Consider the following 70,030-nt stretch of genomic DNA (forward strand, 5'->3'; position numbering starts at 1 on the left):
ATTTCATCTTGTATGTTTTTGATTTTGACAATATTTTTGGTATAGATTTTTTTCAATTTTTTTTTTCTGATCCTTTTATTCAAAAATTATTCTTTATAACTTATTGTTAAAAATACATAGACAACACTATATAAGTTTTGATAAATGTACGGTATTAAGGAGCTTTATCGAATGTTTAACAAGAGATAGAAACAAACAATATAACACTCTTTGATTAAAACATAATTTTGTGATGAAAAATAGTTTTTACACATCTATAAACTAGTGTTACCAATAATTGCAATACTTATTTACCTTACACTTGTTTTCAGGAAAATCGGAAAAGGGTACGCGTGCTCCGCCGAGTGACTTAATGAACGAGCTAAAGAATCAAGTTGAAAGTAAAAACAATCCTTCCTGACACTTGTATCAATAAATATAACTTCATATGTCGAATGCATTTCTTAATTAACATATGATAAAAGAATGATCATTTTATTGAATGTTATGCGATGTACAATCTGTAATATGTCAGTGACTGTACTAATAAGATTTTTTTACTCACTATACTGTACTACTCTAACATTATCGCGTTTTATCCCATTTAAGGCAAAGAACACAAATATACAAAAGTGAAAGCAAAGCCTACACCACCGCCAAAACCAACAGTAAATGGATCGCTTACATCTTCACATGCTTCAATGTCATCTTCGAAAATGCCTTCATCACCTTTCTGTTCAGTTCGTCAAGGAACGAACGCTTCAGAACTGCCACGTGATTTTATGACGTCTGCTAAAAACTTTTCATCGTCTTTCTGCTCAGTTCAAAGCAGAACGACTGTTCCTGAACATTCAAGAGATTTGAATTCGTTTTCGAAATCTACGAGGTCGTTTCATTCAGTTCGAGGGGTAACAAATGTTCCGATTGAAGAGTCATCTCAGAATTCGACGGTCGACGTTCATGAAAATTTTTACGAAAAAAATGACTCCGATGGTAGCACTGACAGTGGCGATACATCGCCTAAAGTTCTTTATGAAAATCCAGAAACAGTACAAAGTATGCTGACCCCAGTGAGTATATTTCCGCATGCGTTCCCAAAGTAAAACATATGTGGATTTATTTTTGTCATATCAATTTCAATTTCAGTCAGAATGTCTAATTTCGTTGTCATATTTTTATCTGATTTAACAAACAAAAAATGCCTCGTAAGAAGCTACAGTGCAGACTCTCTATTCTAAAATAAATACCAATGTGCTTGTAATAAGACTTGTTCCCAAATTAAATGAATCGGGGCATACATAATTTCCTTTTTGCTTTGTTTAAGTAAAGTCTATATGCGTCTAGTTTTAAATTACATAAGTTTTGTTCCTCTTTTCTATGTTTAAATTGGTATGGTTTAATTCAGAACAAATTTACTTGTTTGTTTCAGAAATTTGCAAGAGAAGACTATTTGTGTGAGGACAAAGGAAAGGGTAAAAGGTAGGAATGAAATAACTCTGCTTCTACGCATACTTCAATTTATTAACATTCTCACGTTAAACATAAATATTCAGGGTTTTAATTCGTAATTTACGTCACACCAATGCCGAAGCTGTCATATAACATCTTCTCAGATTCCCTAGTGAATTTTTTTTCTGTTCTTAGTACATATTCGTCATTTTTGATTTTGCTGAATATTTTGGCCCATCGTGGCATGTAGATATAAAACATGTATAGAAAAATAACACTTGCTGATAAGTATATTTTTAAATGCTTAAGAACATGTAGACCTTAGTAAGTTACGGAGTAAGCACTAAAGAATAATGTGGCAGATGGCACATAACGCCCTGACGTTACGTCACTTCCTTTGATTTGTCTGATTATATTTGTATATATGATAAATGCTGCAGAAAAAGGCAGAAAGTTACGGCAAATACAAATAAGCGTTTCTAATTTCAAATGTTTCTATATTCATCCAGCTCTATGAAGAGCTGAATATTAAATATTGCAGAAATATTTTACTATTTTTATATCAATTTAAATTCTTACGTCCAAATTAAAAGATTTTTCTGAAGTCGATGCACACTATCATAAAATCAAAATAATAAATTACATCTCACTTTGTGAATTATCTTCAACCTCATTTAACAGCCTACTCATTCATGTAAATGATAAACCAACTAAATGTAAAAGATTCTGTATGTTGTTATCGAACTTGTAACAACACTTAAGTGAAATGTTATATATGTATTTTATATAACAATTTTCAGACATTGGAGAATATGTAAAATATGTACTGCAAATATGTGTCCACATTATATGTAATTATTTAAATATATGCATTCATTTTGTATTAAAAAATTTGACTTAGACTTTATAGAAAATAAATTTCTAATAACCTCCCTTTATTAACATGAAATTTTAATTCGTTAATATCTTTACAATTAATGTTTTTTGGAATTTACAAAATTGATAAATCTCCATTTGAGCATTATATTTTAGATAAATAACCATAAAAAATGAGTTACAGAATTTTTAACAATAGAAACATCCGCTACCTGTTCTTTAAAGATGTTATCATGTTCAACTTTGATATCAGAAAAAACGATAATTGCTACACAGTTTCTTTGTAAATATACAAGTAAAATTAAATTGTTTTGATTTCCCATAAAGAAGATATGTTATGTTTAACACACTATAGGTGGCCAAATATGAATAATATAGTATCATTTAAAAAAAAACGTGCATATTTTTTTTAAAGAAAATGCCTATTTTACTTGACCTATAATAGGGAACGCAGCTTCCCTTACTTAGTTTACTCATTATTCATTCAAATTAAGTAAATTTCTATGATTGAAATATTACTCAACGATGGTCGTAGTATATTTTTAATGTGTTAAGTTATGAAATAAATATGCAAAAAATAGATTTGATTATCAAAAAAGTGTATTTTAGGTTGTTGAAGAAACAAGAAGAGGGTCATTTTGCTGTTTTCCCAGTAGGTGACATCCCTGAATATGTAAGTAAATAGTTCTGTATAGCCTATATATAGAAGGATATAATTATTCAAAGGATAAAAAATATAATAACAAAATATAAAATAGCTGAAAGACACCAAATATAGTGTTTTTACGAGTAAAACAATTTAAATAACTACGTCATAGTGTGTAATGAATTGAGATAATGCTTTGATTCAAATTATTTACTCCATACTATTACTGAAAATCAACATCCAAAGAAATAAGGGGTCCTGTTTCTTTCTTTTATTTATTCATCAACCAATGTGCTCGCTCAGAAAGGGTTTAATAGTTCTTGACAATTCTGGAGATGTCCAAAGCATTCGTGAGATGTTGGAAATTGAATCCACTTTTCAATTTCAAAGAGACAAAAAATGCTTATCAAGTATATACGAGTCTTAGTCCTTAAGTTTAACATGACTGTTATCATTTAAAAAGTAAAATCAAATACTTCTAATGCTCAGTTTCTTACAGCTGATACATGCACCTATTCATGTGTGTTTTTTTCTTTATATATTAGACTGATTTAGATTTGTTTCTTCCTTCTAGGAACTATGTGTCAAAATATCTAAAGGTCTAAGATATTTCCGGATATATTCCCAGGTTTGTTTTTCATGGTATTTAGTACATGTAGGTTATAAGTTTTAAAGTTTCTTGTTTCTTCACATTAAACTTTATATTCGATTTAAATTAAATTGATTATCATGTCATAAAGACTGCAAGCTCTGTAAATAAAATCTTTAAGTTTTCTTAAGCTTGTTATATTCTATTGCAAGTGAAAATAGTAAACGCGTCTGTCTTAAAATCTTATCTTTTTAGCCACATAAATACATGTTCTGTTCACCGGACAAATGCAAGTATCTTACATGTTAGTATTAGTTTCATCTATTTCAGAATGGTCGTTTTTCTCTATACAAGCTTGACGAGACTTACACATTTTCAACCGTTGACTACCTCCTTTCGTACTACAGTATGAATGATTTACCTTCTACAGAATATAAAGTGAAGCTTCAGTATGGATATAATTATAGTAGTAGATTATCTTAGTGATTTTTAAATGACATAAATAACCTTTCGGACAATAAGTAATAAGTTTATGCAACGCCGAGGAATCATTTTTATGTATAATATTATACTATATACTTCATATGAACACAATATGTGAAGTTCTATTGGACCAACTATTTTGCATTCACAATTTGTTTTGCATGATGCCAACTGGAACAATCATTCGGAAAAAGAGTACATTTGTACATCATGCCGCATGAATTATTGTATATTAAATATCAGTCAATTACATATACATTACAAATCTATATTCTTCCAATGAATGTCACGAATGCTCAATTTTTACAGAAAACGTTACCATGTTAGGGTATCTATGTTTTTATTTGGTACTTGAAGTATTTTGTTTTTTATGCTCTTCGAAGGGTGAGCTTTTGGTCGCCGCTTCGTCCGTCCGTCCGCTTTTCCATTCCGGGACATAACTCTGAAACAACAAGAGGTATCAATATGAAACTTTGTAGGTAGATAAATCTCATTTGGTAGATGTGAAGTGCACAAGAATCGTACCTCTGTTTTGCCTAATGTTGGAGTTATTCCCTTTGTTCATTTTTACACTTTGAACTTTGTCCGGGACATAACTCTAAAACTATAAGAGATATGAACATGAAACTTTGTAGCAATTGGATCTCATTGGGTAAAAGAGCAGTGTAAAAGAACGATAGCTCTGCCTTGCGTAATTTTGGAGTTTCTTTTCTTTGTTCATTTATTCACTTTGAACTTTGTCCAGGACATAGCTCTGAATGTAGAGAAGAGATGAACAAGACACTTTCTGGGTAAATAAACCTCATTTGTTAGATGTGCAGTACAAAGAAATCATAACTCTGCCTAACCTAATTTTGGATTTGTTGCCATTTGTTCATTTTTACACTTTGAACTTTGTCCGGGCCATAACTCAATCACTATGAGAGAAATGAACAAGAAACTTTGTAGGTACGTAGATCTCATTGGGTAGATGAGCAGTGAAAAAGAATCGTGACTTTGCCTTGCCTAATTTTGGAGTCACTGACCTTCGTTAATTTTTTCACTCGGTCTTGTAGTTTTGATGCCATAAAATTAATCAATTCTTACGCATCAAAACTCCAAACCAGTGTTAAATAGCCGATATACACCCCTCAGGCCGATATTGATTCTTAATTGATTTATTTTAGTTTTATGTAATGGCAAAAATGTGCAACATTCAAGGTTCCATGATAACCGCTGTATGAACGTATCTGTTTCTAAATTAAAAAAAATACCATAATATGTTAAATGTTCAATTCCGCTTAAACCGGTGTAAGGGAGCATTGACGGTAACTTGAACTTTCCAGTACCGTTCATAAAGAGGCTCAATCAAACCGAGTCTGACACAGTTTTAATTATGCCGTTATCATTTGTATTAATAGAAGGTGCCGGGCAATGAATTATCCATGACGAAAAAACTTTCTTATGTCATATTTAAAATGCATCATTTGAAACTTGTGAAATGTTAAGTGTAACTTTTATAATGTTGTATATATTTGCTAGATGTTTTGTAACGATACATGATATTAAGTAAATAGTATAAGAACTATTTATTATTTAGATTGTGATAATTTTGTTGCATTATTTGCTTTGAATATGCCGTATTTTGTATATGCTTTTTGTATATAAAATAAATGATAATGGCAATTATATTTTTCCTTTTATGCATGTTTGTATTTGCATTTGTACAATCATATTAAAATCATCAAGCTAATTCGTTGAATTGATATCCATGGTCGCATGATTAAAGTACCTTTATGTTGCTTCTTAATGTTATGTTTTTCAGAACATAAATATTATGGTACAAAAACCACAAAAATGAGCAGTGTGAATCAAAATGACATATCCTATAAAAGCATAATTACATTCAGAAATTAAATTATCATTACTCATATGGTTCTTCATTTAAAGTATATTAATACAATAACAATTTCATAATAAAAGAATTTCAATATCGGGATTCAAATGTTATTTCTCAAAATATTAAATTCATTTTATCTCAATAGATAAAAGAATAATACTTATACATGTTATAAAAACTCTTAAAAGAGAGTCGTGGTTCTTGGACAATGTTTTTTTCTTCTTAATGATATCTATCGATGTATGAGGTTTCAATATGATATCTCTAATACTTATTCACGCTGATTTGAGAAAAAAATCAGTCTGAAATGGGCAATACCTCCTTACTCATAAAAAGCGCGTTTCTCATACATAAGCTGAATAGGGCTACGAAATTTCAAATTGATAAACTATTTGATATAATAATGATTATATAATTGATATTGAGTGTTTCTGTAAATATAAAATAAACATGTATCGGCTTCACTTAAAGTAGATATGTTATGTTTATATAGTGTAATTAAAAAGAAGAAAAAAAACAAAAACAACTTAAATTGACCTGCAATAGAAAACACAGCTTCCCATATACAGTTTATTCATTCTTTTTATTCAAATTAGACATATTCAATTATTTCAATATTTTTGGCTATTAAAATATTTTGCTCAAGGATGAGCAAAGCATGTCTTTATGAGAAAATAAAAAGGGCAATAACTAAAAAGATTATGCAAACGAAAGTAAGGGCCAAAAACACTGCGCTTTCTTTATATGCGATCTATCAATCTATAAAGTTTCAAGAAAGTAAATATACATTTGTAAATATGCCCATAACACAATAAAAGTGTTGTACTTGCGGAACGCTCAGTAAAAGCTAGGGTCATTTGAAAAACAGACAAGGATTTAATGTACCATTTTAGTTTATGCTTTTGAGTGGATTACTGATTTATTTGTGAAAATTACATTTCTTAATTTCACATTAAAAATTGTCATAATATAATTTCACACTTTTCAAACAGACTACTTTTTTATAGATTTTTCCCATGCGGTACCTCACTTTCATTTATGTTTATAATTCCGACATATCGTTCAGCACGATATTATTGATGTGCATGTGGTATTTTAGTTTTATATTCGGCTATTTACTTGTTCGGTGGTTCCAGTATTCCTCACTTGAATACTGTTGAATCACCATTATGATATGTGGCCTGCTTTTTAAATTTGTCTTTTGACGTAATATATATGATATGCAGGCTACATAACGTCTGACTCTTTCAAAATTCCGTTTTAGTTAGTTCCGCTTATTGATTTCTCATTTAGGGCACATGAATGTTTTTACTTGGGGACCATACGCCGCTTTTCATGGAGTGGCACTAACGTGTCACGTTGAAGGTTCCATGATAACCGCAATATGAAACACATCTGCGGATGTTTCAAAATTCCAATTTTTTCCAGATAATCTTAAATGTTGAATTCTGCATGAACAGAATCAATCAAACCGAGCCTGCAACATTTTCAATTTTGCCGTGTTGGGCTTTCTTTGGGGATTCTTTATTTCTCTTTACTGTTTAGAGCAATGTAAAGCTGAAAGAGATGAATAACTTCTAACTCAAACGTAATCAAAAAGATATAACTTCATTCAATTTAACGATTACCAAATTCACCTCTACTTATTCGTCTATACGTTCTGATTTCGTTCATAAAGTCTTAAAATAACTCTTCCTTCATCATACGAAACTGATCTTGATGCCATGTGGACATTTAAATAGTCTACGAGCAATAAATGAAAAAATTGTGTAAAAGCAATGACAGTCATCTGTCCGCAGGATAATGTTAATACCCAGCGATCGTAACACAGGTTTTCATTTTTTTCAAATCCCTTGATGTTTCTTGAATGAATACGCATATGCACGCCTCCAGATGATCCAAAATATTTCAAGAAAATCAACATTGAGAAAAATGTACTAAAATTTTAAGAAAAGTAAAAACATCCAAGATCCAAATGATATTTTACGTTATATGCGGTTTAAGACTGCTTTTGCAGTATCTTATCACCATACCTCTACTGCGTTACTAACGCAGTAAGGGCTGTTTTGGATTGTAAGTGCTGATTGCAATATGTAAAATGTTTATTTATTTTACTTTTAAAATCATTTTCAAACTTTTCATGAAAATTAACATAAATCTGGAGGCGTGCGGTTTTAAATATTGTCTGTAACAATCAACTAGTAAGTATTCTTTCTAAAGATAGATGTAAATTTTATCAAATCCAAATGAAATCCTTTCGATTCCAGCACATTTTGTTCTTTCTTCGTTTGAAATAAACTACTTTTAAAAATGGCGGTCGAAGGATTTGGACCAAAATGTCTTTCCACTTTATTGGTGTATAAAACAGAATAAAGCTTGTCATGGTGTATTTTTTCCATTTTTTTAAATGTTTGTTTTAATGGTTTAAACAAACATCATTTTTTTCTTTTTATAATAAATTAAAAAAAAATATCATTGCCATTAAACATTGATTGTCCAGCTTAATTTTCTGCTGGCGACTTTTTGAAATTTATGAGAAATTCGTCTGAAATTGAGGCTTCTTGTGTGGAAAACAGATTTAAATATTCAAGCCAATATCGAGGAAACTTGATATAAGCTAAAAATAAAAATAAAATTACGACACTCGTGTGAATACTGTTTTCAAAGCTCACTCGATGAAATTGAATTTCATCTTACACATAAACAAATATATATCTTCTATTTTATTATATTTTATTATAGAGGTATATTAATTAACACAAGTAACTACTCATTATCAAAAGCCGCAAAAGAGGACAACCAAAATGTATGAAACCAATATAAGAAACAGTTTTTTGCTCACTTAAATAATCTAAATTGTTAGAAACAAACGTTAATACATGTATGTATAAGTATAACAGTTACAATATCGTATATTTGATCAAACTTATCATTCAAATATATAGAGTAAACATAGGGTGTATATGGGTAGAATGATTTACCATATTTGTTCTCCTTTGGAAAAATACGTTCATTTTTTACAAAAATTCTTTACAATACGCAAATGACTCTAGCATTAAAATGGAATTTGATAATTGGTTAAAATTTGGTATCATTTGTATCTGCCCATCTCTAAAATCAATCTTAGCTCGGGTATATTGTCTAAAGATTTTTAACATTAATGGAGACATAATGCAAGTGTCGATTTCTTCTTTAAATATCAGAATAATTGGTTTGTGTAATTCGTATGTTTCTCGAAGTTCCATTTCACACCATTGACTCTGGCAAAAATTGGTTGTCACAAAGAAAAGTCCAACACAGCTTTCTGAAATACATTTCATTATTTCATCAACGATTGGAATTCCGAGATTAAAATCTTCATTGCCAACACAAAGAAGTTCTTTGTTAGTCTGAATAAATTCCTGTAAAGACTCTTTTATTAAAGCACAAACTTGCTTGATATCTGCTTCATTATCTTCGCTAGAATAAGATACAAAACACAAATATTTTTCCGGAACATAACCTAGTTTGAAATCATCAATAAATGTTTTCCTTCGTCTCCCTTTTTTCTTCTTTCGCTTTCTGTAGTACATAAAACCAGTCCCAATGGAAACAAAAGTTATTAAGAATACCACTGTTGAAACTGATGTGATGATTATTTTTGAACGGATACAAGAAAATTCCGTCTCTTTGATCCCAGCCCCATTGATGACAACATCATCTTTCTCATTCAAAGAACAAGTCATACTTTGATTGAAAGTATTTGTCATGTAAACTAGTAACCATTTAATAAAACTTGATGATTTACAATTACAAATGAACGGATTATTCTCAAGATATATTTTTCGATGCGTTGAGAAATCTGTTACAAATGCCTTTAATGAGTTCAATTCACCACCATCAATATAATATATGTCATTGTTTCTCAAGTCCAAAAACTGCAATTTCATCATTTTTTTTAAATCGAAACTGATAGAAGGTAATTTGTTATATGACAAATTAAACATAATTAAGTTGGTGTTGTAGGACAAAAACGCGAAAGGAAGAAATCTTAGACGGTTTCTAGAAAGAACCAATCGTTGTATAATTGTATGGTTAATAAACAAATCACTGAACTCTAAAGAAAATTGCATATGGTGCAATTTGTTGTTTGAGAGATTTAATACTTTAAGTGATGTTACAGAATTTAAAAGCCAGGGAGATAAATATTCAATGTCATTTGAAGACATGTCAATAGCAGATAGAGACATATCCTCGGGCCACAGGATTGATACATTTAAATAATGTAAGTGATTTGACCTTAAATGTAATGACCGCAAATCGACATTGCATTGTGATAAGTCAATAAACGAATTGTTCGCACTCAATTGTTTTGGCAGTACACTGTTCAGCATAAGATTTTCTACCCTCAATAGAAATTTTAAGAAACCGTTCGTGTCGGTACACTTATTGTCATAAATGTAATTATTTAGGAAATCATAATCTACACTCATAAATCTCATCTGTAGTAGGGACAAATCTAAAACCTTAATTTTCGGCAATAACATGTCTAGGACAGTGTCATTGATTAACATATTAACCTGTTTAACAAGTGACGTATTTGAAATATCTATATCATATAAAACCATGGACATATTACTAACATACAACGGACCCGTGAATAATAAATTGCATCCACTCAAGCTAAGCTTGTGTATTTTCTTTTCATGAACTGCTTTTATAAATGCATTATCAATTTTGAAAAACCGGTCACCAGATGAGGCAAATTGATCAAGAAGCAGAGTATCCAGGTGACTAATTGGGGAGAGTAATTTTAGAATAGCTGATTCATCGAGATAATGACATAACGATAAGTTTAATGTGTGTAACATTGATAGTCCTTCAAAAACCTTTGCCTCGTTATGGAACTGGTAAAATGGAGAGTGTACACCAAGATGTCTTAAACTCTTTAGTGAGAAAATATTATAGTCATAAAGACGGAACCATACTATGTGGTTAACTGTTATATCTAGTAAATCTACATAAGACCAACTGTCATGTGCAAACGTTGTATTATCGATAGTATTATTTAAGTAGTCCCTGATCACAATGCCTGATATTTTACTAGGTACGACGAATGGTATTCTACTTTCACATACGACATTTGAATTCTCAAGTAAACAGTCATCGTTCTTTTCCATCCTAATCAATCCTGGAGTTTCAAGTAGCATAAGAGCTAGCAGAATAAAGTGAATATATACGCAGCCCCTTTGTTTCATTGTTTCTGAAAATAAATGACTATGAGTTAAATTTTGTATGACGTAAGGTACGGACATTTTTATAGTGCTATGATTATTTTTTTCTTTCATCATGTTAGTCTAGTTTGTTAATCCTGAAGGAAGCTACAAATGAGCCGCGTCACGACAAAAAACCAACGTAATGGGTTTGCGACCAGCATGAATCTAGACCAGCCTGCGCATCCAAGTAGTCTGATTTGGATCCATGTTGTTCGCTATCAGTTTCTCTATTTGCAATAGGGTTGGTAAGCGAACATCATGGATCCTGATCAGACGGCTGGTCTGAATCCATGCTGGTCGCAAACCCATTACGTTGGTTTTGCCGCGGCTCAAATGTACTTCGATATCCAGATTTGTCTGATTTCCATAACAGTTATTTAGTTAAAAAAAACCATATAAAACGGAATTGTTTCAATAATTTCTTCGGCTGGACGGTTGTTCTTATAAATCATCATTAAATTATTATCACGGTGTTTTATTGTACTTATTGTCGTTTCAACAATCAATATAGAAATTCTATTTTTTAATTTTCTGTTTAAACATGTAAAAGAGACGAATACGCTAAGAGAATCAAGTATTATACAAATAAATATAAACGAATAAACTATGGTAAGATTAAATAATTCTAATGCATTCATCAAAAGGCGTAATTTAGGTTTTATTATCTCAAAGGAAACAAAACATATACAAATTTACAAAATTATTTAATACATAAGTAAATCGTCATAGATTGCATTTACTTACATGGAATTTTAACGTGGTTCTCGTCTTTTAATAATTTATAGATTTTTTGCCATTTATGTTTGTTTACAAAATATTCACATGGTGTTTGATACAATATCAATGGACACATACTACCTTGAATGAAAATACGCGATCAAACGAAAAATGAAACATTTATGTTGCAAATAGCTTTATATTCGTCAAATAACATATAACTTATCATATATTATCTAATTTAAAAAGACGTAGTGAATATGCTGCAGACTGTTATAAATTTATTGAGACAAATAATTATAGTAATTAAAACACTATGATTTCAAAATCTAAACGTACCCTTAACAGCTACACTCCGTATATTCTGTATCTAAAAGCACGTGAGAAATTAATGAAACGAAGTAATCGCCCATTTATTGAAAACTTCCTTGATCATTATACGGGTAATGAATTACAAAATTATCTTTTGATAGTAAAAACATGCCCGGATAATATAATAATCAAATGTATAAAGACTGATGTGATACAGTGTGTAGGTCATATAGCTTTTTGAGGTGTGCACAGGACAATTGCACCCATAGACACTTTACACGTGGCACGAGACAATTCCACCACAATGTGCAAAATGACAATTAAAGATGTTAAAACAAATAAGCCGCGTCACGACAAAACCAACATAATTGGTTTGCGATCAGCATGGATCCAGACCAGCCTGCCCATCCGCACAATCTGATCAGGAATCATGCTGTTCGCTATCAGTTTCTCTACTTGTAATAGAGTTGGTTAGCGAACAGCATGGATCCTGATAAGACTGCGCAGGCTGGTCTGGATCCATGCTGGTCGCAAACCATTATGTTTGTTTTTGTCGTGACGCGGCTCAAACAAATATAAAATATTTGTGTTTCACATCGTGGCAAAATGAATAAAATCTGATTAAATATCTACATAACGCTATATAAAAATCATGTTTTAGAAATATCAAGTTTATAAATATCAAGTGATACATGAAATATAATTAAATTTTTAAGTAATGTTAAGATTAGATAAAACTCACATTACGAAATTTCGTCCACTTAAATGTGTGACGAAACGTTCTTTTTTTCTCTATGCGTTCCAGGGAAAATAAGGAAAGCATTTTTATAACTATTGAAAAGATATATAGCGTAATCTATCGAAGCGCGCGCTTAACTTGCTGAAAGTACGTAAATTAGATGATGTCCATGAAGATAGCCAGACAGCCGGAACAGCTGGAGCAGCCGGAACACTTTTTTGTCTAGTTCGGCTACTACCAGAGGTGATAAAATAAAAGATATTCAAAAGATCATTGGTTTATTATATCATTTAGTATCAAATTAATTATCATCTCGATTTCCATATTCAGGCTAGCCAGAATTACCGAAATTAAGACTACTTATGATGAAAACAATCTCCGACGACATTAAGAATATGTGTGTCTTAAATGGCGTGTACGCAGGTACATTCTTTGGTATTTTGCCAACTTTGAGCCGAAAAGCGTACTATAAATGGTCGTATCTCGCCATTTCTGGCCGGCCCCTATAAGCACTAGCCTCAATTCTACTGAATCCAATATAATAGGATAGTTAGAAGATCTGAACCTGTGTCCGCTAGATATCACAGTCGGGAATACTCTCGTAGTTTACCGACGTTGAGCCTACAAATCGAACTATAAATGGTCACTTCAGCTCATTTCTTGTCATTTCCGGCTTGCCCCCTTTAAGTCCAAGCCTCTATTCCATAGAACCCCACAAGTTGATTGATTAGGGGGTTTAACCCGGTATCAGCTGGAATAGGAAAGAGAATAAATCAAACAAATAACCTTTTGAGGCAAAGTTTAATACTAGACTTCTATACACCTTCACTCAATACTACACTCAAATAAAGGAAAATGTATACATGTATTATAATTTCAAAACGAGGTTTCATATTATGGATGACGATAGATTTCTGAACTTCCTGGATTGGAAAAGTGACTCATGGGTTACATTAATTATTCATTGCAAAACTTACATAAAAAGGGAAAGATTTTTCGGTCAATGCTTATAAATAACTGATCATAAAGAATCTTATTCATTGAATATACTTAGCTAATTTACAATTATCTACGCTCACCGATAAACCTTCTGAACACTAATCGGAATGAGCAATGAATATATAAAGTAAATATATATTAAGCAAAATATATACACAAAAGTTATCACAACACAAGGAAGTGTAGATACGAAACAGTGTCTGGCCTGGCCCAATCAAACTAAACCCTTAACAATTTCAATTTTTCCGTATTGGTTTCTCTTTGAATTGAATTTAATGTCTTAAAGCAACAACAACAAAACATCAAGGCTAGTTCGAATATTTTATCAATTTTGAATTTAACAAAATAATAATCAGAATAAAAACATTTGTCAATTGTACAACTAATCAAAACACTTAGCCTGTTTCATGAGATTTAAAACAATTGACGTGAGTCAGATCGTCTTTGAATATAATCTGACATAGTTATTTCTTTAATTGTATTTAGTTATGTTATATAAAGTACAAATGGCACGAAACAAGACTTGGTCAATAGTTCATATGAATACATCACTTGTGCTTACTTATAATATTGATATCTAGTTGCGATTTATGCCGGCTCGCCACGGCGAGCCAGTATTACGTTAGGATTTTACTGAAAAACAACCTAAAACTCCGAATCCATCCAAAAATTTTATGGAAGCTTGGCTTCCAGCTTTCTACAAAATTTATCTATCAAGGCTAGGATCCAAATTTATTTAGCCAATCAAATTTAATCTTACATAGCGTCAAAAAACCTTCAATTTCCACGCCATTTTTAAAAAGCAGCAAGTATTATTTTGAGCGCAAAGATATAATGATGATTAAAATGTTTGTTTTCATGAATTCTTTTCAATAAATCATATTTACACTGACTTTTGATTTAGCGACCTCACCTGTTCCTCTGTAGTAAGTTTTCGTTTGGTTAATTAACATAAGTGTACATCTGGTTCTGTGCATTTTTTCTTTTTCCTTTTTTTTCCGGTCATTTTATCCTTTCCGGTTTTTAGTGTATATATTTACTGGCCGGGATCCGGGACGGTATCCCTATATGTTTTAATAGGATCCCGGCTTATCTGAAAAACATCTTAGATTGGTCAATTTCCGGGATCATTATATTTTTAATAGGATCCCGGCTTTTCTGGCTGAATTGATTGACAACTTGTGTTTACTTTAGGACTTGTGTCTGTCACTCATTCCAATACTAAATAACATATTACAACTTAACTTCGTAAAAAGAGACATCTTTATGAATTCTACCTATCTAATATTTATTTGGTCAAGGTCAACAGGCCATACAGTAAATGTGCATAGACATATATATATATATATATATATAGGGATTTCATTCTATTTGTTTACATGCATCTTCATATATACTCATATTCCTCTTTGTTAAACTGAGAGAACTGGCTTCCATAACTTTATGTCACTTTTATTTTGATGTTCGCTGAAGTCTTTTCAGTTAACATTAACAGAACTGTCATTTTTACATTTAAGCGCACCCCTGGAAAAAAATTACGAAGCGAGTCGCTACTAGCTTTTTTAAAAGCTAACCTTGTGTATAAGTATAAAGCAATATTTTCGTCTACTTAAATGTAAAAAAAACAGTATTTCCGATGAAAATTGACAGTCATTATAAAAAAAAGATTTTTCTATTCACAAGTTATTTTTATAAGGAATTTATTAAATGATTCATATTCATATATTCCCCCGCTTATTCCGCCAGTTTTATTTCCTTCATGGTGATGTTTGGTAAACTTTAATAACAAATACGAATTGTTCATCCAAGACGAATGAAAGTATTTTCACATCCTGGTCAAAAACATATTTTGTTAGTCCTTCAATTTTAAATGTAATGATGAATTTCATTTTAATTTTTCATATAATCCTTGTATATGATAATGAAAACTTGATATTAATATTTTTTCTCTGCTTCTCATAACTCAAGATTACATTATAAATTTCTTCCAGGTATCCTAAAATGCATCTATATGTTTATAACAACTGATCTCAGATTAAGCTGCGCAACGATTGATCTTACACTAAGCTGCGCAAGGCTGTTTTTATTTTATTTTCTTGTACAGTACCCACATCATTAAAGTTAGAACTTTATGTTTAAGAACGGTCAGTTAATTTTATTGTTTAATCCGCCTATAACCCAAAGGAATTGAAAAATACTGTATCTTTTAGTTTTACATGCCACTTCATTCCCGCTAAAATGTGTAAATTAACTTATTATATTATTAATAAAAAGTTCATGTTCTTGGATGATCACTTTATTCAAAAATAAACACTGCTTGTCAGATATATTTGATAAATTGTTCAGACTGAAATTATGTTAACAAAGATTAACAAAAAAAGAGCGGTCTTCAATGAAGACATATGTTCAATCCTTTTGCTATGGGTGATTGTCTGTAATAGCCGTTTTTAATGTTTGACAACGTCAAAGTATGTTACAATGAAATTACTTTTAGTGGCTACACATGTGACAAACGTTACAATCAAGTGAAATTATACTAAAACGAAGTCTTATTTACTTCACTGTTTCCACTATATCGCAAAGATGCCAGTTTTAGAATAGAATTCGATAATTCTTTAATGTCTGGTATCATTTGTATGTCACCATGCTCTGTAACAACCAGTTTACCTCTCGTAAACTGTTGGAAGATTTTTAACATTAATGGAGACATAATCCTTGTGTCAATTTCTTCTTTGAAAATAAGTATAATAGGTTTGTTTAACTCGTAGGTTTCTCGAAGTTCCATTTCACACCACTGGCTTTGACAAAAATTCGTAGTAACAAAAAAAAGTCCAACACAACTTTCATTAATGCACCGCATTATTTCATCAACGATTGGAAATCCAAGGTTAACATGTTCATCGATCACACAAAGAACTTCTTTACTTGTCTGAATCAATTCTTGCAATGATTCTTTTGTCCGAGCTGTAACCTGTCGAATGTCTGCTTTATAATCTTCGCTAGAATAAGAAACAAAACACAAATACTTTTCCGGGATATTACCAAGTTTGAAATGTTTTATAAAATATCCCTTTTTTCTGATCCTTTCCTGTTTCCTCCTCCTGTATATCATGAAGCACATTGCTAAGGAAACCAAAGATGTTATAGATACGATTGATAAAACTGAACCAATAATTACCTTTGAACGAATGCAAGAAAACTCCGCCTCTTTTAATAACAGCGTCATCAATAGTGACGTCATCTTTATCATTAAAAGAACATGTCAAAATTTGAGTATTAGTATTTGTCGTGTAAACGAGTAACCATTTAATAAAACTTGATGTTTTACAATTACAAATGAACGGATTATTCTCAAGATATATTGTTCGATGCGTAGAGAAATCTGATACAAATGCCTTTAATGAGTTCAATTCACCGCCATCAATATAATATATGTCATTGTTTCTCAAGTTCAAAAACTGCAATTTCATCAAATGATTTAATTCGAAACTGATAGAAGGTAATTTGTTATATGACAAATCTAACATAACTAAGTTGGTGTTGTAGGTTAAAAACGCGAAAGGTAGAAATCTTAGACGGTTTCTAGAAAGAACCAATCGTCGTAAAATTGTATGGTTAATAAGCAAATGACTGAACTCTAAAGAAAATTGCATATGGTGCAATTTGTTGTTAGAAAGATTTAATACTTCAAGTGATGTAAGAGAATTTAAAAGCGAGGGAGATAAATATTCAATGTCATTTGAAGACATGTCAATAGCAGATAAAGACATATCCTCGGGCCATAGGATTGATGCATTTAGATAATTTAAGTGATTTGACCTTAAATGTAATGACCGCAAATTGACATTGCATTGTGATAAATCAATAAATGAATTGTTCGCTCTCAATGGCTTGGCTAGTACACTGTTCAGCATAAGATTTTCTACCCTCAATAGCAATTTTATTACACTGTTCGTGTCGGTACACTTATTGTCATAACTGTAATTATTTTGGAAATCATAATCTACACTCATAAATCTTATCTGTAGTAGAGACAAATCTAAAACCTTAATTTTCGGCAATAACATGTCTAGGGCAGTGTCATCGATTAACATATTAACCTGTTTAACAAACGACGTATTTGACATATCTATATCATATAAAGCCAAGGACATATTATTAACATGCAACGGACCCTTAATTAATAAATTGCATCCACTCAAGCTAAGCTTGTGTATTTTCTTTTCATGGACTTTTTTTATAAATGCATTATCAATTTTGAAAAACCGAACACCAGATGTGGCAAATTGATCTAGAAGCATAGTATCCAGGTGATTAATTGGGGAGAGTAATTTTAGAATAGCTGATGCATCGAGATAATGACATAACGATAAGTTTAATGTGTGTAACATTGATAGTCCATCAAAAACCTTTGCCACGTTGTTGAACTTGTAAGATGGAGCGTGTATCCCAAGACTTCTTAAACTCTTTAGTGAGAAAAAATTATAGTCATACAGACGGAACCGTACTCTGTGGGTAACTGTTATATCTAGGAAATCTACATAAGACCAACTGTCATGTGCAAACGTTTTATTATCGATAGTTTCATTTAAGAAGTCCCTGATAACAATGCCTGATATTTTACTAGGTACGACGAAAGGTATTCCATTTTCACATACGACATTTGAATTCTCCAGTAAACAGTCATCGTTCTTTTCAATCCCATTCACTCCTTGAGTTTCAAGTAGCATAAGGGCTAGCAAAATAAAGTGAATATATACGCAGTCCCTTTGTTTCATTTTTTCTGAAAATAAATGACTATGAGTTAAATATTGTATGACGTAAGGAACGGACTTTTTATAGTCCTATGATTATTGAATTAATTTTTGCTTTCATCATGTTAGTCTAGTTTGATAATCCTAAATGGAAAGTACTTCGCTATCCAGATTTGTCTGATTTCCATAACAGTGATTTAGTTTAAAAACAAAATAAAACGGAATTGTTTCAATATTTTCTTCGGCTGGACGGTTGTCCTTATTCATCCAAATAAAATTATTACAATGGTGTATAATTTTACATGTCAAATTTGTATATTTGTTGTCTATTCAACAATCAATTTAGAAATTCTATTTTTCAATTTCCTATTTAAACATGTTAAATAGCCGAATTCTCTAAGAGAATCCAGTATTTTACAACTAAATATAAATGAATCAACACTGATAAGATTAAATAATTCTTAAGCAAAGTATTCATCAAAAAGCGTAATTAAGGACAAAGAAAACAAGACATATAAAAATTTACAAAATTATTTAATACATAAGTAAATCCTCCTAGATTGCAATTACTTACATGGAATTTTAACGCGGTTTTAGTACTTTCCGAAATTTATAGATTTGTTAGCAATTTATATGTGTGCACTAAATATTCACATGGCGTTAAATACAACATCAATGGACACATGCTACATTAAATGAAAATACGCGATCAAACGAAAAATGAAATATTTATGTGGCAAAAACTTTATATTTGTCATATAACTTATCAAATATTGTCTAATGTAAAAAAAGGGAAGTGAACATGCTACAGACTGTTTTAAATTTATTGCTACAAATAATCAAAGTAATAAAAAACTATGATTTCAAAGTTTATACATACCCCTTAAAAGCTACAATTCGTTCATTCTATATCCAACAACACGTGAGGAATTAATGAAACGAAATAATCGGCCATTTAGTTAAAACTTCCTTGATCATTATCCGGGTGATGAATTACAAAATTCTCTTTTATTAGTAAAACATACCCGGATAATACAAGAATCAAATGTATAAAGACTGATGTGATACAGTGTTTACGCCATATAATATACATGTATAGAGTAATCTACTGAATCGATCGCTATAACTTGCTGAAATTATGTAACTTATTTAATGTCCATGTCATCCAATTAGCCAGACAGCCGGAACAGCTGGAGCAGCCGGAACACATTTTTGTCTAGGCTAGCCAGAGGTGATGAAATAAAAGATATTCAAAGATCATTGGTTTATTATATCATTTAGTATCAAATTAATTATCACCTCGATCTCTGCCTATTCAAGCTAGCCAGAATTACCGAAATTACGACTACTTATGATGAAAACAATTTCCGACGACATATTAAGAATATGTGTGTCTTCAAAAGTGTGAAGTCAGGTATATGTGTGTCCGTCGGAAATTCTCTGTTATTTTGCCCACTTTGAGCCGAAAAGCGTAACTATAACTGATCATTTCAGCGCATATCTCGCCATTTCCGGCTGGCCCCTATGAGCACTAGCCTCAATTCCACTGAATCCAATATTATTGTCTGTGTCTGCTGGTATGAATATATCCGTCGGGATAAACTCGTATTTTACCAACGTTGAGCCCACAAATCGAACTATAAATGGTCACCTCAGCTCATTTCTTGTCATTTTCGGCTTGTCCCCTGTAAGCCTAAGCCTAAATTCCATAGAACCCCACAGGTTGATTGATTAGGCGTTTAAACCGGTATCAGCTGGAATAGGTGTGAAATTAAGGAAAGAGAATAAATCAAACAAATGACCCTTTGATGCAAATTTTAATACTAGACTTCACTCAATCCTACACTCAAATAAAGAAAAATGTATACATGTATTATAATTTCAAAACGAGGTTTCATATTATGGTTGACGAGAGATTTCTGAACTTCCTGGATTGGAAAAGTGACTCATGGATTACATTAATTATTCATTGCAAAATTCACCTAAAAAGCGAAAGATTTTTCGTTCAATGCTTATAAATAACTTATCATAAAGAATCTAATTTTTTTAATATACTAAGCTAACTCAATAGTTTACAAGAATCTACGCTCACCAATAAACCCTCTGAACACTATTCGTTATGAGCAATGAATATCTAAATTAAATATATATTTCGCAAAATATATACACAAAAGCTATCACAACACAAGGAAGTGTAGACACGCAATAGTGTTTGACCTGGCACAATCAAACTAAACCCGTAACAATTTTATTTTTTCCGTATTGGTTTCACTTTGATTTGATTTTAAGGTCTTAAAACAACAATAACAAAACATAAATGCTGGTTCGAATATTCTATGATTCTTTTTAACAAAATTTTAATCGGAATAAAAAAATTATTTGTCAATGTACAACTAATCAAAATACTGAGCCTGTTTGCAATATTCTAAGAATTTTGATTTTAACAAAATTATAATCAGAATAAAAACATTTGTCAATAATTCTTTGTACAACTAATCAAAACACTAAGCCTGTTTCACGTGATTTAAAACAATTAACCTGAGTCAGAGCGTCTTTGAATATAATCTAAAATAGTTCTTTCTTTTGTTTTATTTAGTTATGAGATATGAAGTACAAATGGCACGAAACAAGACATTGTCAATTGTTAATATGAATACATCACTTGTGCTTACTTATATATTGATATCTAGTTGTGATTTATGTATAAGTATAAAACAGTATTTTGGTATGCTGAACTGCGTGTATCTAGAAAATTAGAAGTTTATAAAGAATTAAAACTGATTTTGGTTATGAAAAATATCTTAGTATTATAACAAATGATAAACAATAGAAAATCCCTTTCAAGATTTAGATTTTTGGCTCATAGATTAGCTATAGAGGAAGGTCGCTTCAGAAATATAGATAGAAACAATATATTATGTTATATGAAAGTGGTTGAAAATGAGTATCATCTGTTATTGATATGTCCATATTATTCTGATTTAAGAGCAGTTTATTTACCAAGATACTTTTATACTTGGCCAAATATAAACAAATTTAAAAGTATAATGACTGCTTCTTCTAAAAACGTTATATATGATAAAATTAGATAAATTATATATTCACTTATCATTTGATAAAAAGAAATACTGTCTAGTTTTCTGTTAATATTTTTTTATTATTTACAAACAATATTAATCTGAAAATCAATATTGTTTTTTTTTTTTTTTTTTTTTTGTGTTCACTGTTATTTGCCTGTAATTATATAGCTATGTTAAATCCATCAACATACTTTTCTGTACTTGAATATTATGTATGTTTTGTACATGTATTTATTACAAAATTTGTATTTGTATATGCAATGTTTTATGTTAAATTATAAACTGCCATTCATATAACTTGGCGATGAACGTGTAAAATGTTTATGCCAATAAACTATTTGACTTGACTTTGACTTTTGTCTGTTTAAATGTGTTTCCGATGAAAATTAACATTCATTATAAAAAAAAAGATTTTTCTATACACATATTTAATTTATTTTTATGAGTAATTTATGAAATGATTCTAAAACAAAAGCTATGATTTTTTAACGTGGCAGACATACGACATTTGATTTTTACATTGACAACACTCTAATTGAAATAGTTCCCTCTTTTAAATATCTAGGAATAACTTTGTTTAAAAATGGTAACTGGTTTCGCAACCAAAAAAGTGTTTCGCAACATGCTTCATTTTCTTTATTTAATTTATTTAAAATACTTCATTACGCCGAATTTTCAATGTCCCAAAAGCTTTCGTTATTTGATACTCTTGGTGGTTCAGTTCTTAACTTTGGTTCACAAATATGGGGCAGTCATAAAGCACCAGATATAGGAGCTGTACATACAAAATTTTTAAGACGGGTTCGTTCTTTGTGTCAAAAAGCCAACCAATTTATGTGACTATATGGTGAAACTTGACGATTACCGATGGAATGTAATAGAAAAATAAATATGCTTAAGTATTGGGTTCACATATTAAAACAAGATCAAATTCGCTTATTAAACAAACATTTCTCATGCTGAAAAATCATACAGATAATAGAAATAATTTCTCTCAAAATTGGGCAACTCAAATCAAAATGATATAAGATAGTCACGGTTTCAGTTAAATTACGCATTGTCAGTTTGATATAGATATTCCGTTTGAAGAGATTAAGTTAAGAGTTATTGATACTTACAAACAAAATTGATATTGTGAAATAAATAATTCGAGTCGCTTACATTTTTATTCAATACATAAACACGATTTTATGTTGCAGAAATATTTTTCAGATGTTTGTGAACAAAAATTTAGAGTAGCTTTAACTAAATACAGAATATCACCACATAATTTGCATATTGAAACTGGAAGACATGACGACACACCCAGGCAAAGTCGACTATGTACCTTTTGCAATTCTAATCAAATTGAGGACGAATATCATTTCTTGTTGGTCTACCCTTACTATATAGATATAAGAATAAAATATTTGCCAAGTTATTATTGGCATTGGTCAACAATCACAATGTTTGAAAGTATCTTATCATATAATTCTAGAAAAATGACTCAAAATTCATCAATATGTTTAAACTTTGCCTTTAAAAGAGGAGATAATTAACATTTTTTCTCTTAATTTATGTAGAAATCTTTATGTTTTTCATCACACAAAAAAAAATCAAATCAAGATTTATATTTTTGTCATATAACAAATTTCTCTCCGCTAACACAGATTTCATAACATTTTGTTTTGCATATTGTTGCTAATACCTACGATACCTGTCTATTATTATGCTAGAAACGTTGTTATAATGTTTAAAGCAAATAAACTGTATTATTTATTCGTATATCCCCCGCTTATTCCGCCAGTTTGATTTCATTCATGATGATGATTGGTAAACTTCAATAACAAATACGAACTGTTCATCCAAATCGAATGAAAGTATTTTCACATCCTCCTTTCGATTCAGTCACATTTTATTCTTACCTTCCTTGAAATAAACACTTTTTTTCAAAATAGCGTTGGAATAATATGGTCTAAAATGTCTTTTCGCTTTATTGGTGTAAAAAAAAAACAGAATAAGGTTTGCTATGGTGTAATTTTTCCAAATCTTTGAAATGTTTGTTTTGATGGTTTAAACAAGCATCATTCATATGTTTTGTTTATAATAAAAATTAAAAAAAAATATCATCGCCATTTAACGTTAATTGTCCAGCTTATTTCATTTGCTCAAGTTTTTGTATTTTATGAGAAATTCGTCTGAAATTGAGGCTTCTGGTGTGGAAATCAGATTTTAATATAAGCTAAAGATAAAAATGAAATTACGCCACTCGTGCAAATACTGTTTTCAAAGCTCACTCGGTGAAAATGAATTTCATCTTACAAACAAACAAACATATATCTTCTATCTTGCTATATTTTATTATAGAGGTATATTAATTAACAGAAGTAAATTCTCATTAACAAAAGCCGCAAATGAGGATAGCCAAATTGTATGAAATTAAGATAAGCAACAGGATTTTGCTCACCTAAATAAATTTGAATTGTTAGAAATAAACGTTAATACATGTATGTTTAATTATAACAGTAACAATATCGTATATTTGATCAAACTTATCATTCAAATACATGTATATAGAGAAAATAAGATTTATAGGGGTAGTATGATTTACCATATTTGTTCTCCTTTGAAAAAATACGTTCTTTTATTACAAAAATTCTTTACAATACGCAGATGACGCTAGCATTACAATGGACTTTGATAATTGGTTAAAATTCGGTATCATTTGTATCTGCCCATCTCTAAAATCAATCTTAGCTCGGGTATATTGTCTAAAGATTTTTAACATTAATGGAGACATAATGCAAGTGTCGATTTCTTCTTTAAATATCAGAATAATTGGTTTGTGTAATTCGTATGTTTCTCGAAGTTCCATTTCACACCATTGACTCTGGCAAAAATTGGTTGTCACAAAGAAAAGTCCAACACAGCTTTCTGAAATACATTTCATTATTTCATCAACGATTGGAATTCCGAGATTAAAATCTTCATTGCCAACACAAAGAAGTTCTTTGTTAGTCTGAATAAATTCCTGTAAAGACTCTTTTATTAAAGCACAAACTTGCTTGATATCTGCTTCATTATCTTCGCTAGAATAAGATACAAAACACAAATACTTTTCCGGAACATTACCACGTTTGAAATCATCAATAAAAGTGTCCCTTCGTCTCCCTTTTTTCTTCTGTCTCTTTCTGTAGTACATAAAACCAGTCCCGATGGAAACAACAGTTATTAAGAATACCACTGTTGAAACTGAAGCTATGATTACTTTTGAACGAATACAAGAAAATTCCGTCTTTTTGATCACAGTCTCATTGATGACAACATCATCTTTCTCATTCAAAGAACAAGTCAGACTTTGATTGAAAGTATTTGTCATGTAAACTAGTAACCATTTAATAAAACTTGATGATTTACAATTACAAATCAACGGATTATTCTCAAGATATATTTTTCGATGCGTTGAGAAATCTGTTACAAATGCCTTTAATGAGTTCAATTCACCACCATCAATATAATATACGTCATTGTTTCTCAAGTCCAAATACTGCAATTTCATCAACTGTTTTAATTCGAAACTGATAGAAGGTAATTTGTTATATGACAAATCTAACATAACTAAGTTGGTGTTGTAGGACAAAAACGCGAAAGGTAGAAATCTTAGACGGTTTCTAGAAAGAACCAATCGTTGTAAAATTGTATGGTTAATAAACAAATGACTAAACTCTAAAGAAAATTGCATATGGTGCAATTCGTTGTTTGAGAGATTTAATACTTTAAGTGATGTTACAGAATTTAAAAGCCAGGGAGATAAATATTCAATGTCATTTGAAGACATGTCAATAGCAGATAGAGACATATCCTCGGGCCATAGGATTGATACATTTAAATAATGTAAGTGATTTGACCTTAAATGTAATGACCGCAAATCGACATTGCATTGTGATAAGTCAATAAACGAATTGTTCGCGCTCAATGGTTTTGGCAGTACACTGTTCAGCATAAAATTTTCAACCCTCAATAGAAATTTTAAGAAACCGTTCGTGTCGGTACACTTATTGTCATAACTGTAATTATTTAGGAAATCGTAATCTACACTCATAAATCTTATCTGTAGTAGAGACAAATCTAAAACTTTAATTTTCGGCAATAAAATGTCTAAGGTAGTGCTATTGATTAACATATTAACCTGTTTAACAAACGACGTATTTGACATATCTATATCATATAAAACGATCATGGACATATTATTAACATGCAACGGATCCTTAAATAATAAATTGCATCCACTCAAGCTAAGCTTGTGTATTTTCTTTTCATTGATTGTTTTTATAAATGCATTATCAATTTTGAAAAACCGATCACCAGATGTGGCAACTTGATCAAGAAGCAGAGTATCTAGGTGATTAATTGGGGAGAGTAATGTTAGAATAGCTGATGTATCGAGATAACGACATAACGATAAGTTTAATGTGTGTAACATTGATAATCCTTCAAAAACCTTTGCCTCGTGATCGAACTTGTAAAATGGAGAGTGTACCCCAAGATGTCTCAAACTCTTTAGTGAGAAAAAATTATAGGCATGAAGACCGAACCCTACTCTGTGGTTAACTGTTATATCTAGGAAATCTACATAAGACCAACTGTCATGTGAAAACGTTTTATTATCGATAGTATTATTTAAGTAGTCCCTGATCACAATGCCTGATATTTTACTAGGTACGATGAATGGTATTCTATTTTCACATACGACAATTGAATTCTCCAGTAAACAGTCATCGTTCTTTTCCATCCGAATCAATCCTTGAGTTTCAAGTAGCATAAGGGCTAGCAAAATAAAGTGAACATAAACGCAGTCCCTTTTTGTCATTGTTTCTGAAAATAAATGACTATGAGTTAAAGTTGTATGATGTAAGGTACAGACTTTTTATAGTCATATAATTATCGAATTATTTTTTACGTTCATCATGTAAGTCTAGTTTCTTAATCCTGAAGGAAGGTACTTCACTATCCAGATTTGTCTGATTTCCATAACAGTGATTTAGTTTAAAAACAAAATTAAACAGATTTTTTTTCAATAATTTCTTCGGCTGAACGGTTGTTCTTATAAATCCCAGTTAAATTATTACAATGGTGTATTATTGTACAAGTCAAATTTGTATATCAGTTGTCAATTCAACAATCAATTTAGAAATTCTATTTTTCAATTTCCTATTTAAACATGTTAAATAGCCGAATTCTCTAAGCGAATCAAGTATTTTACAACTAAATATAAATGAATCAACACTGATAAGATTGAATAATTCTAAAGCAAAGTATTCATCAAAAAGCGTAATTAAGGTCAAAGGAAACAAGACATATAAAAATTTACAAAATTGTTTAATACATAAGTAAATCCTCCTAGATTGCAATTACTTACATGGAATTTTAACGTGGTTTTAGTACTTTTCGAAATTTATAGATTTGTTAGCAATTTATATGTGTGTATTTAATATTCACATGGCGTTATATACAACATCAATGGACACATACTACCTTGAATGAAAATACGCGATCAAACGAAAAATGAAATATTTATGTGGCAAAAAACTTAATATATACGTCATATAACTTATCAAATATTGTCTTATTTTAAAAAGGGTTGGGAACATGCTGCAGACTGTTTTAAAGTTATTGCTACAAATAATTAAAGTAGTAAAAAACTATGATTTCAAAGTTTAAACATACCCCTTAAAAGCTACAATCCGTTAATTCTATATCCAACAACGCGTGAGAAATTAATGAAACGTTATAATCGGCCATTTAGTTAAAAACTTCCTTGATCGTTATCCGGGTGTTGAATTACAAAATTCGCTTTTGATAGTAAAACATACCCGGATAATACAATAATCAAATGTATAAAGACTGATGTGATACAGTGTTTAGGTCATATAGCTTTTTGAGGTCTGCACAGGACAATTGCACCGATTAACACTTTACACGTGGCACGAGACAATTCCACCACAATGTGCAAACTGACAATTAAAGATGTTAAAACAAAATTAATAAATATAAAATATTTGTGTTTCACATCATGGCAAAGTGAATAAAATCTGATTAAATATCTACATACGCTATATAAAAAATCATATTTTAGAAATATCAAAAGGATACATGAAATATGATTATTTTTTTAAGTAAAACTATATAAGAAATAAGTGTTTAATGAAGTTTTTAGATAAGATAAGACTCACATTACGAAATTCCGTCCACGTAAATGTGTGACAAAACGTTTTTTATTTATCCGTTCCAGGGAAAATAAGGAACTCATTTTATAACTATAAAAAAGATAAAAGATATATAGCGTAATCTACCGAATCGATCGCTTAACTTGCTGAAATTATGTAAATTATTTGATGTCCATGAAGTTAGCCAGACAGCCGGAACAGCTGGAGCAGCCGGAACACATTTTTGTCTGGTTCGGCTACCCTGGCTAGCCAGAGGTGATAAAGTAAAGATATTCAAAAGATCATTGGTTTATTATATCATTTGGTATCATATTAATTATCACCTCGATCTCTGGCTATTCAGGCTAGCCAGAATTACCGAAATTAAGACTACTTATGATAAAAACAATCTCCGACGACATATTAAGAATATGTGTGTCTTCAATGGTGTGTACGCAGGTACAGGTACGTGTCCGGCGGAAATTCTCTGGTATTTTGCCCACTTTGAGCCGAAAACGTACTATAAATGATCATTCCAGCTCATATCTCGCCATATCCGGCCGGTCCCATGAGCACCAGCCTCAATTCCACTAAATTCAATATAATTGGATAGTTAGGGGATCTGACCCTGTGTCCGCTGGTATAGATATATCCGTCGGGAATAATCTCGTATTTTACAGACGTTGAGCCCACAAATCGAACTATAAATTGTCACTTCAGCTCATTTCTTGTCATTTCCGGCTTGCCCCCTGTGAGCCTAAGCCTCAATTCCATAGAACCCCTGAGGTTGATTGATTAGGCGTTTAAACGGATATCAGCTGGAATATGTGTGAAATTAAGGAAAGAGAATAAATCAAACAAATGACCCTTTGATGCAAATTTTAATACTAGACTTCTCTCAATCCTACACTCAAATAAAGAAAAATGTATACATGTATTATAATTTCAATACGAGGTTTCATATTATGGTTGACGATAGATTTCTGAACTTCCTGGATTGGAAAAGTGACTCATGGGTTACATTAATTATTCATTGCAAAATTCACCTAAAAAGCGAAAGATTTTTCGTTCAATACTTATAAATTACTTATCATAAAGAATCTTATTCGATTCGTTGATTATACTTTGCTAATTTACAATTATCTACGCTCACCGATAAACCTTCTGAACACTAATCGGAATGAGCAATGAATATATAAAGTAAATATATATTTAGCAAAATATATACACAAAAGTTATCACAACACAAGGAAGTGTAGATTCGCAACAGTGTCTGGCCTGGCCCAATCAAACTAAACCCGTAACAATTTCAATTTTTCCGTATTGGTTTCACTTTGATTTCATTTTAATGTCTCAAAACAACAACAACAAAACATAAATGCTGGTTCGAATATTCTATGAATTTTGATTTCAACAAAATTATAAATCAGAATAAAATTTTGTTAGTCCTTCAATTTTAAATGTTATGAAATTTTAAATGTAATGATGAATTTCAATTTATTTTTTCATAAAATCTTTGTATATGATAATGAAAACTTGATATTAATATTTTTTCTCTGCTTCTCATAACACAAGATTACATTATAAATTTCTTCCAGGTATCCTAAAATGCATCTAAATTTTTATAACAACTGATCTTAGATAAAGTTGCGCAACGATTGATCTTACATAAAGTTGCGAAATGTTGTTTTTATTTTATAAACATGCACAGAACCCACATCATTTAAGTTAGTTATATATAAAGTGTCTGTTTAATAACGTTCAGTTAATGTTATTGTTTAATCCGCCTATAAACCAAAGGAATTGAAAAATACTGTATCTTTTAGTTTTACATGCCACTTTATTCCCGCTAAAATGTGTAAATTAACTTATTATATTATTAATAAAAAGTTCATGTTCTTGGATGATCACTTTATTCAACAATAAACACTGGTTGTCATATATATTCAATTATGATATTAATTGTTCAGACTGAAATTATGTAATCAAAGATTAACAAAAAAAGAGCGGTGTTCAATGAAGACATACGTTCAATCCTTTCGCTATGGATGATTGTCTGTAATAGCCGTAAAGTATGTTACAATGAGATTACTTTTAGTAGCTACACATGTGACAAACGTTACAATCAAGTGAAATTATACTAAAACGAAGTCTTATTTACTTCAATGTTTCCATTATATCGTAAAGATGCCAGTTTTAGAATAGAATTCGATAATTCTTGAATATCTGGTATCATTTGTATGTCACCATGCTCTGTAACAACCAGTTTACCTCTCGTAAACTGTTGGAAGATTTTTAACATTAATGGAGACATAATCCTTGTGTCAATTTCTTCTTTGAAAATAAGTATAATAGGTTTGTTTAACTCGTAGGTTTCTCGAAGTTCCATTTCACACCACTGGCTTTGACAAAAATTCGTAGTAACAAAAAAAAGTCCAACACAACTTTCTTTAATGCACCGCATTATTTCATCAACGATTGGAAATCCAAGGTTAACATGTTCATCGATCACACAAAGAACTTCTTTACTTGTCTGAATCAATTCTTGCAATGATTCTTTTGTCCGAGCTGTAACCTGTCGAATGTCTGCTTTATAATCTTCGCTAGAATAAGAAACAAAACACAAATACTTTTCCGGGACATTACCAAGTTTGAAATTTGTTATAAAATATCCTCTTTTCCTCATCCTTTCCTGTTTCCTCCTCTTGTATATTATGAAGCAAATTGCTAAAGAAACCAAAGTTATTATAGATACGACCGTTAAAACTGAAGCAATAATTACCTTTGAACGAATGCAAGAAAACTCCGCCTCTTTAATAACAGCGTCATCAATAAGGACGTCATCTTTATCATTCAAAGAACATGTCAAAATTTGAGTATAATTATTTGTCATGTAAACGTGTAACCATTTAATAAAACGTGATGATTTACAATTACAAATGAAACGATTATGCTCAAAATATATAACACGCGGTTGTGAAGAAGACTCAGCTACAAACGCATTTAATGAATTCAATTCCTTACCGTCTATATGATAAATTTCATTATTTCGTAGATTCAGAAATTGTAATTGCAGAAGATTTTTCAGATTGAAACTGATAGAAGTAAGTTTGTTATGAGACAAATCTAACGTTGTTAAGTGGAGATTATAAGAAAATATTGTTAACGGGAGTAGCTTTATACTGTTCCTAGAAATATCTAAATGTCTTAATTTTTTGTGTTTCGTAAACAGATATCTAAACTCGATCAAAGAGTCCATTAAATGCAACTGGTTGTCTGAAAGGTTTAATATTTCTAACGACGTTGCAGACCCTAAAAACGATGGAGATAAATATTCTATGTCATTTGAAGACAGATCAACGTTAATTAAAGGTGTATTCTTGGGCCAAAGTATTGTTACATTCAAATAATGTAAATGATTTGACCTTATTTGTAGTGATTGCGTATTTATTTGACATTTTGACAGATTAATAAATGAGCCGTTAACTTGAACAGATCTTGACAATATCCGATTGATTTTCAGGTCTGTAATTTTGAAAAGAAATCTTATGAGGAGCTGGCTTTCATTGCAGCCGTAGTAATTTGTTGTTTTCTGTAGAAATTCGTAATTTATATCCAAGAGCCTAGTTTGTAAGAGAGATGCATCTAAATTATTCAGAGAAGGAAACAATTTATTCATGAGAACACCATTTAATGATATATTACCTTGTGTTATGAAAGTCGTGTTTGAAATGTCTAAATCATACAAGTCAATAAGTTGATATGAAATATTAATTGGTCCGTTAAACGACAAATTACAACCACTAAAACTCAATCTACGAATTCTTTTTTGGATGATCATTTCAATAAATGCATTATCAAAAATTACGTAACGATAACCATATGATGCCACTTGATTGAGAATCAATGTGTCTAAATAATTAAGCATGTTCAACATCTTCCTAACATCTGAGGTACCAAGGTAATGACATGATGATAGGTTCAAGGTATGCAGTCTTGAAAATCCTCCCAAAACATTAGCATGATTGTCGTCCAATTGGAAACTAGGAGAGTGAATTCCCAAACTCTGCAAACTCACGAGAGAAATAAAACTGTTGTCATTAAGACGGAATGTCTTTTTATTGTTGACTGTTATATCGAAAAAATCAATAGAAGACCAACTTTCATGTGCGAACGCTTCTTTGCTTATAGTTGCGTTTAAGAAATCTTTGATAATTACACCTGAAATGTTCCTTGGTATGTCAATAGGTATAGTATGTTCACATACGATGGTGGACTGTTCTGTTGTACAATCATCTTCATGTGTTTTTTCTATGCTTCCACTGACTTCAAAAATGACAGCAATAGTCAACACTATGTATCTAGAATAGTCAAAAGATTGTTTCATGCTGCCTGAAAATAAATATCATATACAAAATGTGCAAATTAAGATTATCAATATGGCTTTTACAATTATCGCTTTGAGATTCAAATCATTGATGTATGCAATATACTGATGTATTATATATTTGAACAATATTGTTGGTAACTGAAACTAAATTATAGTATTTATGTTTACATCAGTCACATTAATAATTTATGAATTAAAGTGTTTTTCATAGAAACAGCTTTCAGATCAATCTATAAAATTAACATATTTCTATATATTATTTTAAAACAGAAAAAAATTTAGGACAATATTAAGGGTGGACGAAGAAACTTCCAATAATATAAAAAAAATGTTGGTTATCTCATTATAATAAGGTGTCAATTCTTTTTTTTTTCTTTTTTTTCTTGAATATGATGAATTGATAAATATTTTCAAATGAAAATAGGTATTTGGACGCTCCTGGAAATATTCAGGATAACGATACTGGATCGATATATATGAAAATGTTATAAATCTCCGCATGATACTAAAAGTAATATCATGCTCATTTTTGTCATTGTCAAGTTAAACTTAACTGACTATATATTTCATGACTGTTATAATGGTAATTGACTAACAGTTGATACTAGAAAATGTTTAGAATAAAATATAAATCCGTCTGAAATTTAAAATGAATGCCCCACTCTTTTTACAAATTGAACGTCACAGGTAAATTCTGGAAGATATTTATAGAAGTTTTCTTCGGCCATGTCAGTTATTTTATTTTGATTGTCACCTATTCTCTCAATATATACCCTTAGATGACATTATGTCAAATAAAGTGATAGTCGGCTTGCTTTTACAGGGAAGAACGAAAATGCAAGGATTTTCATTGGTCATTTTAAAATAGCAAACTGAAATCCGAGAATTGCATTGGCCAGTCTAAAATTCGTATTGTGTAAAGGAGCTTTCTCAAAAGTATATACGTCAAAAGTATAAAATAATATACAGGAGTATCGGAAACACACTATATAATTCAATTTCTCCGATATTTGAGACCTGTGAACCTCCTCCCAATTAGTATTTTATACTGCTTTAAACATCTTCATTGGTTCTTATTTACCGAGTTAAAAATGACGAAACGGCAAATATTGTCCGCGATCTCGGAAAATGTGCATACCGAAAGAGAACAATGCAAGTAAAAGTTTTACCTCGACCGAGTATCTTTTTAAAGATATTTCTTGCCTTGTTTAATTTTATTTATTTATATATTCTTATTTATTTATTGTTTCACTTTGTTGTTGTTGTTGTTGTTGTTGTTGCTTTTCCATCTTTATTTAAACGAAGCGTTACTTTTTCCGGAAATCAAACGAAAAAAAATAGACAAGGGGTACATGTACTTAGTTTTAATTTTTTTTAAGCGAAATTATAATTCAGTACTGTGAGGTGAAACGAGATACATCTTAATTAACCGCTGTCATGAAATATATAATACATCATTCCGGGGCAGTTTTTTTACTACACCGTGTATTGGCGTTTGCATTTAACAAATAAACTCAACAGCAATTATGTACATATATATTTATGACTGATATTGTACATTGATGTAAATTGATATCCTAAATCCTTTCCGAAGCACCAACTGGTTTATCAAGAAAGAGGCACAATTATTTCAACACATAAAAAAACAGCATAGGAGACTATGATATAAGAATATGACAAATACACCCGTGTTTATCTAACAAAGTAAAGCACACACACACGCGCACACATGACGTAGTGGATATTAAACAAATTGATATCCTTAACGACGTTTTAGGTAAATATCCAGTACTTCAAATACGATATACGCTGTGTTAACGAGCATTGTATATAAAAATGTATGTTTATACAGAAAACAGATAGACAAATTATCATGTATTAATCATCTAATTATATTTTAATACCACTTCAGTTCAGTTGAAATTGACACACAGAGTTTCATTACTAATGTAACCAAAGCTATAAATTTAATGCTGAAACGAAATGTTGTGATAAATAAATACTTGACTTTTTTCTTGTACAATAAATAATTATTTAAATAACAAAAAGGATAGAAAAACCATTTTGTAACGCTATGCTTTTTCTTGTTTTAATAAATTGCACTTGTGATATAAAACAGTTCGTCGTTTAATCAAGTTTGATTCATTATCATTTTAATAATGAAAACAAATTCGATGAAAGTAAATATTCAAATCTACATACTTAAAATCAACATGGAAGAATATAAAAAGGAAATTTGCTTGTACCTTTTTTTTACGAATAATCCGTACTTGTAATTCTATCAAACGCCGTTCAGTAATAAAATTATTCAAAAAATATCTATCATTTCGTTATTTTATTGAGAAGAGATCTGTTTGTATAACTCTTTTGCTAATTTAATGAATCGTGTGCTGCTTTTTGTATGTTAACGTTTCACCTGGATACACTCAACTGCTTTCCACTTGAGGGTGCACGCTAAGTTTAATTATAAGGATATCACGCCGACTGCCGGTACAGACGGAAATATGTAGCTCAAGGGTAAGTACCAAGTTACCGCTAAACAGTTACCCGAGATATCTAGATATTCCGCTCTGTACCGGCTGCCGTTGTCTTTTTTCTTGGATGTAACATCTTAATATTTTTAATAGAAATTACTTGTACGAAAACTAATGTTTTTATCTAGCACTTTTTTTCTTATAGTAGCGTATGAATTTACAACTTTATTTATTATGGCAGAATGACGACATCCACAGAACGCAATTTATTTATAAAATGACTTGTCTCACACGGAATGTTAAATAGGCTTTTCTAGTACCAGTCTACACCATCATGATTACAATAGCAGCAACGATAGATGCATTAATATGATAGGAAAAATAGCAGCAGTCGTAGGTCCACGGATATTGAAGGAAAATATCAGCAACGGTAGATACATGAATAAGAAAGAAAAATAGCAGCATCGTTAGATACATCAATATGCTAGGTAAAATGACAGCAAAGGCAGAATTGTCGATATTATAGGAAAATAACAGCAACGGTAGATACATCAATATGATAGGGGACAATAGCAGCAAATGAAGATGCGTCAATATGATAGGAGAATAGCAGCAACTGTATATACAACAATATGGGGTACATAGCCAGCGCAATAGGCTGGTCCATACAATAAAAATTAAAATAAAAGCTAACTGTAATCTACTGGTGGCAAAAGCTAATTGTTCTCTCCTGGTGGCAACAGCTAACTGCATTCTACTAGTGGAAAAAGCTAACTACACGCTACTGGTGACAAAAGCTAACTGCACTCTACTGGTAGGAAAAGCTAACTGTACTCTACAGGCTTGCCACTAAGGATGTTGCCTTCTATATCCTAAAGTTTTCATGTTAAAGATGGCTGGACATTAAGTAGTAAATAAAATTGCATACATTCTTCATACTGATGGTCTTTTTTTGCAATGCATGGTCTTTTGCCAGACTTTGTAGCAAAAATATTATTTTGTGTTTTTGTTTTGGCTCATAAAAATGAACACACACTTCGTCACTAGTGACGAAATTTGCAAATGACCGTGCATTGTATTTTTGATACTACTTAGCGTATTGCAATAACTTTCGAGATGATTTAAATTTGAACACTCCTCGCTAATGTAAACATGAACCTAGTGTCTTTATAAATAAAATACAGTCGACTCCACTTATAACGAACTTGCTCGACACAATGTTTTCGGACCCAGACAAAAAAGAATAAATACGTGTTAGCCAACGAGGTTGGAGTACTTACAGCAAACATAACTAAGAAGAAGTGCTGACAAAGCAGTCATCATCGGCGTAACTTTAATTTCAATCTGCCAAAATATACCGACATTGAAGATGATACCGTTGTCCCTAATGATACATAATTGCTTTTGGAAATCAGATAGGTTATCAAACACAAAGAATAACCTTGATTACCTTGTCGTAAACTTGAAGAAAAAAAACAATACCACCTCAAATAACAAACTAAAATTAAATAGTTTAGCGATACACTTACAGTACAGTACTATCGTGTATTTAGGTAAAACTAAAAGAGAAACTGTACGAAAATAGAAATGGTCTGATATTGCTAGACTTTGAAAGTATGCAATATAAATTTCAAGTTTTAGTTTAGAAATTAATCATGTTACTAGTAATACTTTCAAAATAGACTTTCATCTAGTATGTGAATATACTTCTTTTAGTAACATGTTTATATGAAAAAGATCAACCCTATGTCTAGAAACATCTCAGGTGACTTGCATTATCATCAGAAATCCATGTTAATTGATCTATATTAATTTTGGGCAATTTGACCGTATGTCATGTATGTAATCAATACTTTTTATTATGATTTAAAGATTACATTCAAATGACAGTTTAATGTCTCAATAGTGGATGAAAGTACGCAAAGAATAAATTAAAAAAAATAATAGAGTGATCTTGATCTTTGGTCAAACTGTTGGCAACTCTCAGAGCATTTCTGTCATCAGAGCAGCCACAAAAATACATTTGAGCCGCGTCATGACAAAACCAACATAATGGGTTTGCGACCAGCATGGATCCAGACCAGCCTGCGCATCCGCGCTGATCGCAAACCCATTATGTTGGTTTTGTCATGACGCGGATATTTCTCCCTACAACAGCAGCATTTTCTCTTCGACCGTGCTAGTTTATGCGCCTGTAATATTCTCAAGAAAAGATACACCAGGTTGATATTTGGCAAACGTAACGCTAAGTATTGGACATGTATGTGATTAACACGAATTACAGTTACTAATTTCAAACTGGAGTTAATTTGAACATTTTCACGGATTTTTACGAAGTTGTCATTTTAAACCAGTCCAAATTTTTTTTGAATATGGAAGTTAGTACAAATTACTTGATACATTCTCCAGTCAATGGGCGAAAAGTCTAGCAATAAATTTGAATCAAATACACCAACTAAGTTTATTCCCTACCGGAAGCAATCAGTAAATTTAGATTATCTTCATCACTCCAGCAATCTGTCGTCTGGCACCGGTAATAAGGTGTAAATTAATTTCTTTGTTCTTTAAAAGGAATCATGAACGCGCTCAGACTTAAGTGAAAGTCTGATTCACCATGTCAGTCCGTACTGTTGAGAACCTGTCGGAATATAAATTCTAAAGTAAGTATGAAATTATATTCCTTCTTATTTTTAAGACTCCGGCAAGCATCCCTACTCCTAAGGACTTCCATGATATTTTGACATGATTGAAGATACTGTTCCAGATATATGAGCCGCGTCATGACAAACCAACATAATGGGTTTGCGACCAGTAAGAAATCCAGACCAGCCTGCGCATCCGCGCAGTCTGATCAGGATCCATCATGTTCACTTACAAACCCTATAACAAGAAGAGATACTGATAGCGAACAGCATGGATCCTGATCAGATTGCGCGGATGCGCAGGCTGGTCTGGATCCATGCTGGTCGCAAACGCACTAGGTTGATTTTGTCATAAAACGGCTCATATACTATTTGATGTAAGTTATACATTGATAACATGTGGAATTAAATCCTAAGAAATGTATAGCATTGGCTAAAATATTGAGGCTTTTATAGTTGTAAATAGCTTTATGGATGCACATCATTTATTTTCATGAAATCGGATATTTGCAAAATAGAGAACATAAGAATCCCTATAGGAAGTCCAAAACAACAAACTTGAAGTTGTTGCAGGCTCTGTTTGATTGAGAACACAATATGCATATCATATATGTTTTTTTATTTGTTACCTCATTTCATATATCAATTATAAAATAAGCATATATTCATAAATGCGTTGAATAGTATTAATAAGAAGCATAACTTAACCAAGATTAAATTCATATACATTTGTACGTTATTTGTAAAATGCATTGATACAAATTACAAAGCCATGCAGCAATTAGTCAAATATATGTGAAATGGAAATGACATTCTAAAAAACTACATCGTGCAATATCTAGAGGTTGGCGTAATAAACCCAACGAATAGCACATAAACAAGGTTTTATCAACCAGTTTGAAACAAAAAGCCATACAACATTTGGCCTGAGTCTTTTTGTAAGCCATATTCTCAGCTCGTCTTTTTTCTCTTCATCTGAACGCAGATTAAGCAATGTGTTGGTCCAGTCTATGTAACGGAATCGTTTTAGAGGATCAGCGTCCTTCCGGCAATTATCAGACCTTATAACCAATATATTTTCATGCTCAATTATTGACTCCGCTACTGACATCAAAATCGTCATTTCATATTGTAACTTAAAATAAAGGTTGTCATTCAAGTAGTTCTCCGAAAGAATGAGTATGAAAACCTTGCAGGTTCTAATATATTCTTTCAAGGCGTATCTGGTATCCATATTCCCGGGAATATCACTGTACGTGTGTACTTTATATCCCAAATCGCACATAAATGGTAAAAATAACTTTTCAGCTACATCTTGGTCTTCGTCACAATATGATATAAAAATGTCACATTTTGGTACATAAATTTTGTCTTCTGAACATTCAATTTTCTGTTCAGTGAAGAAGCAGTATAGTAAAATTCTTTGCATTTTGTAAACGATAATGGCTGCAAATAATGAGAACGCCAACATACAAACTATATAAAGGTGTTCTAGGTTTTTTTGCTGTATGAATCTTTCCTCCATTTTGGAATAAAACACATTTTGTTTCATGTATGAATCCATAATAATATCAAAAGGGTCGATATAAATGGAGCCACTCCTACAGCATTCTAACATAGCTAAGAAAAATGATGACTGCAAAACTTCATCAGGTGGTTTAAGAGTTAACGATAAAGGAAACTTTACCTCAAAGGCGTCATCAAAGACAAAATAAAACTCGTGAATTCCATAAGCCTTTGGGCAAACACAAAACGAAACATTAACTCTTAAAATTGAAGAGTGGTTCTTTACTTCAGAAGTTAGCTTGAACAAATTTCGGTTATGATGAAAAGAAACTGTCGGATTACAAGATGATTCCAATGGGCACACATCTCTAACATCCCTCCCGTTGATCAGATACACCGGTTTCATCTTGAGCCCGTGAAATCGAAACGTTGATATTTTGAAGAAGTTATTTATTGTAACCAATGTTCCTACATCTCTTTTGGCTACCAAAGGATACTCAAAAAGAATCAAACAAAACTTAAGAACTTTCCTTTCTACAACATTTTGCTCAACATCAATGAACTGCTTAAAGTCTTTTCTGAGCATTTGATATTTTATCTTTTTACCTCTTAAAGAATAATTCTCCGTGGTTTTTCTGTGTAACACATACATACCAGCGTCTTTATAATCCGTGACTTTTACAAGGAAATGAAATGAAAGTGTCCTCTCGGATGTTGTATGCCAGTAAGTATACTTTCCGAAGGAGTTTTCGAAAATTCGTGTTCCATTAAATGACCAGTAGTATTCCATATTTTGGTAAGCTGAATATTGATCGCGCGATATATCAAACGTGACTAAGAAATCCTCACCTATAAACGTTTTACAGAGTTTGCTGTTTTCTTTCATTGACTTGCTAATGCTCTCCAAGATTATCAGCCGGTCGCCTATATAAGATATAGAATCGTTCATATAATACACGTTAACGCTCTCCTCCAGGTCAGAACCACTAAACCACAGTTGATCAGGGAAAGATGTATAAGGAATGCAATCGTTTTTTTCTATTTCGTGAATATTAATCTCTTTAAGCCCATGGTCTTTGTAGAAATAATTCACTGCATTAAATAATGTATATATAATGTATATGAATGTTGATAAAGTACAGACCATGTTTAAAGCCCATATTCCATAAAACAGGTATTTCTTCCACGCTGCATGACATTGTAGAATATCATTCTGTAGTTTTATCCAGAGCTGTATTTTTTCTATAACTTGCTGAAACCAACTGCATACCGATGGTATCAAAATGAATTGAAAGTACAGAATGAAAAGACCAAGAAAAATAGAAAAATCTATACCTACATCCAAAATATAGTACCATAATAAACACGAAAATACAAATGACAGACTATTTAAGATCAATGAATTCTCAAAGGCAGTGCTCTTCGGTAAAAGTTTAGTTGCACCATAAAAAGAAATCATGTGAAGTGTAAATAAATAAACAAAATATTTTCCTTCAAATGCGAAGAATAAAGGAAAATATGTTCCACATTGAACTATACGTAGACATATTCCACCAAATCTTGAGGAAAACGCCATCACTCTGATCTGTAAGGAAAAGAAGACAAACTGTCAAATTATAGAAGCATATTCATTTAATTCAATCAAATACATAATATGAGTAGTTTGAAGCTATGGACCTTTGCTCAACTCGGTGTTGTTCTTGTCTTCCTTTTTTCAATTCCTTTCACCAAAGTAAAAAGTCTTAACACTCCAAATAGAAACAAGAGCCATGTCAACATGGCCATCCCCCGCCGAATGTGTTTGCTCATTGGAAGAATGTATATGTAGTAGAGCGGAATAATTCCATTTTAAGAGGTCTTTTGGTAATGAAAACTGATGGCTATAGTGATTACAGACTTTGAAACCTATGTGAATACTGATGGCTGAAAATAACAAAGGGCAATTACTGAAAAATAATGCAGGGTAGGTTATCATTCTTGTGTGCTGCATCCCTCCTCAGTAAAATCTATCCACCTATGAAGTTTCAAGTTGATACCTCAAATACTTTTTGAGAAAAAAATTGAATTGAAAAATTAAGTATGAAAAAGAACAAAGGGCAATAACTCAAAAATTATAAAAGGTAGAGTTATCATTCTTGTGCAGTGCACACCTCCTGAGTGAGATGTATGCACCTATGAAGTTTCATTTTGATATCTCAAAGGCTTTTTGAGTTATGCTCTGGACAAAAATTAATTTTAAAAAATAACAAAGGGCAATAACTCAAAAATAATGCAGGGTAGAGTTATCATTCTTAAGCACTGCACTCCTCCTCAATGAGATCCATCCACCTTTGAAGTTTCAAGTTGATACCTCAAATACTTTTTGAGATAACCTCTGGACAAAATAGCATAAAAAAGCAAAGGGCAATAACTCAAAAATTGTATAGGGAAGAGTTATCATTCTTGCGCACAACAATCCTCCTCAATAAGATCTATCCACCTATGACATTTCATGTTGATATCTCAAACACTTTTTGAGTTATGCTCCACTCAGGTGAAAAATTAGGTATGAAAAATAACAAAGGGCAATAACTCAAAAATTATGAAAGGTAGAGTTATCATTCTTGTGCACTGCACACCTCCTGAGTGAGATCTATGTACCTATGAAGTTTCATGTTGATATCTCATAGGCTTTTGGAGTTATGCTCTGGACAAAAATCAATTTTGAAAAATAACAAAGGGCAATAACTCAAAAATCATGCAAGGTAGAGTTATCATTCTTGTGCACTGCACTCCTCCTCAATGAGGTCTATCCACCTATGAAGTTTCAAGTTGATAACTAAAATACTTTTAGAGATATGCTCCGGACAAAAATGTCGGACGGAAGGACGGACGGTCGGACGGACGGACGGAGACTATTTCTATATCCTCCGCCGAAATTTTTCGGCGGGGGATAATTAAATAGTATTGATAGGTAAAATTCGTTGCAAGATTATTTTAGCCATGTAGTCACAATTTCACTCAATCTGTAAATGATGCCTTCAAATATAAATAACTGACAATTAAAAGACAATTTCACAATAGCTATCAATGAGAATTCCGAATTCAGAGCACTTCACGACTGGAATCACTATAGTGACCGATCAATATCAACTTCAATTTCTAACAAAAATAAAACAACAACAACAACAACAACTAAACCAGACAAAATTCTTGTTATTGTCTCTTGTGCCATCTCCCTAAATTATTCGTTATCTTTCAATGTGAAAACTTGACTTCAGGTTCGGCTTTTGAACAAATATTAATATTGTTCGTATACACATTTCTCATATATATCACAGTGGTGTTACCGAAAGTTTTACCCATGCCCAAAATTTTATCAGGCATCGGTGCCAGATGAGTCCCGTCATTAATAATGACAACATTTTGGCGAATTTTATAAATCAGTTGCTAAGAATGATTTCATTCTTTGGCGATATGTAGAGAGTTGAAAATTCATAGAAGATTCATAAAAAAGTGGCAAGTTATTCAACAATGAGACATAAACCCTACACCTTGATTCCAAACTCTCAAGATTTTGCTAATGAATATGAAAGGCATTAGACTACTCGTATACGTGCCAAAAATATTTCTAGCGACAATAAACTTAAACTTTAGTTTAATCCAAAACTCCATAGAGGGAGAGGACCATCCAAAGTATCTTCCTACAAAATATGGCATAATGTGATGCTAAATATTTGTGCATGAAACCATTAATAATTTGGCATCAGCTAAATTTTAGTCTTAGAAATGTTTGCAAATGAGCTGCGCCATGACAAAACCAACATAATGGGTTTGCGACCAGCATGGATCCTGACCAGTCTGCGCATCCGCGCAGTCTGATCAGGATCCATGATATTCGGTATCAGTTTATCTACTTGTTACATGGTTTGTAAGCGAAAAGCATGGATCCTGATCAGACTCTGCGGATGCGCAGGCTGGTCTGGATCCATGTTAGTCGCAAAACCATTATGTTGGTTTTGTCATGGCGCGGCTCAAATATGTTCGCTTGAGACAGACCCTTTCTGTCGATTGGAAAAGTGTCAGATCTTTCTATTTGAGATACGTAAAGTAATTGTCTATTCACATATAATATAAATCATTAGTAAGTTTATGTTACCGCGAATATAATACATATCTTTGCCTGACCCCCATGTCAACCTCTATTTGCATTGATTTGTTTGTACTAATATTAAATGAAATATAAATGTTTAATTGTTTACTACATATAAGCACATTCATTCCCGTTCAATTATCTGCGAATTCGCTATGGCGAGTTAACCATAAAGTGACTAATAGCCACTCCATCTGTACTACAGTACTTTGATTATTAGGAGTGACCGACTGGTTTAAACATGTATGTCTAAGTTTGTGTATTTAAACCACTGTCAGTGTGCCAATCTTAAATTTATTTTTGTTATTACAACTTGTGTTTCACTTTTAACAAAGATGATATGCTTTTAAAATTTATTTAAAAAGTGAAAAAAGTTAATGTAGTTACCTTGTAGTCCAATGAATAGAATATCTGTGCCCATGTCACTAATGTAAGTAATAATAACGTGTGGATTTTATGAACGTATCGATTTTGGAAGTATGTCAATAGATCTATTTTTATTATGGATAGAAACGAATACCAAAATTAATACTCTAGTATTCGGTCATTATTCCGATCGAGTACTCTGGTAATCGGATGATTTCCAATGATCTTCAAAGTTTATCACACAATATCAACACCCTCTATGCTACTTTCGTTTACTATCTAAATACTATAATAAATAGGACTGCAAGGGAGGTAACTTAGAATATAACCAAAAACAAAATTAATAAAAATTTAATCAACAACGTTACATTTTACAACGTTTTATAAATGCACAATTTAAGGTAATTTAATATCATGAGAGGAAAAATGACGAAAGCGACACAGGCGCGTGTTAAACTGTTTATCGACTCCTTAAATTTACGATATCATTTTCGCACCTCGACTGCACTTACATCTCCGAATTTCTGACCGAAACTTAAAAATGCCAAAAAACAAGGTCGTCAAGCTTGGTTAGCCTTCGACACGCTTTTTATTGACGGGGTACCAGTAAGCGATAAAGAGTCCGACAGAAGCCAGATGCAGAACGGGAACCTGAAGTAGGGACTCGATGAGGCTGGACTGTCCATATTATCATGGAATGTAAATGGACTTAATAGATCTAAATTAGAGGACAATGATTTTATAAAGAAACTGTGTAATAACGATATTATATTTTTGTTTGAGACTTGGGGTAATAAAAATTCTAATTTTGATATAGATGGGTATACAACTTTTAATTTCTATCGTAAATTTCAGAACCGGCGAGCAAAGCGATCTAGTGGTGGGGTATTAGTATACATTAAAAATGAAATAAGTAAAGGGGTTACCGTTGTACAGAATCATTTTGACACTATCATTTGGTTGAAACTTGATAAAATATTTTTTAATCTTACAGATGACATTTACTTAGCTGGTGTATATATATGGGTGGAAGGTTCCCCTGCTTATAACTTTATCAATGGTGATTTATTTGATATTGTTCCAAACGATATTTTACTTTATGAAAATCTTGGTATTACATTGTTTATGTATAGAATCCTTTGTAAATGTTGTGAGAAGCGTGGCAGATCCATTATTTTGTAAACGTACTATAACATATATTACGCCACGTGCCGATGGTAAACTATGTAAAAAGGCGGAGTGGTTTGATGAAGATTGCAAACGTTCAAAAGAGGTATATTTAAATTCTGTATATAAATATAATATGTGTAAAATGATGTAAATAGAATAGAATTTTGTAATAATAAACTAATTTATAAAAATGTTGTTAAAAAAAAGAAACGTACGTAGTTATGAGTTAAAAAAATTAAGAGAAATTGAACGCCTTCGTCACTGTAAACCTAAAGATTTTTGGAAATTGTTTACTAAAAAGACGATACATAAGAATAGTGTTTCCATAGAAGATTTCTATGAGCATTTTTCTACCTTAAGTAATGATTTGCCAAATGTTTTGCATGCCGAAAGTGAATTATTTTGTGAAAATTTAGATTTTTTAAGTAATGATGTACTGTACGAGGAGCTAGATGAACCTATAACAGTTGATGAGATAAATTGTGTTATTTGTCAGTTAAAGAAAAATAAGGCTTTTGCAGGTGACCAGTTATTGAATGAGTATTTTATAAATTCGTCCGATATTTTATCATCGCATTTAGTTGATATTTTTAATGGTATTCTGAACTCTGGTTTTTTTCCAGATTCATGGATGGAAAGTATTATTGTACCTCTGTTTAAGAAAAATGACCCTGCACTTGCTAGTAATTATAGAGGAATCAGTCTCGTTAGTTGTTTTTCAAAGATATTTACAGGTGTTCTGAATAACAGATTGACAAAATGGTCTGAAGAAAACGACAAAATTAGTGATGCACAATTTGGATTTAGGAAGGGTCGCTCCACAGTTGATGCTATATTTGTTTTAAATGCTGTTGTTCATAAAATTTTAAATGAAAATGGACGTCTTGCATGTGCCTTTATAGATTTTCAAAAGACTTTTGATAGTGTTTATCGTAATGGTTTATGGTTTAAACTATATAACATTGGTGTACGTGGAAAAACTTTAAGAATCATCCATGATATGTACTCTAAAGTAAAAGCACGAATAAGGAGCTGTAAACCATATTCAGATTTCCTGGAATGTTCAATTGGTCTTAAACAAGGGGAGGTAATGTCCCCGATATTGTTTTCTATGTTTTTAGAAGATTTAGAAATGTATTTATTAAATTATATTAATTCTGGTTTAACATTAGATGATATTACATTTATTCTCATGTTATTTGCTGATTATATTGTTTTTTAAGTAAATCCCCTGAAGACTTACAAAATAGTTTAAATACATTATATAATTACTGTACTTTATGGGGCCTTAAAGTAAATGAAGGTAAAAGTAAGGTTATGGTTTTTAGGAAGAGGGGTCCGATTAGAAATAATGAGTATTGGACATATAATAATATTCCCTTAGAAATAGTCGACAATTTCAATTATTTAGGTACTGTTTTCAATTATACAGGTAGTTTTACCTTAAATCAAGAGTATTTAGTAGGGAAAGCTCTAAAGGCGTTAAACGTTTTATTGTTTAATAAAAAACAGACACCGGTTAAATTTAGTACTTCTTTGCAATTATTTGATGCTTTTGTTGTATCTATTTTAAATTATGCCTGTGAAATATGGGGATTTAGTAAAAGTAAGGAAATCGAACGAGTACATCTAAAATTTTGTAAGTCCATGCTATGTGTTAAGCAGTCAACTAGCAGCATGGCTATTTATGGTGAGCTGAAAAGGTACCCTTTATATGTAAACAGATATGTACGGATTATCAAATTTTGGTCAAATATTGTTAACAGTAATAATGTTATAGTTAGATACTTATATACATCAATGTTAATGATATCAATAGAGGAAAAAAAATAACTGGTTGTCTAATGTGAAAATCATGTTAGATAATGCAGGTTTGTCATATATATGGTATAATCCAAGTATTTATAACCTTAAAAATGTACATTTATTATTTAAGCAAACTCTTATTGATCAATTCATCCAGTCATGGTATCATAATGTAACAACTAGCCCGAGCCTAGGCACATGTAGACTTTTCAAGACGTCATTTGAGTACTCACTGTATCTTGATAAAATTCCTAAGAAATTTAGGATTGCTTTTACAAAATTAAGATTATCATCTCACCAACTTAGAATAGAAACTGGACGGTATGGTAATTGTAGAAATGAACGTAGTGAGAGATATTGTCTTATTTGTAATACACGTGATAAAGAAGACGAATTTCATTTTGTTTGTATTTGTAATGCTAATAATGATATACGTAAACAGTACTTAAAGAAATATTATTATAATAGACCTAGTGTCCATAAATTCGTTGAACTAATGCAGAATACCAACAGCAACATGCAACTTAAATAATGTAAATATATATATGAAGCGTTTGAAATACGTCAGGGTATTGTTAATATGATATCTGAATAAGCTTATTACTGTATATACCAAAAATATACAAATTGTCCGTGTTGTAATTCAATAATTTCATGAAACATTTGACTGATTTTGATTGTTTTTTAGCTGTAAGTCATTAAATATACAAAATCTCCATTAGTTCAACCTCCTTGTTTCCATTTTCTTTCTTGTTTTGACTATATGTATCATATTTTCCGCTAAAAATATAATTGTCTATAAATTTGTGTCATGTTGACATGTTATATTGTATCATTGTATATATGTGTTGTGTAGCAAGAAACGTCATGTTTACGTTACCAAATAAAATATTTTGAATATTGAATCTTGAATCCGAATTTCTGAACTCATTGGATACAGTAAGTAATAATAGAAAGAGCACCGGAACACGAGGCTATCTGATTTGTACGAAGGGGCGTAGCCCCCGAGTATTAATCAGATTGCCAGGTGTTTTGATGTTCTTTCTCTTTTGTATCATAGTCAAACATAAAAACACGTTCCTGTTGTGACAATATGAAACCCCGGGAAAAAGTAACCAATGAACGAGCATCTAAATATGATATTTCTGTCGCTTTCCTTTTCTCTTCCGTCACAATAAGTAAACGCCAGCAAAAATGAGCCAATCAACGGGCATGCTCTGGAGTGCGGGTAACTAATACATGCACTCCAGTTAACGCACTGTGCATGTATATGTATACGATTTAACTCTGACACATTTTCAACAGAAAAGTCCCCAAACTATGATGCAAATGAAATCTTATATTTCTTCAAGCGCCAATAATTAAAACAAAGATATCTCTGATCCAATGATTTAGGTTAATATTTGAATATACGTGTATTCGTATTCAGACACGTACAAATGCGATTTATCAGTGTTTTAAAGGTTTCATTATATTTAAAATCATTATAATATTATAATCAATATTAAATATCAATAAAGACACAAACAATTAAGGGGAAAAAATCTGGAATCAAAACGATCCATCCGAAGCACTTATCACAACAAAATTACATGAAAATCGCAGACTCGGTTTGATTGAGTCTGTACATGAGGGATTATGAATAAGTTCAACATCCCTCACAGCCCCCCACGGCCCCACCCCCCCCCCTTGGCACTGGCTTGAGAGGTACTTAATTCTCAAACAATTAACAGTGCTGGCATCAATGATCCGAATGACCAGAAAAATATAACAACACTGAAAGAATATAAATATAATGCAAATATAATTCTACATTAAGCCGGTGCTAGGGTGGCGTGAACGGTAACTTGCACTTTCTAGTACCGTCCATTAAGGCCCCCACTATATGTACATGTGTAAAAAATAGCAAGAAAGACATCATTTGGCGACTGTATAGTACATAGAGGTACCACCGTTTAAACGGTATCGTTTCGGTTCTTGGCAATCGTGTTAACGTTTTACAAAATAAATTGTAAACGTGCATGGGAGTATGGAGCAGAATTTGGGTATTTATTCATTTGACTACTTGTAGTTTTCATTTGCTTAAGTTTAAATCACATTCCTGCAAATTTGATTCATCTGTGAGTAAATCAAAGTTCTTTACTTAAATATTTATTTATTCTTTCTTACTATGTTTATAGTAAGTTGTAATATTCTAAAGCCAATGCCAGTACTTCATCTTAATTCGTTAAATTTAATATTAGATACCAATCAATTACTTTTTGTATTAAACATGTGCTACATTGTATTTCTACTTATTTAAAAGAAAGTGTGTTTTCTCGAACTTGTTTCTTACAAATGTATTTGTGCAACTCTTATTCCCATTCGATTCACACTGAAAATAAATTTGTATGTAGAGGCTATAAGAATTGTTGTTATAGAGATTTATCCATATTCTAACTTTATGAAATTATTATCATTAAACAACCTTAAGCGAAATAAAACTGACTCATTTAAATAAAAACTAGAAAGCACGTGATTAATATTTGCTTTTTGTGTCCTAGATTGGTACCAGACCTAAAACTCTAGCGAAAAATCTTAGTGACGGGAGATAACTCATGTATCGCTTCGGTATTTTCCGTGAGCACAAGGTGTGAGGATACAATGCTACGCGGCGATTTAATCCAAGTTTATAGGTAGCACACCACAGTAATGTAAGCCAGAGCTTTGAATGGCCAGGGAGGATTTCTTGGATATAGTGAATATTCTGGATTTTACCTTTTACCCCATGAGCATATTGTGAAAAATGGCCGTTTTCAATGAAAAACCTCCTGTTACAAGTTCAAACTGCTATGAAACTATGAAAAATGCTTCAATACTGATGAAACTTGGCACAAATGTTGACTGGACCATAGGCTCTGTAACAGCAGGCTCAATCGTTAATTTTCTGTTACCATGGCAACGGGGTGACGTCTTAAAATTGCGAAAAATCACTATTTTGTATTGTTTTTTTTCCATCAAAACTGATTTCAAAGTGCTGCAACTTCTCAATGAATTAAGATAGAGTAAAAGGCTTTTCAGCGTCGGTTACTAGTTACCCTGAGATCGACCTGAGGCCAGTTTAGACTGTCACATATCAAAAATTTCTTGGCGATGAGGGGGACTACCGCCCCCTTCAAACACCCCAAACAGAAGGGGGCACATCCCCCTTCTGGCAACCCCCTGATGTTCTATTTTGATTGGGGCCGAAAAGTGGTCACTTTTTAAACAACAAATGAAAAACAGTGTTGGGGGCCTAATAGGACATTTTTCACTGTTTATGGCCTCAAAAAGGGGGGGGGGGGGCAAAAAGCCGTCAAAACACGTCTATATAAGGAAAAAGGTTAAATGATGGTTGTCTTTAAAGTGCATTTTCAGCATGAAATTTGTTCTTGTGACATCTAATATGATCACTGGCAAATTCGAAAACATGGCCGGAAATCTCATGCTGTTGATAATAGATGTCAAGGCCGCCATTTTTGTAAACATTGCTACGGTTAAAACAAGTCATTTTACAGGGGGGTACCAACTTTTAGCAGTAGCAAAAAATCTACAAGGTTTAGCACCAGTTTCTTTGTGATATTTTGCATGTATAGGGAGTTGCTAAAGCAGAGACGTTATTCCTTTAGCCTGTATATTTGCAGGTATTTTTTGCCACAGGGACGAAATGTGTTGTTTTGGGTCTCGGGCCACTGTCGGTTTTGGGCTTCAACGGAATGAATTGCAACTTTTTTGACTGCCTGCCTATTGCAGATTGGATGATTTCTTTGTAGATTTGCAATCTTATGTCATATATGTTGTAATGGTATCTGTTTAACTCTGATACATTAACCTTGACCTTTATATGTTAGCACAGTATTATTCCATGAATGCCTGAATGGGCAGCTCATATATATAACAGGCGATTCCCGCCATTTACCAGTTCTTAGATTAAACTAGATTTATTCACATCTGTGTTCTTCTTATTGATTTACTTCAGAACTCCGTATAATTACAAGCTGTATGTATACGTACACAAAAAAGAAAATATTACATATGTTCTCAACAAAATGTGTTTTCTTTTTCCAGGTTGTATAGTTTGGTATCAGAATTATTAGACGTATTGCTTGTAGGACATTGACGGCAGGAACTTAACAGTGGAGTGCTACCCTGAATTTTCGTGGATTTTTTTGAAGAGAATATTTCAACGGTTACACCGTCAGAAATTACGGACTTGTACGGAAATATTGGTTCCCGGCCAGATGTATAAATTTAAATTTCAAATGTAATTTCGTATTCGTGTTATTGCAGTTCGTATTCGTCTAGGTGCGTTCGTATAGATTTTATTTCAGTGTTATGTAACCCACTTTGTATTCTTAAAAGAAAGGACGTTCAAGATCATAAGTTAAAACTAAATTATTCAAATTGAAAAGGAAAAAGTATGCATCATAAGGTCTAATCACGTAGTTTAAACAGGAAGTAGAAACAATTGATCCTTACATTCTGCAGTATCAAAATACAAATGTTTAACTGTCAATTAAAGAGTAGCACTTAAACTTGTTTAAATCAATTTAAATTTATATGATTATAGATAAGAATTTAATGTATACGAATATAAATAAGATAAAAAGAAATTGAAAGATAAACAGCGAATAAATACCCAAATTCTGCTCCATATGGGAGCATTACCGTTCATGAACAGAGTCAGTCAAACCGAGCCTGTAACATTTTTCAATTTGTCGGTTTGGGCGTTCTTTAGGGATTCCGTTTTTCTCTATTTTATATAGTCAATAGGTTTTATGGATTTTCCTTGTGAAAATTAAATTATTCTAGATTTTAAAACCACTGATTTTAAAACATCTGATTTTTTTTTCTGCTAAAAATATGAAAATGAATTCATTATATTTATTTTGTTGTTTGTATTTTTGTTTTTGTTTTATATTGTTAGTTTATTTACTTTTCTTTTAACATGTAAAATATCAATTCTAACACTATCGGAATTTTTCCTATATAGACAAAAAAGGCCAAAAGCGTGCATTATTCTACAACAATGCACTCGCCGTTCTTATTACATGTACCTCCCTGTGTATTTTCATACCGACACACAATCTCCTTCGCAGTTATCTCCCCTTATCAGTACAGAGATTACAATTCTGCCAAGGGAGGTTATCACTGTGAGGAGTTGACAGCGCCATTTTGTTTGAAAGAACAAAATTCGAAAGTTGTTGTGGAAACTATGTAGAATGAAAGAAAATGGTCTAACTAAGAAAATGAATCGAACATCGGCGTTTAAATTGTTGTTTACGTGACGCCCCAATGTAGCGCCAAACAGCACGTGCAAAACAATCAAATCAAGAACGCTATTAAATTTAATCTAATTTTACAATCAGTACTTTGTATTTTGCTTGAAAATATATTGTGAAATAAAATAAACAAACATAGTTTTATCAACGTATTCAAAATTCGTTATTCTACACAAGGTAAATTAAACGACGATTTTTAACAGCCTTTAAAGAACGTTTCTAGTGGAAACTCTGAGGCGACACCAAACATATATTTCAACTTAAGAAATAATATATCCCAAACTGTGATTTTATTGCTCAATAACATCATTGTTTGGAGTTCGGATGCGGGGAATTATATCACGAGGGCGTAGCCCGAGTGATATAATGATGCGCATCCGAACGACTACGAACGACTACTACTACTTAATCAACAAAATATTGATTTAAATTTAACTTATAGGTATTTTTGACTAAAATGCAAATGTAAAAGACTGTGAAAGATGAAATTACTTTCAATCTTTATAAAGTCACGTATTTGTTAAAGTTTTTCCTGAATCGAACGATTTTCGTATTTACAAGAATGTAACCAACTCTACGTTCAGTTTATGGTTTCTGACCCGACACTGAAGCAAGAAATGGCCAAACAGTGATTTGTTGTGTCAACTGATTTTCGAAAATCATTGTACGCCAATAAAACCTATGAACCAATAGAGGTTTGATTTACTAAAGCCCTACTCGTCAGGATAAGCGAACAATATTGCTTCTGCTAAAATGTTCGGTTTCTCCTAGTTTAGCCTTTATATTCCCGAACTCTTTCACTTAAAAGCCGGACACATTATCATATCTTGCTTGGTAAAGTCGGACACAACACAATTTCGTTTGGTGAACGTCAGACGCAAGACCATCAGGACTGCTTTGTATAAGTAGGACACAGTACCATGTTGTTTTGTAAATGTCGACACAATACCTTGGTGTTTGGTAAAAGTCGGACACAATACAATGTTGTTTGGTAAAAGTCGGACATAATTCCGTCTTAGTCATACTTCATAGCACTTACAGCTCATCTATTTTACTTTTAATTTTATTTTACTTAAAATTCTATCTTGTAATAGAAAGACATAGAATCTTTAAAGAACGTGCAAAACGCCAAAATTGAAAATGCTACAGGCCCAGTTTAAATGAGCCTGTTCATGAACGATACTGGAAAGTGCAAGCTACCGTTCACGCCTCCTTGCACAGGCTTAAGCAGTATTCAACATTAAACAGGTACATGTACTGGTGACATTTTTAATTTTAAAACATCCGCAGATGTCAATGCGACAAGTTAGTGCCATTCCATGAAAAGCGGCGTATGGTGCCCCGCTTAAACGAATACGTGAGCCCTGAACGGGGAAACGATGAACGAAGCTAAATAAAATGGAATTAAGAAAGGGGATCAGAGGCTATGAATGTTAGATAAGCTGCCAGTAGACAAATTTAAAAAGCAGGCAATATATCCTAAGAGTGATTGTACAGTATTCAATTAAGAAATACTCGAACCACCAAAATAGAGATGAAGAATTAAAATTTCCAAAAATATAGCAATAATGTCGCGCTGAACAATCTTCAATGTTCTGAAATATAACGTCTCTGAATATTACCAATATTTATAGTACCAATCAAGTTTTGTTCGGTTCAGTTACAATATTAAAAGATAGTTTCGTGATAGAATCGAGCCTGACGTCTTTCTTTAATTTTTTTCTCTCATAATTGACTCCATTCTTGATGGAAGTAGTACAATAATGATACTGTGATAGTTGAAAGAAATATATGCAAACAAGAAATGTAGATTTGCAGATTTATTAAATAAATATGTGAAGTCTGCATTTATTATTTTATCATATATTAACAAAATTCGGTTATAAAAATAAAAATGTTCAACATTAACGGACAGGGTTATAAATAATATATGCACAATGAATATAAAATAATTATAAAATGATAATAATAATAATATTACAAATGACTAGCTTAATGCTTGTTAAAGCATTTATCTTTTAATCCAAAATATATTTTCTGGCCATATATAATAGTTATAGGGGTCTAAAATATTAGTTTTTGCAATATCCGTGTATGGGAGAAAACCATTTTTCATCAAATAATCAATAATCAATTGTCCATTTTTGGTATGTCTGTGGTGTACCCATTCCATTAAAAATTGCTTTTCACGTTTTTTTGTTTGAAACAAATTATGGCCTCCATTTAAAACATTTCCACTCATGTCCTTCAACATCCATTTTTGATAAAAACGTTATTTGTTCCTATATACGGTACGAGGTCGTCTAACAAAATGGTTTCCGCTTTATGCACGCTGACCTCTGGTTTTATATCATTAACGATATGTGCGCCACCAATGTTTTCTTTTGGAATATCAACGATAACTGTTTTATATTCGTCAGACACGGCATTCAACACGAGTGTCACATTTTCTGCAAATCTACCAGCATGAACTGATTTGGAAAGCAGGATTAAATTGTTGCCTACAGGGTCAACTGATACCACTTTAATTCCAAGTTTACCTGCAAATATTGTATACACGCCAACATTGCATCCTAGGTCTAAAAATGTCATATCCGGGTACTGTTTTAGAAAATCTCCAGTTTGGTTTAGAAGATCCTCTTCCCAAGTGCCGTAACTCTTCAAATGAGCCGAAATCATGTTGTCCACTTTGGAGGAGTACACATAGATCGGTGATTTCCCTTGATACTTTCCCAAAGATAATTTTTCTTTTATTTTTGAAAAAATTCTGTTTTTTCCCCAACTTTATGTTTGTAAAAAATTTACTTTTTTGGGGATAAATTTTTGGTTTTTTGTCTGGTTCGAAACCTATAGGTTTTAGCTTTATTATTTTTGATAAAACGAATTCTCCCTTTTTTTAAACCCTTTTTTTTCTTTACTGAATCTTTTTGTGTTGGTACCCACGTGATTTTAAAAGCCCCCACAATGTTTTTATTATTTTAGTATTGCTTTTTAAATATATAAACTGTTGATCGCTTTACATGTATTCGCATGTTAACCTAAACTATTTACATGTAGAAATCAATATCTCCTGCTTTCACATTTTAAAAATGTACTTCTCTGTAAACACTACTCGTATAAGGCCTTATGGGAATGTTCTGAATTTTCATAAGTCAAGTAAGAAAATATACCATTTTGCACACAAGTATGAATCTTAATATCTGATAAATCTTCTTATATAAAAGCCTTTATCTCTTCACCTCTTCTGAAATGAATACATTTTGTAATTTCAATTAATACATGAACAAATAAGTATGATTATTTCACATATAAAAACCAATATAACCTAACTACACATATGAAGCAACAATATAACAATTAAAATACATGAGAAATAACTAAATACATGAAAAAATAACAATCGGTATGCTTACTAGCATTTCACATATACATGTTTTGATTACATAAATATGTTCCCTTCATATATGATTAATCAATATATGCATGCTTACTTCACAAATAAAAAATCAATATAACCTAACATCACATATCAAAAATAAATACATGTTTTACTTCTTATATTAAAATTAATATAACCTCAATCCTCATTATATTAAAAATCAATACCTCATACTCCACACATTTGAATACTAATAACTACATTCTTCTCATACGGAAAAAATCAATATAACCTCACCTCACATATGAAAAATCAATATAGCTACTGTTCACATAAAAGTAATCCCCTTGTATTCAACAATGATAATAAATAACAACTGTGTCTTCTTATGGATAATGATGCTAAGGGTTTTCGATCTCTTGTCGTCGGAGGCATGTCAAAACCTGCAAAATAATAAAAAAATATTTTATTTCTTTTTAATTTCTTAACTGGTTTTATGTTTTTTTTTAAAAAAAATCATAAAATTTCGTATCATATTTAGCGGGTTTTTCATCAAAAATTTAAATTTAAAAAATAAAACTTAACATACATACTCGACCTTTTTTAAAAAAAAATAAAAAAATAAAAATACCCTTTAAAATTTTAAGCTGTTTAATACCTGAAAAAGAAAATATTCATATAGATCTCATTTAAACAATTCCCAAGTTTTTAGTTAAAAATATGAATTTTTTCATTTAAATATCAAAATTTTTTTTACCTTGTGTCCTATTTTAACAGGACTTCGGTATAAAATTTGATTTAAATCCACCATTAAACACACGGTTTTAAGTAAAATATCATACGTGGTGAGTGTTAAGCAAGTATAATAATCTCGTTCTGATATCTTAATAACTACCGGCAAATAAAATACCTGTCAAGGAGAGAGTGTATGCACATGTATAATAAATCTATATTTAGACAAAATAAACAGTGACGCTCTGATTATTTTGCCAACAGTGGCAGATAATTTACCTTAGGGTGACGTGCTGACAGATTTATCTTACCTTGATGCGCTATACATTAAATTTTAGTTGTTCATACATTAATTTTGTTGTCATTTTAGTGAAATATCGATCTTACAAGATATTGTTTTAACAGGTGAATTTATTTTATCAAAAAATATTGAGCCGTCATTCTTATGGTGCATGTATTAATTTTATTTATTTATTTATTTATTTATTTATTTATTTATGTATTTATTTATTTATTTATTTATTTATTTATTTATTTATGTATTTATTTATTTTACTTTAAAGTTCTTAAGGGATTGAATAATGTATAGAAAATTCATTCACTGTTTATTTCAAATTGTTTTTGCTTGATCGATTACTTAAAATGATTGTGTATATTTTAAAATTTAAACTACTCATTTGGATAAACTTATCTTCTAGGACTTGACTAACTCAATTTAAGCTCAATGGTGTTCAGAGTAATGTGTTGATATGTCACTAAACAAAAAAAAATGAAGGTTCTTATTTTAACCGCTAAGGACGATCTGGTCATATTGTTTGTGCATATATATAAACTCTTTATTTCCGCTTTTCAGCGATTACAACACATACAACATGAAATATATATACAAACATATGATACATGATTATGACAAATGTACATTTATATATTATTAAAGAGAGATAATAATTAAGTTCAAGTTAAATGGTTTAAATATATACATGTATATAGCTTCTATAATGATTAATATTTCTTATATGATTAATATTAGCATTATATCAAAGGTATCTTAGAGCAATAAGTATTTAAGCGTAACAATAAAAAACACAATTTTATATAATTGTTTTAATACATATTTTCATATTTAAATTTCATTTTGAGTTACATACTGATAATGCAATGTAATTATATATGGTTTAAAATGCCTCAGTATTCAACCTAGTTATCACACAATCTTACCTGAAACGAATATAAGCTATGGTAAGTTAGGTAATAACCGCTTAAATATTTTCTGTCATTTGAAGTAACTCCGGCCGTCCTTGGTACTTTTTTTAATTTAAGATAAAACGTTTAGTTATTAAAAACTAAACAATCGTATATAAACTTACAAGCATTTTGTATGAAGTCTTTTTGGAGAAATTCAACTATGTCATATATATCCAAGGCAACGAGGATTTAAAATTGTTCTTAAAAAACGTCTCGGCTGTAATCCCTTTTCAGGAAGTTACTGGAGTTCACAAACTATATTGTTTTTTCAACACTATTAAGGAAAGTTGTTCGAGGCCTTTTTAAGTGAAATACAATATTTGATATTACATGGAGATTTAGGTCAACATTGTTTGATAACCACACTTCTTGCATGTTTTTACATCACTTTGCTTTGGCCTCAACAAGAAACTTTAGCAGTACATAATGCATGTTTTATTGAGTTAAAAGAGTCGGAATTCTTCCATAATATTGATGGGCTATATCGGTATGTAAAGTTTAAAGCGTACAAATCATCATCGCTATTCATTCTTTCTGACCAATGCTGTTGTTATGATATTTGCGTAATAGCGTTAAAAAAAACTGTTCGTTTCCATTGTAACTTGTCAGGAAAGATTGCTGTTTGTAAGTAGGATTCAAATCATATGGAAAAGGTTATATTTTCTTAGAATTTACAGACATTCAGGTATATATCCGCTTTGTCCATTAAACTGTCTGTTTGCATATAGGTGTAATCTGAAATTAAATATTTTTTCTTGTCAATAATTTGAAGGCATTGTGCACAGTTTCTGCAAGGAAATTAAGCTTTCATTTGTCAATTCTGCTATAGCAGGTAACCATCCTCAGCATGCTTAGAGCATATCAGTTCGAGTTCTTCTAGGAAAGTGTTTTTGAATGCATTTGGCAGCTAACCGGAATAATCTTTCCATCTTAAGGATATCAGTGTCTGTCAAATCATTCCATAATTCCGCTCCGTAAGTTGGAAATGTAACTTTTTTCAACTAAAGAGGCCAAAACTAAAGGGATTCACGTCGCCAAGGAGTCTCGTCGATAGATAGAATAGAAAATAGAGATGAGCGGCCTTTCGATACGCGCTTCTACAGCACTTGAACATTTTTGCGAATTGTGTAATTCAATGCCGGCGTGAGTCACCGAGTCCCACCGGACGTAGGGAAGCACTTCGAAATTAATATTTATATCTTTAAACGCATGTCTGCCAGAATTACCAAAGTGCATTAATTTGAATTTACTGTCATTGAATTCATATCCCCATCTGAATGCATATTTGTTTTCGCTATATTCAACTGGTGTTCAAGAGATTTAATGTTTGGCGACAGAATAACGATATCGTCCGCTAGCGTTGGGTACCACTTTCTTATAGATTCAATAACCGTTCCATGACCACTTAAGCTGTAATGACTGAAGAAGTTCGTCTATAAAAAGGAGATACAGCCATGTTGACAAAATTCCTCCTTGACGAATACTTCTGTTGTATTTTAAAGCTTTCAGACAAGATTCCGTTTACTAAGATGTGTCCGGTTAAGCCAGTGGTAACTATTTTTGAGCATTCTTAAAAATATTCCATGAATTCCAAAGTTTTTCAAATTTATATGAATAGCCCATTATGTCTAACATTATCAAAGGCACCAGCTGTGTCAAGAAACATAGCAAAGGTATTCGCATTTTAGTTCACACTGGATGAGCAATCGTTTCTTGAAGATTAAATGAAACCGTTAAGGGGACCTAAGTATTTTTGGTAAGCATTTTGCTGCTCGTTTGGAAAATTCTTTCTATTGGCTTTTGGGCCCATTTATCTAATCGTTTCGTGCAGTATCTTTTTCAAAATGTTTTGTATACTACGGGTAATAGGCTAATTGTCTATAGCTTTTTGGCGCACCTTTCGGTTTTCATCTTTGTATATAGGGATAACTATACCAATTTTTACAGTTAGCAAGGTATTATGGAATGTTTGAATCATAGCAGAAAACAGTTTTTTGAAGATATTTATTTAAAACATCACCACCGAATATAAATGCTCGTTTACGACTTTGTCAATACCCGGTTGCGCTTTTTAAGCGACTTCAGGGCACTTTCGATTTTCAGATAATTTCACCGCTTCAGATAAAATTTCATACGTCTTTATAGTCATCTGATTCTAAGAAATTTTTCACTTCAATGTCTAATTGATCTAAGAATTTAGAGTCAAGTTTTTCATTATTTTTTTGGCGAAAATACCTGTTCAAAAATAATTCCTGAAAATTTTAGCAATTTCATATGGGTCACGGCGTGAGAATGTCATTGTCTTTTAGATCTGTTACGTCTGAAGCTGATTTGCCATTTTTTCTGCGAAATAAGCTCCAGAAAAGGCGCATGTCACATTCTCCGTTGTATTGAGTTCTTCATAATATTTATCACGAAACATATGTATTTTCCTCTTTTTGTGTATTTATAAAAATGTCGCTTGCAGATTTATACAGAATATAATTATTATCAGTCTGATCACGTGATCTCCCATTTAAAATCCATTGTATTTCTTGCATTTCTTTGTTCAATATGGGCAGAATTTAGTTTTGGCGACCAGTAGGGCTTTGCATGCTCATTATAATTGCTTTTTGGTAAGGCGTTTTTTTGAGGCACATTGAATTGCTGACACTATATGAGAATACAGAATTTCGATGCCATGAGGACTAGGAACAAAATCACTTAAATCAAATTCTAATATTTTGTTTCTAGATAATATGAGTACATTTGAAGATCATTGTCTGTACATTTATTCCATGCTATATGATCAGTTTTCGAGAAATACGCCATGATAGATCCACTTATCACAGTGCATATCGGTTGATGATCCGAAACTGAGCAACAATCGTCATCTATAATGTTACATTTAGTAATTAAGTCATTTCTCGATTTAGAAATCATAACCCCGTCTAGCATTTTACGTGTTGGCTTTAAGGTATAATCAAGTCCATTCGTTCGTGTTACTCTCAAATTGTTTTGATTAAGGAACTGTATCAGAGCTGTTGTCCTTTTGTCAAAAGATTCTGTAAAATGTAAATTTACGTTCCAATCAGCACAAAAAAGAACGGTTCCCAAGGGTGAGTAGGTATCGTAAAGACTCTGTAAGTTGTCTAAGCATTCTTTGTATTCTTCCTCGGTATAATTCACAGATGGTATATAAATGCTGAAGATATATACTGGAAGCATATTTTCACAATAAAGTTGAATACCAACAATTCTATGAGAGTTTGTGTTTAATATTGATTTTGTACTAAAAAGCAAGTGATTTCTTATAAAGGATGCTCACACCTCCTTTGCCGCATTTTACCAAACTTTCATCACATACTGTGAGAGCCTTATAATTCCCCGTGAATTGTATCTAGAAATGAGGAGGTAATTGGCTTAAGCTTATGTTCAATGATGCACGCTATATCTATATTATATTTATCAAGTAGATAGCTTATACTTCCAGCTGATGACATGGCCCCCACGAACGTTCCATGTGAGAACGTTGCAGTACATTTTGGTATCAGTAACTATATTGTTGTATGTCATTTAACATGTAGGTATAATAATACTTAGTGTTGTTGTATATATCATGAAGTGGGTTAGTTATCAACTGACGGACAGTCCTGTTTCTTCTTTCTCTTTGTATGTGTAAAACTTTGACTCCCATTCAAGTTTGGAGTACCACCTTCTACAGTATATTTTTGCGGGGCCAAAATTTCTTATCTTCAACAAGATAGCATTGATCTTGGTAAACAGTTTTTTTTGCTGATAGACTACACGATGGGTTCTATAAGTCTTTAACTCCTACAGGTGTGACTTTATTTTCTTTAAGGTATTCGCTAGTATTATGCCATCTCTATTTGAATAGGAAGCTATACCTCCAACATATATTACCGCCTTGTTTTGCGGGAGCGGACACTTTCAAAAGACAGGATAACTCTTTTGATGTTTGATTCTCACTTTCTGCATCGAAAGAGGGACTTATATAGTTGAGATAGATGATGATTCGGTGTTTTCGTGGTATTCATTTTGTGTAGAGTTATCCCCTTTTCCTCTGTCTATTTAGTTCATATACAACTTGGTATCTTACAGGTATGATTTATATCACTGACATCCTAGACGAATATAAATTAGGTTCGTTGTGATTCTGAGAGGGTCTTGGTTGGAATTTTAGACATATATAGTTATTTTCTGTGTGGTTCGTGTAGATGTAGAGTATAATCTTTACGTTAATTGCAAGGATTGGTAGAACTATTCCAACTCGCTCTCGTACTATCTTTCAATTGTCGAATCTTCTCTGAGTTTTGGCGATCTGTTTGGCGTTTCATAGCTCCACAGATATATACAGAAAGCGACTGGTGTACTTTTCTACTGGTGTGTATTTCTTGGATTTAGCTAGATTTCAAGTGGATTCATAGGATGACGATCATACCACTCTAGCTTTATGTTAAAATATCACTCACTTATACTATAATCCTTATCATAGCTATTTGTATTTTCGAGTTAAGTTTTTCTTTTTAAATGCTCAATGTCAATTTTCATTTTTGCTATTGTCTCGTTTTCTTTTATACCTTGTGCTCGTACCTGCGAGTTGTTTTCAAGAGTCTGCTTGAGATGTTTTATGTCATCTTTAGTTCAAGAATAATGATTTTATCTTGAAGTTTCTCGGCTTTGCAGACTGTCTATTGTCTGTCTGGCAAGATGTAAGTTACTTTCTATTTCAGTTATCTTTAACATAATACTCTGATTGACACAGTCGGGATTTGAAGTGCAGTCATCAATAGTTTCTGATTTTACACGTTTATATGTAAACATGTTTGCTAGAATTTTAGGGTCATGGTTATTTATGAATTCTTGTAGAGCGTAACAATCTACTGCATATCTGTGATAGCTTTTTTTCAGAACTTTGTCGTGCGACGGTGTATTATTAAAGAACCTCTAGGACACAGGTCAGATTTTTGTGCTTTTTGTAAAGAGAATACTTCTGTATAGTGCAATTTCATCTTCATTGCTATGTGTCAGCTGAATTAGTTTTTCAATGTAAATAAGTCTTTTGGCAAATTAAAAAGAACTTCATCCAGAGTGTAGATGTATTGTTGATTTGAGACAGGTTGACTATCATAGTTTTCCTCAGTATCATACAGATAATGTTCATCGTCGTAATTGAACAGTGATTCATCATTGTTCGCAGTCTGTTGATTGTCACCATGATGTATGCTTTCGTTTGTTAAAGTACAGTACTGAGTCAGTGGAACAGCCGATAAAGTAACAAATTTATTGTTATTATTGTTTAAGCTGATACTTTCTTGTTCTAGGTGCGCATAACTGTTGACTTTTACAGCAGTCGGTGCTCGGGGCATCGAAGGATCAGGCGAAAGAATAATGCTGGCCATTATAGGCTATTGTAGGATAATCCGAAGATTTGCGATTAAATGTTTCATATGCCCTCAGGCTATATGTGAGAACATCTAGCGTGACCCCTTCTCTTTTTAAAGTTTTCAATTTATATATAGTCTAGATATTCAAGAACAATGCATTTTCAATGATTGTCTAAATTTTGCCATTTTTAAATATATATCATGCTTTATAATCAGTGATATATGTTAGTGACACTTAACTGTTATTTTCACTTCATAAAAATCCATATATCCATCAAATATCCATTAAAAAACACTAATTTTCTTTTCCGATAAGAAATGCGTCAACACATGTCGGCCATCTTGCTTTTCCCATGTTTTATTAACAGAAAAAACAGAGTTCCAGACATATTTCATATCTGGTGGATGACTAAGGCAAGAAATTGGTGTTGACTGAACAGCTATATATTGTGCCCTCTGTTATCAGAAATTTAATTATCTTCCATCTCAAACGCAAAAAGCCTCATCGGTAACTTCATTTAAATTAAATGATAATTTGCCAAGTGTGTCTGCTTTTTTTTTCTTTCTGGTAATCGCAAATTACAAATGTTTCACACAATATTGATTACGCGCTCAATTAATTTATCTTTCTGTCGATTTATTTTAAAAGCATAATGATATGCAACTGTGAAGTGAGAAAAATGATTATCACTTCTTTCTATATTGCCGAAATATAGTAACCTGTGACCTGAACTAATAACGAATATTTCCCACTTTTGCAATCCTTCAATGACAATTTCATTCTTACCGGAAGCATTACTTAATCTTCCGATCTTACGAGTCTTATGGCTGGTCAATAACACATCCAAGAAACGTAAAGCTTTTTGAGCGTACCTTCACTCTGAATTTACACTTGTAATACCTAAACATATTTGACAGTTATAAGCTAATGCATCTTATTTTGTTCCTACTGCTTCATTCCTGTTTATCAATTTCTGCTTTCTTTTCTCAATATCAAGACTAACTGTTAGTTATTTTGTGTATTTGCATAGTTGCAACTTTGAAACTATAAATTAATGTTGTGTTTTTACAATATCTTCTCTCCAATAAAATACATTAGTCTTTTCTACATGTATTTGACATTCCTAACTTAGTTTACAACTGAACGGCAATTTAACTGAATTAATTTCTGTCGCAGAGTCAATTCTTTTTCCTCCATGTTTCATTTTTGTTCTCCTTTCAATTTTCTTTTTTGACGAATGTCATGAACTGTATATATGTAAACTGTTAAAACTGGGAAAGGACAATTTTTAGTTTTCATAGCTTTCTGCCCAATCCCAAAATGATTTGTGTTAACATTGTTCATCATGTAATATTTAAATATATCATATAAGTATGTTTAAACCAAAATTTGTGTTATTTTCATGTCTACAGTATAGCAGACATTCTTGAAATTTTTGAGGGACACAGTTTGGCTTTGGCACAGTTGTTGAATTTATATCTTTAGTTTATAGATTGTCAATGTTAATAAATGTGATTACAAATCATTTACCGACAGCAGCTATCTTGAATGTCACTCAGAGTTATTATGTTCATTTTGAACTGGCACTCATTCACTCGCCTGATATGGTAAAATAACGCTAAATAGCAAGTCGCCGACATCGCATAATAACCTGAATAATGGCTAGCAATTTATTTTTTTTTTTTAATGCGTTTATTTAAGGTCGCCGCCGGAAAGCCCATATGGGCGACCGTACACTCAAGTCGGGTCATCCTAGAGCGTCCCGCCGAGATGTTTCGTCGATTTTTTTCCAGCGGTATTGGTGAAGGAAGACCCCAGGTGCCCCTCCGGGCATTATTTCAGGCACGAGCGGGCACCTGGGTAGAACCACCGACCTTCCGTAAGCCAGCTGGATCGCTTCTAGCAATATCTAACTTGTGTTACAATATATAGTACCTCAGGTATAAATAGGCTTTAATTTGCGTTATAACGATTTTTGATTTGAAAAAAGCCCTTTGTTGCGTTATTACGCTTTTTGTTCTGCGTTATAACGCCATTTTCTCGTTATTTTACCTTTTTTGTTGTTTGAACTTCTTTTGTTTCGCATAATGAAGCATTGTTATTCTTATTGCGTCATAACGCCATTTGTTTTGTGTTAAAACGCCTTCTGTTTCGAGTTATTACGCCTTTTGCTCCGCTCTTTAACGTTTTTATTCGCGTTATAACGCCTCAATTTACATAATTACCATTCGATTTGCGTTGCCTTTATTCGTTTTATTACGCCTTTTGTTTCGCGTTACTTCGCCTTTTATTTCACGTTACTACGCCTTTTGATTCGCGTTATGACGCCTTTCCAGTATTTTATTTTACACTATTTGGCTTTCGTACATACTCGTTATAATTCCATGAACTTTTATAATACTGCATGTTTGTAACGTCGCTTTTCATTGGATCATCGTGACGTTTATATAGTTTTTCAATAATTCTGCACGTATGTAACGTCGCTTTTCATTGGATAATCGTGACGTTTATATAGTTTATATATACATGGCTAAGCGGCTTGAGTCATATTACTTACTAAACAAACGTTTATATAAGGAAGGCCGTATAATCTGTCAAAAACTTTATAACTAATAATATACACGGCTTGCTATCAAATATATGAACAAATCTTTACTTTTTTTTTTTAAAATAATTTTTGCAGGGAAAAATTGGTAAATTTTTTTGGGCGTTAGTTTTTAGGGAAAATTTTAAGCCCAAAAAGAGTAAATTGCGTAACAAATTTTTAAGGGAAATAAAAAACAAAACAAAAAGTTTCATTTAGTGATAGCTTTTTTCATTAGTAAAAAAAGGAAAAGTAAGGGGTTGTATTTGAGCATTAAAAATTTAAAAAATACACTGTAGGAAAAGGAAAAGAAAAAAAATTTAGAAAAAAATGTATTTTTAATGCGAACCCCCTAATTAATTAAAATTTTTTCCCAAAAACATTTTAAAAGTTTTGTCTTTTTAATTTAAAACCCTTTCTTCGGTTTCTTTTTTCCCGATTTCAAATGATAAAACCCTTTAAAGCCGGGCAAAGTTAAAAAAAAATTTTCGAAAAAGGAAAAGCTTAATTTAAAAAATAAGTTAGTACCCCTTTTAAAATTTAAAAACTTCCCCTGTAAAAATCTTATTCACAGCAAAACAAAAAATTTGCTATAGTAATTTAAATATGTTGCGTTTGTAAAAAGGTTGAGAAAACAGAAAAAAAGTTAGCATGACGTGAAGGTAATTGTGAAATAACTAGTGTTAAATAATTTAAAATAAAATTGTTACAGCTTAAACAAAACATAAAAACTTCTTTCAAAAAAAAAATTTAAACAAATGTAAAGTAGTCAAAATTTGATCAATACTCTATTTTGTAAATAAAAATTTTAAATTGTTTTGAATTGAAGATCACCTAACGGTATACATCGTTTTTCCTGTGAAATTGATACTTTACATACTTTTTTCTAAATAAAAATGTTGCAATTTATCTGCATTTCTTTTTATTGTTTTCCTTGATTATTGCCCTTTTAATGTTGCATAATTTAATGTGTACAAGTTTCTTGTCTTTATACTAAATTTCTTCAGCGAAAAAAAGAGTCGTTTGTTTTAAAGAGTAGAAAACTTAAATGACCGTCTAACAGGTAAAGTGTAAGTGAAGAAAGGGCTAATTATAAAGATAGGTATAAATTAAAGGTCTGTCCTATCAGTTGTTCATCACATTCAGTTGTTAATCAAATATTTGAGATAAGATAATCTTTTGCTATCGTGATGGTGCTAAAGTAAATACAAAATAAGAATTGTAGTGTTCACCGAATTAATTTTGTTCAATTGTTTATTAAATTCATAAAAATCTAAATTGGTTTAATTTCATCATGCTTTATCTATACGAAACTAAAGTTTTGTGATAAGAAAAGCATTTGTTCCCATGTTGGTGCAAAAAATATTATAGCGTATCTAGTGCTAACGTCCATTCAGTCTGTGATATTTTCTTCTATTATCTTAAATTTATTGGATATATAGAATTTAAAAATCTTACATTTGTTTATCATTATAGCTTTATCGATACAAATTTCAAATACACCTTTACCATTGAACCGATCTATAATTTACTTTTTCAAAGGTTTTAGCAAATGTATGACGCGAAAAATAATGTATATGAGTCAATAATGAATAATTTATCAATTAATCAGTAACCAGGATATTACATTATCACAGTAACTTTTGCAATAGAATATAATGCTTCCTGTGAAGGGGGGTAATTTTGAATGTAAAGAATGCCAGAGCTTGAATTTTTTTCTGATAAAACTAAACAGATACATAAAAATATTAGTTATTGGCTAAATTACCATGCCAGCAATGACCACGTGGGTTTCAATAAAACAGACATAGGGCAAAACTGTTTTTTGAAATTATACCCGAGACAAGCCTTGTTTCATTCATTTTTTTTAGAATAACTAATAAATAAAAAATTTTCCTTTTTGATTGTGAAAATTTTTACGAATAAAGTTTGGGGTGAGCACTAAAGGAAAAACTGCCAGACAATAATTTTTTTTACTTTTTTTATCTTTTAAAATATCTTACTGTAGGAAAACTGTTTCAATAAACTTGTTGTTTGAAAAGAGTTAATTTAAAAATTAGGGAAACGGGGCGTACCTAAATTTAAAAAAATTTAACATTTTACTTGAAAAAAAACTTAATTGGGGTTTTAAAAATTGTAAAACGAAATGTCAAGTGTTTGCGGTATTCCCAAACACTTGGGCCTGATTAAAAAATGTGAATCCCTTTTTTATAAGTTTTTTAAAGTTTTGTTACTTTTTTAAATTTTGGGGAAATTTGGAACTATGGAACCAAAAAACTGAACCCTTCCCCAAAAATTTTTGGGCTGTTTTTTCTTTTCTATTTGAAAAAAATATTAAAAAGCAAGGGATTTCAATCTTTTTCCCAAATATTTAAGTAGAACAGAAGGTGGCTTTTGTTTAAAAATCTTTTATGAAATTGGGGCCAGCTTTTTGTAAAATAATAAATCCAAAACGTAGTTTCAATTGTCAAACCAAAAACGTTCCCGTAAAACCGTAAAGATTAATATGTTTTAAAGTTAAAATTTTAAAGTCTTAAACTTTGTTTCCGCATTAATTTTCCTTTAAATTAAAAAAACTGGGCTTTTTCCCTTAAACGACAAATTTAAAAATTTGTTTTTAAAGTTTATAAATTTGGTGTTTTTTAACTGTTCTTTTCATCAGGTTTTCCCCCTTTTATTATCTTTCCTTGGGTTTTAAAACCCAAAAAAACAAATTATCAAACTTCCTTAGGGGAAAAGAAAAAAGAAATGAGAAAAAACAAATACCCAACCCGGAACAGACACAAAAATGTTTTCTAAAAAAAGGGCCCATTGGTCACGGTTAATAGATCTTGTCTGGGTTTTTTTAGATCTCCAAAAATTTAAACCGCAAACGAGAGGGGCATAAAAAGTAAAGTACCCCGTAAACCCTGCCTACCGCCAAAAAATCTGTTTCCAACAGTTATTAAAATTTTAAATAGTTTGTTTTCAGTTACCTTGTCACATAAATTTAATATAGTAAAAAAAGAAATTACAAAACATCTGTAAAGAAAAGCCTCCAAGCTTAACATTTCAATATCTCACACTGCGTTTCAGTTGGCAGTAGACATACTTTGTTTAAATTCTATTTATGATTTCATTTTTTTCTCTCGGGTTTTAGTGTCAGCCTTTAAATGCTTTGATGATTCTTGGTTCTTTAATTGATGACAATAGAATTACCGGTTACATAAAAAAGGTTAAAAACGTGAAACACAGGTATTAAAAATGCGAATAAAGATTATAAATGCACATTTGTAAAGTACTCATAAACATGGAAACCAGCAATCAACTGTTTCAAACTGTTTTTTTTAATTGCAAATTAAAATTTTGTTTTTAAAAAATTTTCACTAAAAAATTTTGGGAAAAAAAAATGCAGCTGTAAAAAGGGAAAAATTTAAAATTTAAAAATCGGATATCACACAAGCTTTAATTTTGCACTTTTAAAAATTTTTTAATACTATTAAATTTATTTCTTATCTCGGTTTTTAATATTTAAAAAGAAAAAAAAGTATTTATGTTGATTCCTTTAAGTATTTTTTTTTGTGTTTAGTTACCCTCTTTTCCTTGTTGTGAACATGATTTACCTTGTCGATTTACATGCCATATTTTTTATTCGAAATGCTATGATATTTATTGCAAAAGTCGTGGGGACGTATAGTTTTGATGCTTTTTAGTTTTTAAAAAAGGTTAAGTTAAACAAAAATGACGGCCCTTTTGATTTTAAAAAACACAATGACTTTACTGACACACGACTGCTTAAGTTCAGTAGGTATTCTATCATTATAATAAGTACGCTATGCTCTGTGTAATCGTAAACAGTATTTTTTGATATATAAAAAATTCTGTTTTTCACTATCAATATTAAATATGAAACGTCAGTTTTGCTTATGTAAACAAAACAAACTGGCATTTACTTAAACTCAATCTTTATTTTGGTATAAGATACACTGCCCCTGTAAGTTTTAGAACAATCATTCAATTTTATTCTTAATATGAAAAAGGACAAATTGTTAAGGCCTGTGTATTAAAATTTTAACTTTTAAATAAGAAAAAGATTTAAACTAAGAAAAAATGTTCATAGCATGACGGGAAAATTACCAATAATGCAAACAACAATAAAAAAATTGATATTAAACAGCTGGGAATTCTGAAAAAAATAGCCCAACCATAAAAAAGATGATTTATTTCGGACATAGATCAAAAATCTAGCCAATAGATCACGAAACATTTAGACAATAAATGATGCGTAATGTAAAAATTTCTTGATTTTTGGTAGCCATGTCCCGTGTCTTTTGATTTTATTTATGTTTTATATTTAATTCCCACAAGACAGCTATGTCACATTCTAACAATAGGGAAATTTTTTTATGTTCAGTAATTCAGTCGGTCAAGGTACTTATTTTGTATAAGAAGTAATTACCTTAAATTGCAGAATATTTCCCTTCCACTAACAAACTGGATTTATAAAGATAAGCTTATTTGTAATTCAATTGCTCTTTTTTTTTAATATTTTCTTTGGGTCATGTTTTTTTTGGAAATAATTTTGCATCCTAGTTGTTTTAAACCTTGTAATAGTACTATAACTAACTGGGATGTAAAAAATGTGGTTTCTTTTAGTTTTCCTATAAAATTAAAAAAAGGTTATAAATGACTTAGTGTTTGCTGGAATAAATCCAACCAAACCTTTACAATTTGATAACAAATAATTCATTAAAAAGCCCCTTTTAATTTCCCCCAGTGTTTTCTTAGATTTTCAACTTAAGTGTAACAAATTTTTAGGGGATCCCTGGCCGGGTTTTAAGTTGTTGATATCAAACAAAAATTTTTTCCCCCCCGTTTTTTTGTTTGAAAATTTATGCTTTCGGAAGCTTTAATGTGAAGCCTAACAAAGTTATTTGGTCTAAATTAAAGCTAATTCTTTAAAAGGTTTAATTCTGTCTTGTATTCTATCTATTA

The 70,030-nt window shown here is 31.5% G+C and overlaps 7 protein-coding genes and 1 long non-coding RNA gene across 10 annotated transcripts in view; 1 reads left to right on the forward strand and 7 right to left on the reverse strand.

Annotated features, from left to right (window-relative positions):
- LOC132714863 (uncharacterized) overlaps positions 1–5,754 on the forward strand; it is a 25,361-nt gene extending 19,607 nt beyond the window's left edge. For both annotated transcript variants that reach the window (XM_060697781.1, XM_060697780.1), the window contains 6 exons: positions 312–380; positions 589–1,049; positions 1,409–1,458; positions 2,914–2,977; positions 3,525–3,578; positions 3,870–5,754. In XM_060697781.1, the coding sequence (XP_060553764.1) occupies positions 312–380; positions 589–1,049; positions 1,409–1,458; positions 2,914–2,977; positions 3,525–3,578; positions 3,870–4,022 (851 nt within the window). In that variant the 3' untranslated portion in view covers positions 4,023–5,754. The remainder of the gene's footprint in view (positions 1–311; positions 381–588; positions 1,050–1,408; positions 1,459–2,913; positions 2,978–3,524; positions 3,579–3,869) is intronic.
- Positions 5,755–8,623: 2,869 nt separating this feature from the next.
- Positions 8,624–12,570, reverse strand: LOC132714864 (toll-like receptor 1). The gene is made up of 2 exons (XM_060697782.1): positions 12,213–12,570; positions 8,624–11,143 (listed from the first exon to the last, which is right to left on the reverse strand). Exon 2 carries the CDS (start codon positions 11,136–11,138, stop codon positions 8,919–8,921), a length of 2,220 nt encoding a protein of 739 aa, XP_060553765.1. The 5' UTR covers positions 11,139–11,143; positions 12,213–12,570; the 3' UTR covers positions 8,624–8,918.
- Positions 12,571–15,469: 2,899 nt separating this feature from the next.
- Positions 15,470–19,550, reverse strand: LOC132714866 (uncharacterized). The gene is made up of 2 exons (XM_060697785.1): positions 19,252–19,550; positions 15,470–18,706 (listed from the first exon to the last, which is right to left on the reverse strand). Exon 2 carries the CDS (start codon positions 18,699–18,701, stop codon positions 16,962–16,964), a length of 1,740 nt encoding a protein of 579 aa, XP_060553768.1. The 5' UTR covers positions 18,702–18,706; positions 19,252–19,550; the 3' UTR covers positions 15,470–16,961.
- A 7-nt stretch (positions 19,551–19,557) lies between these two features.
- LOC132714865 (toll-like receptor 1) lies at positions 19,558–34,829 on the reverse strand. Of its 2 annotated transcripts, none has more exons than XM_060697784.1 (2): positions 34,579–34,829; positions 19,558–26,611 (listed from the first exon to the last, which is right to left on the reverse strand). In XM_060697784.1, the coding sequence occupies exon 2, from the start codon at positions 26,604–26,606 to the stop codon at positions 24,384–24,386; it is 2,223 nt and encodes a 740-aa protein (XP_060553767.1). In that variant the 5' UTR covers positions 26,607–26,611; positions 34,579–34,829; the 3' UTR covers positions 19,558–24,383. The 2 variants fall into 2 exon arrangements, with proteins under 2 accessions (XP_060553767.1, XP_060553766.1); XM_060697783.1 differs by lacking the exon at positions 34,579–34,829 and adding an exon at positions 27,464–28,671.
- On the reverse strand, positions 28,805–31,815 carry LOC132714867 (toll-like receptor 4). The gene has a single exon (XM_060697786.1). The coding sequence runs from the start codon at positions 31,781–31,783 to the stop codon at positions 30,083–30,085; it is 1,701 nt and encodes a 566-aa protein (XP_060553769.1). The 5' UTR covers positions 31,784–31,815; the 3' UTR covers positions 28,805–30,082.
- Positions 34,830–38,052: 3,223 nt separating the features above from the next.
- Positions 38,053–43,717, reverse strand: LOC132714871 (uncharacterized). The gene is made up of 2 exons (XM_060697788.1): positions 43,474–43,717; positions 38,053–40,539 (listed from the first exon to the last, which is right to left on the reverse strand). The coding sequence occupies exon 2, from the start codon at positions 40,528–40,530 to the stop codon at positions 38,287–38,289; it is 2,244 nt and encodes a 747-aa protein (XP_060553771.1). The 5' UTR covers positions 40,531–40,539; positions 43,474–43,717; the 3' UTR covers positions 38,053–38,286.
- Positions 43,718–53,789: 10,072 nt separating this feature from the next.
- LOC132714872 (uncharacterized) lies at positions 53,790–54,457 on the reverse strand. The gene has a single exon (XM_060697789.1). The coding sequence runs from the start codon at positions 54,405–54,407 to the stop codon at positions 53,976–53,978; it is 432 nt and encodes a 143-aa protein (XP_060553772.1). The 5' UTR covers positions 54,408–54,457; the 3' UTR covers positions 53,790–53,975.
- A 271-nt stretch (positions 54,458–54,728) lies between these two features.
- On the reverse strand, positions 54,729–56,136 carry LOC132714873 (uncharacterized). Its single transcript, XR_009623623.1, has 3 exons — positions 55,865–56,136; positions 55,405–55,550; positions 54,729–54,972 (listed from the first exon to the last, which is right to left on the reverse strand). It is a non-coding gene; the product is annotated as an uncharacterized LOC132714873 (long non-coding RNA).
- Positions 56,137–70,030: the final 13,894 nt, after the last annotated feature.

Source organism: Ruditapes philippinarum, unplaced genomic scaffold (assembly GCF_026571515.1).
Source record: "Ruditapes philippinarum isolate M1 unplaced genomic scaffold, ASM2657151v2 ctg1368_1_1_1_1, whole genome shotgun sequence".
Classification (NCBI taxonomy): domain Eukaryota; kingdom Metazoa; phylum Mollusca; class Bivalvia; order Venerida; family Veneridae; genus Ruditapes; species Ruditapes philippinarum.

What these genes read in the sequence shown, in the direction of transcription:
- LOC132714864 (XM_060697782.1), bottom strand. Translation starts at nt 11,138, where the DNA reads ATGAAACAAAGGGGCTGCGTATATATTCACTTTATTCTGCTAGCTCTT.
- LOC132714866 (XM_060697785.1), bottom strand. Translation starts at nt 18,701, where the DNA reads ATGAAACAAAGGGACTGCGTATATATTCACTTTATTTTGCTAGCCCTT.
- LOC132714865 (XM_060697784.1), bottom strand. Translation starts at nt 26,606, where the DNA reads ATGACAAAAAGGGACTGCGTTTATGTTCACTTTATTTTGCTAGCCCTT.
- LOC132714867 (XM_060697786.1), bottom strand. Translation starts at nt 31,783, where the DNA reads ATGATCATCCAAAAAAGAATTCGTAGATTGAGTTTTAGTGGTTGTAAT.
- LOC132714871 (XM_060697788.1), bottom strand. Translation starts at nt 40,530, where the DNA reads ATGGCGTTTTCCTCAAGATTTGGTGGAATATGTCTACGTATAGTTCAA.
- LOC132714872 (XM_060697789.1), bottom strand. Translation starts at nt 54,407, where the DNA reads ATGATTTCGGCTCATTTGAAGAGTTACGGCACTTGGGAAGAGGATCTT.